Source organism: Lethenteron reissneri, chromosome 35, assembly GCF_015708825.2.
Source record: "Lethenteron reissneri isolate LAM-NWPU_2019-01 chromosome 35, ASM1570882v1, whole genome shotgun sequence".
Lineage (NCBI taxonomy): Eukaryota > Metazoa > Chordata > Hyperoartia > Petromyzontiformes > Petromyzontidae > Lethenteron > Lethenteron reissneri.
In genome coordinates this window covers 12,444,161-12,516,249 of record NC_083813.1, presented here as the reverse complement: position 1 = coordinate 12,516,249, position 72,089 = coordinate 12,444,161, and the positions used below count along the sequence as shown (strand labels likewise).

The 72,089-nt window shown below is 55.0% G+C and overlaps 1 protein-coding gene across 2 annotated transcripts; it reads right to left on the bottom strand.

Moving 5' to 3' along the window:
- Positions 1-19,504: 19,504 nt before the first annotated feature.
- VAT1L (vesicle amine transport 1 like) lies at positions 19,505-47,424 on the bottom strand. 2 transcript variants are annotated; one of them, XM_061565792.1, is made up of 9 exons: positions 46,176-47,423; positions 42,894-43,023; positions 38,561-38,776; positions 37,174-37,316; positions 36,618-36,721; positions 35,102-35,157; positions 33,707-33,901; positions 29,253-29,336; positions 19,505-20,057 (listed from the first exon to the last, which is right to left on the bottom strand). In XM_061565792.1, exons 1-9 carry the CDS (start codon positions 46,406-46,408, stop codon positions 20,049-20,051), a joined length of 1,170 nt encoding a protein of 389 aa, XP_061421776.1. In that variant the 5' UTR covers positions 46,409-47,423; the 3' UTR covers positions 19,505-20,048. The 2 variants fall into 2 exon arrangements, with proteins under 2 accessions (XP_061421776.1, XP_061421775.1); XM_061565791.1 differs by lacking the exon at positions 19,505-20,057 and adding an exon at positions 26,800-26,932 and having other exon boundaries at positions 46,176-47,424.
- Positions 47,425-72,089: the final 24,665 nt, after the last annotated feature.

The window sequence follows — 72,089 nt, the reverse complement described above, 5'->3', positions numbered from 1 at the left end:
CCCGTCCAGTGATCCAGACTGTTGTAATGATACAAACACACACACCCACTTACACACACGTGCACAGACAAATATCTCCCGAATAGCCTTAACAGACTGTTGGGGCTGTTAACGAGCACCTATGAATCGAACTCGGGTCACCGGGTTTATAGCGCAGCGCACCAACCACTACACTACCGATCCCCACACACAGACACGTGCACACACTCACACAGACACGTGTACACACACAGACACGTGCACACACTCACACAGACAAAGACACACACACTCACACAGACACTCACACACTCACACAGACACTCACACAGACACTCACACAAACACTCACACAAACACGTGCTCACACTCGCACAGACAAAGACACTCACACAGACACTCACACACAGACACGTGCACACACTCGCACAGACAAAGACACTCATACAGACACTCGCACAGACAAAGACACACAGAGACACTCGCACAGACAAACACACACACACAGACACTCACACACAGACACGTGCACACACAGAATTCAATGCCTGCGCGGCAAGGCGACGCCCACACGCGCCGTGGCTGATTGCTCGCTCGCCGAGGCTGTGGGCGACGGTTATTTATTTATTTCACCCAACAATGGAAAGCCTCGCGCTCGAAGGTCGCCCCCCCCCACTTATCCCCCCCCCTCCGCTCCCCACGACTCGGCCATCCTTACACGAGACGCCTTTTGTTAACGGGCGCTCGGAGCTGTTCGCAATCAAAGTTGGGCAATTGAGGCTCATTCATTAGCCGGAGACGAGCTCTGGGAACGGGCGGGAGGCGGTAACGTAGTGGTGAGCGCTGCGCTACGAACCCCAGTGACTCGAGTTCGATTCCCGCTCACGGCCACCAACATTATCTGAATGGGTCCCAGGCCTCCCCTAGGTCGACTCGGCCTCAAACGCGTCCGTGCCGCGATGCGCAAACATCGCCACTGGGGGAGACAAAGGCGGTGGTGCTGCCCCCCCCCCCCTTCGCGTGCCGCGCGGACCTTTCAAAGTCGCTCGCTAACAGCAGTCGCCCCATCAGCCTGTCAAGGCTACACGGGGGATGTTTATCTTTGTGATTTGGTGGGTGGCGGTGGTGGGGGGGCTATAGGAGACGGGTGGTGGGGGGTTTGGTGGTGGGGGAGGATTGGTGGTGGGGGGGGGGTTGGTGGTGGGGGGGGATTGGTGATGGGGGGGGGATTGGTGGTGGGGGGGGATTGGTGGTGGGGGGGGATTGGTGGTGGGGGGGATTGGTGGTGGGGGGGGGATTGGTGGTGGGGAGAGGATTGGTGGTGGGGGGGGATTGGTGGGGGGGGGATTGGTGGTGGGGGGGGGGGGGTTGGTGGTGGGGGGGGATTGGTGATGGGGGGGATTGGTGGTGGGGGGGATGGTGGTGGGGGGATTGGTGGTGGGGGGGGATTGGTGGTGGGGGGATTGGTGGTGGGGGGGGGGGATTGGTGATGGGGGGGATTGGTGGTGGGGGGGGATTGGTGGTGGGGGGATTGGTGGTGGGGGGGGGATTGGTGGTGGGGGGGGATTGGTGGTGGGGGGGGGTTGGTGGTGGGGGGGGATTGGTGATGGGGGGGGATTGGTGGTGGGGGGGGGTTGGTGATGGGGGGGGGATTGGTGGGGGGGGGATTGGTGGTGGGGGGGGATTGGTGGGGGGGGGGATTGGTGGTGGGGGGGGGGATTGGTGGTGGGGGGGGATTGGTGGTGGGGGGGATTGGTGATGGGGGGGGATTGGTGGTGGGGGGGGGATTGTGGTGGGGGGGACTGGTGGTGGTGGGGGGATTGGTGGTAGGGAGAGGATTGGTGGTGGGGGGGGATTGGTGGGGGGGGGGGGTTGGTGGGGGGGGGTACGTGCCCCCCAATCTGACCCCGTGTCAGCGAGATTCTCCAGGAGCACTGCCGCTGCGCTGTGACTCTCCACGTGCGTCCTCGGGGCGCGTCACGTGTCGTTTCACACGATGCCCGACGTTTCGCTGCATGCACCGCGGAGCTCCTTCGGTTCCCGCAGATGGTTCAATTTTGAACGTCGTTCACATCGCCGTGTCTCTGTCTCTCCGTGTCTCATGCAGGGTTTGTCTCGTGAGTGACCTCATCCTGCCAGCGAGCCTTCGACACTTCACGTGATAGCCTCAAGGTGCACCTAGCCTGGCACGGGCGGCGTGGGGACGTAACGGCGACTTAGTGACGAATGGTGGTGGTGGTTGTTATTGTTAGCGATGGTAGCGGTGATGTACCTTGGCCGTGACAATGCTGCTGCTGAGTATGGATGATTGTGGTGAAGATGATTACGCCGACAATGAGGATGATGGTGCTGCTGCCGCCGCCGACGCCGCCGATGACGACGCTGATGGCAGCTGTGACGATCCAGTTAAAGAGAAATCCACGAGCACCATATCGAGTTGAGTCTCCTGCGCACGCACTGGCAGCTCATTACCCGGCTCGGCCTCGGACGGGATCAAGGCGGCTCGGCTCCATCGATCCGGAGCGCGCACCCCGCTCCAAGATGACATTTCCCGTCTTATTCCGGTCAGAAAAAAACAAGCACAACCCAAGGAAGAACAATCGTGCACACGCACGTGGATTCTGAGCGGCGCTGTGTAACCTCGCGCTCGCTTGTCCTTAGATGGGTTAAAGAAGAACGTTAATGAAGAGGCCTAAAGAAGAGGGTTAATGAAGAGGGTTAAGGAAGAGTTGTAGCCGAGAGGTTTATTTCTCTGCTACCCCGGCGACATTGGGGACGGCTCTCACAAAAACAACATCATCAACATTAACAACATCATAAGCAACAACATCCACAACATCAACAACAACATCATCATCATCATCAATATCAACGACATCATAAGCAACAACATCCACAACATCAACAACATCATCAACAACATCATCATCATCAACATTAACAACATCATAAGCAACAACATCCACAACATCCACAACAACATCATCAATATCAACAACATCATAAGCAACAACATCCACAACATCAACAACATCATCAACAACATCATCATCATCAACATTAACAACATCATAAGCAATAACATCCACAACATCAACAACAACATCATCAATATCAACAACATCATAAGCAACAACATCCACAACATCAACATTAACAACATCATCAACAACATCATCAACATCATCAACAACATCGTCAACAACATCATCAACAACATCAACATCATCAACAACATCGTCATCAACAACATCATCATCAACAACATCATCAACAACATCATCAACAACAACATCAAGAACAACATCAACAACATCGCGTGGATGACGATGTTATGGATATTTCCTCCATCAATGGAACGAGCAGGGGACTCCACCAAACATGCGAATGCGATGAGGTGCCACCCAATACACTCAGCTACCCCAACACACTCAGCTACCCCAATACACTCAGCTACCCCAATACACTCAGCTACCCCAATGCACTCAGCTACCCCAATACACTCAGCTACCCCAACACAACCACGCGAACTGTGGTGGAGCGAGTGGACTGCTCCTCTCAGCTTAACACGTAGTAGTAGTAGTAGGAGGCTTTCGCGACCAGCTTCACCATAATAGAGGTTTTTTGGGGTTAGATCGCGTCGTTAAACCCGCCACCACCCGACACAGCCAACTAGTAAGGGTTGTCACGTAAAACAGAACGTGGCCAATTCGTTACTAGTACAGCAACACCGGTGTGTTGGAGAGCCAAGCCACAACATTTACAATCCGCGTACGACGTTCCACTCAGCTACCCCATTGCGCAATGGGGTAGCTGAGACTGCCCGCTGTTGGAGAGTCGCGGTTTGGGGCCCCGACGCCACCCTGGAAAACACGTGTGGTGGCTTCTCTGTGCCAGCGTCACGGCCCAAGGTTGATTTGGTGGTGGAAAGACGTCTAAACCAGATGGAAACATCACCCGATACTGCGACACTTGTCAGGACCCTCTTGTGAAGAGTCTTGAGACTCAGGTGAGTTTGCTCGCCCCCCCCCCCCCCCGCACCCCCACTCCGTGACAGACGGACACAGCGAATGCACACACACACACACATGTACGTATTCATTCAACCTTCAATTGCGTTCAACCTTGGTTGAATGGACGCGAGATGAGACTATCGTCACGCGACCACTGTCATCGCCAACCATCATCATTATCCCCTCCTCCTCCTCCCCCCTCCTCCCCCCCCCCCTCCTCCTCGCTCGCGCACTCCTCGCGCGGTGCGAGAAATGTCACGCGCGTTCACAGGTGTAACGCGAGGCGGGTTCACCAGCCTCTCACCCTACTACCCGCGCCGTTCGCAGATTGTTAATTTAATTAAGAGGCTCACTCGCGGTGCCGCTAGCAGCCCGCCCGCCCGCCCGCCGCCAACACGGAATGGAAATGGCACAGAGCTCAACCTCGACTCCCAATGGCATTTTGTGACAGCGCTCGGGATTGAGGGGGGCTGTCAAGCCCCCCACCAACCGACACTGCCTGCCTCCCTTCTGTCCCCCACCCAACGCTCCCTCCTCTCACCACCCACTCGCCACCACTCAAGAGCCCCCGTTTCTTTCGGGGTTTTTCTCTCCTCTCTGTTCAATTATATTCCGCCGGTCCTACAAGTGAACCTTACGGCGGTACGCCGGGGTACAATGGCAGTACCCCGGCTCTCGCAGCGTGTCCGTGATGCGGCAATCGACTCATCTCGCGACGAGCTGTACACGATGCACTATTCAAAGTATAATTTTTCGATAACGGATTTTGTATGCTGATGTTTGGCGTTTCGACATCGCGGAGTAGCACCGATTTCGGATTGATGGGTACCCCAGTCGCAGAGTGAAGTACACCCCTGGAAAAATAGTGTCCCAGAAATAAAATATTTAATTGCCTCGGCCATTTGGTATTATTTTGTACCCCAAAGGATAACTTGCAGTCGTGTTATCACGAGGTTATAACTTTCTATTTTAAATTCTCACAAGTGACGAGTGTATCATCGTGTGTCAGAAAACTGCCCCGGCAGACACGATGCTTCAGAATCTCTGAAGTCGTGAAGGTTTATGAAGTCGGGAAGACATCGCGCTGCTGCTCAGAGGCGGCGGCAGGAGGCGGAGGGTCGAGAGCGACACTCCCATCCACACGCTCCATGGACATCGCTCCCAGCCTTGTCTAAACCCCCAACTCGTAGCCAAAGAGATGAACGTGTGGCCGTGTTATTGTGGGTGCTTGTTGTTGTTTTTGTTGCTTAGATCAACAGACCCTTCAATCGCTGCACGAGACTCTGTTGGCTAAGCGTTCGTTGCGCGCGACGATTTAAATTCGTTTGCTAATCAGGTCGGGTGGTGGAGGGTTCCTAACGGGGCGTGGGGGGAGGGGTGGCCGGGCGTGGTGAGGGGGGGGGGCCGAGCGTGGGCAGGTTGTGAGTGGCGAGGTGGTCGAGGTGTCCATGGGTGGCTGTGCTCGTGTGGGGGTGGCCGGGGGAGAAGGATGGGGGGGTGCGGTCGGAATTGGAGGGTGGTCGAGAGTAGAGGAGGGGGGGTGGCCGAGCGTGTCCAGGTTGTGGCCGGGCGCAGGGAGTGTTGTGGCCGCGTGTGGAGTTAGCGCCGCGGCAGTGAGGAGTTTGAAAGTGCCGACGGCAGGCCGGGCTCTCTGCCGGGGTCGCCAGCGACTGTCGGCGTCGTTTCTCCGAGCCGAATCATCCTGACGCTGAACACGTGCGGAGCCACGCTCGTGGGAAGGCACCGGGGCTGTGTGCGTGTCTCTGTGTGTGGCTGTGTGTGTGTCTGTGTGTGTCTGTGTGTGTGTGTCTGTGTGTGTCTGTGTGTGTCTGTGTGTGTCTCTGTGTGTATGTCTCTGTGTGTGTCTGTGTGTCTGTGTCTGTGTGTGTCTCTGTGTGTGTGTCTCTGTGTGTGTCTGTGTGTCTGTGTCTGTGTGTGTCTGTGTGTCTGTGTCTGTGTGTGTCTGTGTGTGTGTGTCTGTGTGTGTCTGTGTGTGTCTCTGTGTGTCTGTGTCTGTGTGTGTCTCTGTGTGTGTGTCTCTGTGTGTGTCGTTTATGGCGAGCGATAGTGTCGCGGTACGAACCCGGCGATTCCCGCTCACGGCCAACACCGGTAACGATTATTTGAACCGGTCTTGGGCCTCCCCTAGATCGACTCAGCCTCAAATGAGTACCTGGTGCGGTGTGTAAACATCGCCGCTGATGAAAACAAAGGCGGCCGGGCGTGGTGCTGGCCACCAACCCCCTCGTGTGCCGTGCCCGCCTTCATAGGTGCTCGCTAATAGCACTTGCCCCAATAGTCTGTTAAGGCTATACGGGAGGGGGGGGGTCTTTGTCTTTGTTCTTCATCGGGTGGGCCATGTCGCCCGCATGTCCAGACACCGGCCGCTTGTCCACGCGGCATTCAAGGAGGGCGACACGGGCGCGGCACGAGCCGGCCGAGGGGATGTGGCTGACGTGGTGGGGAACAGGGTCGTGTGGAGCTGCGTGGATTGTCGAGATCGGCTTCTGTGGAGGAGGCTGGTGAAACAAAGTGACTGGGCAGTGCCAGGCTAGGTGCACTCCGCGCGCGTGTGTGCACGCGTCGGGGAGTGATGATACTATTGATGACGATGATGCTGTAGTCGATGATGTTTGTGATGATACTATTGATGACGATGACACTCTAGTCTATGATGTTTGTGATGATACTATTGATGATGATGATGCTGTAGTCGATGATGTTTGTGATGATACTATTGATGACGATGACACTCTAGTCGATGATGTTTGTGATGATACTATTGATGATGATTATGCTGTAGTCGATGATGTTTGTGATGATACTATTGATGACGATGATGCTATAGTCGATGATGTTTGTGATGATACTATTGATGACGATGATGCTCTAGTCGATGATGTTTGTGATGATACTATTGATGATGATTATGCTGTAGTCGATGATGTTTGTGATGATACTATTGATGATGATGCTCTAGTCGATGATGTTTGTGATGATATTATTGATGACGATGACACTCTAGTCGATGATGTTTGTGATGATACTATTGATGACGATGACGCTATAGTCGATGATGTTTGTGATGATACTATTGATGATGATTATGCTGTAGTCGATGATGTTTGTGATGATACTATTGATGACGATGACGCTGTAGTCGATGATGTTTGTGATGATACTATTGATGACGATGATGCTATAGTCGATGATGTTTGTGATGATACTATTGATGACGATGACGATATAGTCGATGATGTTTGTGATGATACTATTGATGACGATGATGCTCTAGTCGATGATGTTTGTGATGATACTATTGATGATGATGATGCTGTAGTCGATGATGTTTGTGATGATACTATTGATGATGATGACGATGATGCTCTAGTCGATGTTGATGTGCAGTATACAGCGCGGCTTGACCTTCACACGCGCGCGGTGTCGATGAATGTGGCGCGCGCGCGACACTCGCGGTTGCCAAGGCAGCTGTGTACAGTCGCCATGGCAACGGTATCCAGGACCCTGGTATCATCATCATAATCATACATCGCTCTGTCAAGTCCAGACAAGGACCCCCCACCGCTCCCCCCCCACCACCACTCCCCCTTCCCTATCCCAGCTCGATCCATCTCCCCCCCCGTCTCCACCCCCGACATCATCCACCCGGTCCCCTCCCCTCTCCTTGTCTCTAACACCCTCGATCATCGCTCTCAACAGCACCACGGCTGCCAACGTCCGCGTCATCGCAGCAGCAGCATTGACACCTCCATCAACAGTAGAATCAGCATCACCACCATCATCATCAACATCATCGCTAAAGCATACAGTGTCATCATCATCATCATGATAGCAGCAGCAGCAGCCATGCTGATGATCACAATCAAGAGCAGTAGCAGCAGCATCTTGTATGTTGAACTTTTTTCGCACCGTACGTAGGCAACCCTATGAATCGGTGGTGCGGGGGAGAGACAAACACACTAAACGTAATAAACTGTTCTAAAGAAATTAGTTCATCAATCTAGATGCTGGTTTAAAAGTGCCGTAGCTCACGTGGTATCCTCATATCGGAAGCAAGAGCGTTCCAGACGGCCGCAGAAGCGCATCTGACAGCGCCGCGCGACTCAGTGGCCACCGCCTTTGTTCGATGGCCGAGCCAAAAGCCGCTGCGAGGATGGGGTTGGTGATCAACACCGCGACCTCCACAGCTGCCACAGGTGGCACCACCATCACCACCAAGACAAAGATCCCCGTGTAGCCTTAACAGACTGTCGGGGCAAGTGTTGTTAGCGAGCACCGATAAAGGCCAGAACGGCACACGAGGGGGTGGGTGGCCAGCCGGGCCGGTTTAGATTATGGTTAATCCGTCACTGGTGGCACCACCACCACAATCACAACCACCACCACAGTCACCACCACCACAATCACCATTACCACAATCACCACCACCATCACCACTAACCCACCACCACTCAACTCAACAACCGCCACTATCACAACGGGGCCGCGATTCCGCGCACGTGGCGAGCATTTGTCTGAGGATGGACTTAGAATAAAATGGGCGGGGGGGTGCAGAGGAGGTGGGGGGGGGGGGCAGAGGAGGGGGAAGGGGGCAGTGGGGGGGCAGGTGGGGGGGGGGCTGGTGGGGGAGGGGGTAAAATCTCACAATTAATTTATTATCTGGCGATGATCACGTGGATTGCCCGACCGCGTCTCTGTGTTGTCATCATTTTAATTTTACAAGAAGACGCAACAATAATGGTTGGTCTAAGGGGGTTGGCGGACCACGCAGAGATCGACATGGACACCCAAGCACGGTAGCAGGCATGCATAGAGGTGAATTGGTAAGTGGCGTGGGTGAGTTGATGGTTGAGGAGGTGAGCGGGTGCGTATGTTTTTGTGAGCGGTGGCGCAGTGGTTAGCACACTGATCTACTTGACCCTACGACGCTAATGCGATTCCCATTCACGGTCAACACCAACGACGAATATCTAAACCGGTCCTGGGCCTCCCCTAGATCTACTCAGTCTTAAATGAGTACCTGGTGCGGTGTGTAAACATTGCCACGAGGGAGACAAAGGCGGCCGGGCGTGGTGCTGGCCGCCCACCCTCCTCGTGCGCCGTGTCGGCCTTCGTGGGTGCTGCTCTCAAACCAGCACTTGCTCCAGCAGCTTGTTGCAGGTTATACGGGTGATCTTTCTCTTTACCTGTGTGTGTGTTTGTATCTCGCTCTGAGATGTGCTGTGACACTTTGCAGAGATGCCACGCGGCTAATGGGACATCCATTACGCGGCACCGCGAGTCGCATTGTCCCTGCTAAGCGTTGTGTGCGCTACTCTGTGTGCTCGCTAACAGCACTTGCCCCAACAGCATTCGAAGGCTACACGGGGGGGCACCTTTGTCTTTGTGTTAACCCAAGTTCGATTCCCGCTCACGGCCATAATCAGGGACGAGTATCTGAAACGGTTGTGGGCCTTTTATAGGTGAACTCGGCCTTAAATGGATACCTTGTGTGGTGTGTAAATAGCAGCAGCAGCAGCAGCGGGGAGACAAAGACGGCCGGGCGTGGTGGTAGCTGCTGACCACCCCCCGCCTCCCTCGTTCGCCATGCCGGCCTTCATAGGTGCTCTCTAACAGCACTTGCTCTAACATCCTGTAAGGGCTACACGGGGGACCTTTCTCTGTATAACGCAATCATTGAGCAATACTGCCCATTCTCGATGCGTGCCCTTGAAAGGATCGATTGTATTCGTTGCATCGTGACGAGGCTAATGGGCAACATCTATTAATCCCCCGTCTCTATCGCCCCCCCCCCATCTCCACCGCCCCCACCTCGTTCTTCCTCATTAGCAGCGCGAGGAGTAAGTCTAACAACCTCCTCCTCCACCTCCTCCACCTCCCACCTCTACCCTACAGCTCCCCATCCCACACCACAGACTCCCAACTCCGCCCTACCTCTAACCCACCCCCATTACCTCCCCTCACCGCCCCCTCACACCCCCCTTGCACCGCCTCCCCCCCTATTCCCCCGACCTCACACCTTGACCCCCCCCCCTCTCTCTCTCTCATCCTCCTCTCCTCCCCCTAGCTCCCACCCACAGACACCCCCCACACACCCCTCCACCCATCCCTCCCCAACCCCCAGCCACACTGCTCATAGGCCATTCACCCTCAACCTCACCGCTCACCCCCCACCCAACCACCTACCAACCTCTCCCGATCCGCAACTACCACCCAACCGGCACCCACTCCCCCACCTCCTCTCACCACGCACTCACCCCCTTCCCCATCTCCCACCTCCTCTCACCACGCACTCACCCCCTTCCCCATCTCCCACCTCGCCTCACCACCCGCCCCCACCACCACCTTTCCCCCTCTTACGCCCTTCCCTCATCTCTAAGATGTTAAAAAAAATCTTACCAGGTAAGGGTCACTGCGCTATTAGCTTCTTTTTCAGAAGCGACCTGGCCACAAGTGATAGCTCAACGAAGTGGCTTATCACGTGGAAATGTAGAGCAGCCGAATACTTTAAACGCGTGGTGATGTTGATTCTAAATGTGGAGGGAAAAAAACCGGAGGACCCCGAGAAAAATTCACGCGACAACGGGGAAAGAAAGAGAAACCGCAAGCTCCAAATATACAGCACAGCAGGCGTCAGGGTCGGGATCGAACCCACAACTTCCTGCACACCAGGCGAGGTAGTGAACATGTCGTCACCGCAGTGGCACGTGAAGCGAAACATCGGACACGAGCTGCACAGCAGCACGAGCCGCTACAACCAACTCGCCCACCTGAGTCGGTCAAGGGGAGGCCCAAGACCGGTTGACATATTCGCCACTGTTATTGGCTGTGAGCGGGAATCGAACTCTGCTCGCCGGGGTCGTAACGCAGCACGCTCACCATTGCGCCACCGCTCCCCACGTGTACACGTGCATCAAAAAACCGGGCCCGCTCCCTTGCCCCCCACTTCCCCCTGTCCCCCCCCCCAACCACTCCCACGCCTCTCCCCACCTCCCCAACCACTCCCACGCCTCTCCCCACCTCCCCAACCACTCCCACGCCTCTCCCCACCTCCCCAACCACTCCCACGCCTCTCCCCACCTCCCCAACCACTCCCACGCCTCTCCCCACCTCCCCAACCACTCCCACGCCTCTCCCCACCTCCCCAACCACTCCCACGCCTCTCCCCACCTCCCCAACCACTCCCACGCCTCTCCCCACCTCCCCAACCACTCCCACGCCTCTCCCCACCTCCCCAACCACTCCCACGCCTCTCCCCACCTCCCCAACCACTCCCACGCCTCTCCCCACCTCCCCAACCACTCCCACGCCTCTCCCCACCTCCCCAACCACTCCCACGCCTCTCCCCACCTCCCCGTACGCGTTTGGGTCAAAGTGGCCTCGGGCTACACGGCCCAGGGCTCATTTAGAATCGCGAGGGAACCGATTTCGTTCGCAGCTGAAAGCCTCTCAGAGCGCCACGAGAGACGAGCGCGGGATTCGAGACCCTGCGGCCGCGTGCGCGAGCGGACACGTGGGACGCACGCGGGGATGGATGAGCATGTGCAAACACACGCGCATGTTGAATGATCGCGTTATACAGAGACTGGCAGGCAGACCGGCAGACCACGCGGGCGGACACAGGGACAAAAAAAAACAAAGACAAAGATCCCCCGTATAGCCTTTACAGACTGCAGGGGCAAGTGCTGTTAGCGAGCACCTATGAAGGCCGGAACGGTACACGAGGGGGTGAGTGGCCAGCACCACGCCCGACCGCCTTCGTCTTCCCAGTGGCGATGTTTACACACCGCACCAGGTACTCATTTGAGGCTGAGTCGACCTAGGACACATACCCCGCGGTGAATGTACGCACTGGCACACGGACGGACGAGCAGATGGGACAGACAGACACGCGGACAGACACACGGGGTGGGCAGCGCATAGGCAACCCGCCACTACCACCACCACCACCTCTGGCGCTTCGCACAGATGGTTGAGCACGGAGCCAGCAGCTGCGATCTCAGCCGTGAATGAAACGAATCGTTTTGCCGGACGCGAGGTGCGTCCCGTGCCAAAAGTCCCGCAGCGGAAACAAAAAAAAATCCTCGGTCAGGCTCTAAGCGCGAGACGCTAACGAGCGCTCAGACAAAGACGAAGACCCCCCCACCCCCCGTATAGCCTCAGCAGACTGTTGGGGCAAGTGCTGTTAGCGAGCAGCACCTACGGAGGCCGGAACGACGCACGGAGGAGCTGGTTGCCCAGCACCACGGCGAGGGTTGCTATACACCGCACCGGGTACTCATTTGAGGCCGAGTCGATCTAGGGGAGGCTCAGGACCGGTTCAGATAACCCTCGCTGTTGGTTGGCCGCGATCGGGAATCGAACTCGCGTCACACAGACACACAGGCATGTGCGCATACAAAACAAACACAACGTTCTCCAGAATGGCCTTCAACGTTCTGTTGGGGGCCATTGGTCACGAGCGGGAATCGGACTGAGCTTCGTAGCGCAGCGCGGTGCCCGCCGCGCCACAATGTACACGCGTCGATGCTCGCATCTACACAGAGTGCAACAGGCGAGTGGGGGTGGAGGGGCGGGGGTGGAGTGGGGGTGGAGGGGCGGGGGTGGAGGGGCGGGGTGGAGTGGGGGTGGAGGGGCGGGGGTTAAGGGGCGGGGGTTGAGGGGCGGGGGTGGAGGGGCGGGGGTGGAGGGGCGGGGGTTGAGGGGGTTGAGGAGGGTGGAGGGGGGTGGAGGGGGATGGAGAGGCGGGGGTGGAGTGGGTATTTAGGGGCGGGGGTGGGAGGGTTGAGGGGCGGGGGTGGGGGGGTTGAGGGGCGGGGTGGAGGGGGGTGGAGGGGGAAGGGGTGTTTTAGAAAGTTCCATTCCAGGTGAAGTAAGTGTTGGTGAGACAGTGTCTCACCAGGGCCGGTACATCAGCATCAGTCCTTGTTGGACCAAGTCTTCAATGATTGCAATGGTGTCAGGCACAGTAACTTTGGTGAACAAAGAGACTACATCGAAACTAACGAGCAAATCACCTGGAGATAGTGAGATGTCCTTAATTAACGATGTCAAGTGAGCTGAGTTGAGTACAGCTGAGGTGGTCCTACCAGTGAATGGTTGTAAGGTCTCAGACAAAAATCGGGCCAGTTTGTAGGTGGGTGAGTCAATGGTGGAGACGATTTTTGGTAAGCCATACAATCTGGGTGGTCTAGCAGCAGAGGGATTTAAGGAAACCACTTGTTTGGTTCGATTAAAGATGTCGAATCGTTGATGATATTGTTGGTTTTTGTAACGAGGCTGTTGATGGGATTTCTTTAATTTTTTGTATAGCTACCATCATTAAGTAGGTCCTGAATTTTGTTATCGTATGTGGTTTTGTCCATGATGACCGTGGCATTGCCCTTGTCAGCTGAGAGGATGACGATGACAATTCTCTTTTTTAATAGGGGAAAACTCAAAGCGCTCAGCCTTACTGATGTTGCTAATAGGTGTCCTAGCGTTCTTGAGGATTGCAGGGATTTCCAATCTTGCCACGTCTGCAGCGTTTCGGACACATCGCTGCAATCCTCAAGAACGCCAAGACACCTATTAGCAACATCAGTAAGGCTGAGTGCTTTGAGTTTTCCCCAATTAAAAAAGAGAGATGACATTGTCATCCTCTCAGTCGACAAGGGCAATGCCACGGTCATCATGGACAAAACCACATACAATAACAAAATTCAGGACCTACTTAATGATGGTAGCTATACAAAAAATAAAAGAGATCCTACCAAGAGCCTCGTTACGAAAACCAACAATATCATCACCGATTCGACATCTTTAATCGAACCACCCAAGGGGTTGCTAATCTGTCACATTAACATGATAATCTCTCACATTAACATGATACTCTCTTACATTAACATGATAATCTTTTACATTAACATGCTACTCTGTCACATTAACATAGCCACCTCCGCTCCCTCGTCGTGGAGGCCGATCTCACATTAACATGATAATTTCTGACATTAACATCACTAGCTCCGCCCACTTGGTTAATGACCTTTGGGCCACACCCATTTTAAACCTTTAAAACAGTCTGCATCAGCAGCTTTCCCCCTGTTTTTTCCTCCTGATGACGATCGCTTGTGTTGTGATCGAAACGTCGTAGTTGTTTGTTATTTTTTTTGTTATTTTCTTTGAACCTATCTACGTGACTTTACCGAAAGACTCAAAGAATATGAAAATATTTCTTATTTTACCAGGTAAGGCTCATCGAGCTATATAGGTATTTTTTTCCAGAAGCGACCTGGCCACAAATGATAGCTCAACGAAGTGGCTCATTATCATCGTGTGGAAATGCAAAGCAGCCAAAGACTCGACACGCGCGTTGATTGTTAACGTGGAGGGAACAATTGGAGGACCGGGAGGAAAATCCTACGCGACCACGGGGAGAGAGACACGCACACTATAAATATACAGCAGCTAGTGCCATGGTTGGGATCGTACCCACGACCTCCTGTATACCAGGCGAAGTGGTTCACATCTCCTCGCCACCGTGTCGCCTGAGTCGGGAGTCGAACCCAGGTGCTTGTGGCGCCGAGGACACGGGCGACCCGCTCCACCATCACTGCAGGCGGTGAGGGTGGAGGGAGGAGAGAGAGAGGGACAGGGGGACAGGGGCCGATCTCCAACCGGCATCACTCTGCTGATGGAGATGGGGAAACCCGCCACACGCTACGTGTCCCCCCCCACATCCACCCCGCCCCCACATCCACCCCCCACCCACCCCCACTTCGAGGGTCCCTCCAACTGCCCCCCCCCCACCACCAACTTTAATTGGTACCACGCGCTTAATTAGCATCCCATCGGGGCGACAATCTGAGGGGCGGGGCGCCCACCCCCCCACCCCGCCCGCTCCCAACCATCTGCCTGACTGGGCTCAGCTCCGCAATGGCCCTCCTCTGAAGGGTCATTTCCCGAAACGTCGCCACACTATTTAAGACAAAGACAAAATAAATCTCCGTATAGTTTCAAAAGACTTTTGGGGCAAGTGCTGTTATCCAGCAGCACCACATGAAGCTCCACACTCTATTCACACACACACAGCTGGTGTGTATCACTACACGTGTGTATCACGTGTGTAGTGATGCACACGTGTGTACTACGTGACTTGGACCTGTGGTGGATGCTCAGATAGCCTGGCTCAGTGGGTTCGGGATGCTGTGCATCATGGGGCACACGTGAAGGGCGCGCCTCGTGTTCTCTCTCTCTCCCTGCTGCGGTTGTAAAACACCGCGACTCGCACGGAGAGAGAGAGAGAGGGTGGCTTTGAGAGAGAGAGAGGCGTGGAGAGAGAGAGAGGCGTGGAGAGAGAGAGAGAGGGGCGAAGCTAAATCTCCCCCGGCACAGTATTTCACGAGGGGTGAAATCTTACGACAGTTCAAGTAAGAGGAGAAGGTGGCGAAGAGACGCCGGGTGGGTGATGGGCTCTGGGTGCAGGGGGTTTAGGGGTGGAATTGAGCGAGGGGGGTGGAGGGAGAATTTATCGACTTAGCTAAAAGTACACCGCGTTCCAGATTGCACTCAGACGAGGGCACACAAAGACAAATGTCCCCCGTGCAGCCTGCGCAGGCTATCGGTGGCAAGTGCTGTGAACGAGCACCTAGTGAGGGAGGTCAGCATGGCGGGGTTGGTGTGGCCAGGAATTCGCCCGGCCGCCTTTGTATCGTCCAGCGTGTGCCGTGCTGGCTTCTTCTCGGCCGAGTCTACCTAGGGAAGACCCAGGACCGGTTCACATAAATCGTCACTGGTTTTGGTCACGAGCGAGAATCGAACTCAGTTCACTGGGTTCAAAGCGCAATGCGGCCGGGCGTGGTGTTGGCGAAAACAGCACTTGCCCAACAGCATGTGCAGGCTACACGGGGGACCTTTACCTTTGCTTGTAACGTCTACGTGTCGTGCGTAATGCGATACGAACCTGACCGACCCGAGTTCGATTCCGGTTCACGGCCAACATCAGTGGCGGGGATGACATCCGGAACCGGTCCTGAGCCTCCGCCGTATCGATCGATTACGCCGTTAAGTGAGTGTCCGGTGCGGGCGTGTAATCGATTGTGTTGTAATCGATTGTGTTGTAATCGATTGTGTTGGGGAGACAAAAGTGGCAGGGGGCGTGGTCATGGCAACACCACCCCTCGTGCGCAGTGCTGTTAGAATCTATTAAACGAAAATGTTTTTATGTTGATTTGAAGCTTTCGTGACTGCAGGAATCCATACTCTTTGGTTCTTTCGGTAAAGTCACGTGGGTATAAAATAAAAATATACCTACGTGACTTTACCGAAAGAACCAAAGAGTATTTTTATGTTACCAGCTATCGAGCTCTTTATCAGAAGAGACCTGGCCGCCACAAATGATAGCCCAACAAAGTGGCTTGTCACGTGGACATTGTTAGCAGCCAACGACTCTAAACGCGTGCTGATTCTAAATGTGGAGAGAAAAACCGGAGCACCGGGAGAAAAATCCACGCGACTACGGGGAGAGAGGTCACCACAAACTCCAAATATACAGCAGCAGCAGGCGTCAAGGTCGGGATCGAACCCACGACCTCCTGCGTACCAGGCGAAGCAGTTAACATCTCCTAGCCACCTCCGTTTGATAGGGGCCTCGGATCTTCCTTGAAGCCCTCGAGCAACCTCCTCCATCATCCCGGCAGCAGCGTGCAGCCTCCACCAATCACAGGATGGATGGGTGGAGGTCCCCCAGCCCCCACCCCCCTTCACCACGTGCTTCCCCCACGAACCCTGCACTAGACCCAGAGCTCCGCCGAGCGGCCGGCTACAAACATGGCCCACGTTGCATTCAGGTGACGCGTGGAGCGAACGAAACTGCGATTCCGAGTAAGCGGCGTGCATCATCACAGCACGCGTGTGTACTCCGTGACACGCGGCCAGCTACAGACGGGGCCCACGTAGCATTCAGGTTGTACGCGGAGCGAACGAAACTGGGAATCCGAGTGAGGCGCTGGGTTACGATTCCAGCTCGTTCGGAATTGCAGCTGCTGCAGTGGTTACGCGTACACCGATTCCCGAGTACCATCAACACCACCATCATCATCACACACCGGCTCTCTTGTCTCTGCACTGGCTACTCAGTCAGGTATCGAGTGGACTCTATGATCATCCTGCTGCTACTGCTGCTGATCTACAAGGGCTCTCAGTGGGGTCGCTCCCCAATATCTGCAGGAGCTGATCCACGTTTACTCTCCTGCGAGGGCCCTGGGATCTTCGGATCGCCGTGTGCTAAGGACTCCAAGGTCAAGGCTCTGTCCCTGCAGGGCTGATGGGGACGTTGCTAGTGCAACTCCCAGGCTATGGGGCAAAGCGCTATGGCTTTGTTAATAAGACAATCGGAGTCGTTGGAGTTGTTTAAGCGCGATCTTGAAAACTCACCTCTGTAAACTGACCTTTAACCTCCGCCTAGTCTTGGCTGTTGAACCTGGTTTGGAAAGGGTGGGTGAGAGGGTTGGTGAGAGGGTGGGAGAGAGGGTGGGTGAGAGGGTGTGTGGGTGAGTGAGTGGGTGAGAGGGTGGGTGAGAGGGTGTGTGGGTGAGACGGTGTGTGGGTGTGTGAGTGGGTGTGTGAGTGAGTGGGTGGATGTGTGGATAAATTGTCCTTCACCCTTCGGTTATAGCCGTTAACCTTTTTGGTTTCATAATTTCCACACACGGGGGCGCATTGGTGGCATCTCCCGTTTAAATGCGTCATATAAATGTAAATTATTACGATGTTTAAAAGGCGAATCCAATATGAGTGACAATTATGCAAATAATAATAACAAAATACCGCAGACGAGTCAATGTCTCATTCGCATATCCATCTGGCTACAAATGAAAAAAGAAACCCCCTCTCCTTTCAAACGACCCATCGGCCGCGCGGCCTTCTGGGAGTGAATAACTTCAGCAGCATTGATTCGGTGCAAGCAGGCAAACTCCCTGGGACCGGTTTCGACATTCGGTGTCTCACTAGGCAGCGTCATTGCTGATTGTCAATTGTCAGACGTTAAAGATACAGGTCCTAAATAATAAACATGTGTTATAGAAATTAAACCGCGAATATGAATTTAAAATAAATTTCCCTGTCTCGCCAAATAAGAGAGCAGCGCCACCTCGCGACTTATTTATCTTTAAACTACTCAACAATGTTTTATTTAAACTACTCAACAATGTTTTATTTAAACTACTCAACAATGTTGTTTTATTTCACCAGCTAAGGTCCACAGAGCGATGTAGCGCTTTTTCAGAAGCGACCTGGCCACAAATGATAGCTCAACCAAGTGGCTTATCACGTGGACATTTATAGCAGCCAAATACACGAAACCGCATGTTTAGAAAAATCCACGCGACCATCACGAGAGAGAGACACGCAAACTCCAAATATACAGCAGGCGTCAGGGTCGCGATTGAACCCACGACCTCCTGTATACCAGGCGAGGTAGTTGACATCTCCGAGCCACCGTGGCGCCCCGCAAGTCGGCCCATCGGCCTGGAGTTACCTCCACGGGACTTTCCACGTGACGGCGGGCAGCCGGGCAGACCGGTGTCTGGACACGTGGGGCGGCCCGACATGGTAGCGACGAGTTTGTGGATCACCCAGTGTTGTGACCCCCCCTCCCCCATCCTCTCACATCTTCTCGTAGGCGTCGAGGAAGATCCGTCAGGAGAATGCAGCACAGCAAAGTGTGGACTCGTTTCCTTTATGCTTCTTCCCTATGGGATAGCGTGTTTCTCCCTCGCACGCGTGGGATTTCTGAGGTTGCCCGCGGTTTCCTCCCGCACGTATTCATCATCACTCAGTAATTGACTGTTCAGCTGTGTGCGACTCAGTTCGCATGAATGTTGCCGCGATGTGAACACAGATTATTGTTAGTACTCTAAAGGGACGGGCTACGTCCATGTATCACTGTATGCCAAGCGAGCGAGTGACTTTGGAGTCGGGGAATTCCCCCCAGTGTGAAGCCATCGCTGTACAGATCCACGACTCCACCACGAGGTGGAGCTAGGAATACACGAAACAAGCAAACAGGACAACCTACCAACTCACCTATCTCCCTACACACCCACCTAAATACATTCCCACCAACCTCCCTATATTCCTACTCGCCCACCTCGCTATCTTCTTACCCACCCAGCTCCCCGTGTTCCTACCCACCCACCTATCACCCTCCCCACCCACCTATCACCCTCCCCACCCACCTATCACCCTCCCCACCCACCTATCACCCTCCCCACCCACCTATCACCCTCCCCACCCACCTATCACCCTCCCCACCCACCTATCACCCTCCCCACCCACCTATCACCCTCCCCACCCACCTATCACCCTCCCCACCCACCTATCACCCTCCCCACCCACCTATCACCCTACCCACCCACCTATCACCCTACCCACCCACCTCGCTATGTATATGAGATCATCAAATACCAGAAGTGAGAGAGAGCCGTGACTCAGCGATGCTTGACACGAGCGTTTATTGGGAGATGCTGACTGCACGGAGTCGGAGCCACGGACTGGCACGCATGAGCACGCGTGAGCACGCGTGAGCACGCGTGAGCGAGTGAGCGAGCGATGAAAGCTCTCACAGTGAAGAGCGAATCGACAGTGACAAGGAGGGCCGGCAGAGGTTGGGGTTAGGGATAGCGGTGGGGCTTGGCTCTAATTGGCTGGCCAGCGTGGTCAGGGTTAGTGCGCGATTGACCGGTGCGGCTAGGGTTAGGGTCTGGTTGGCTAGTGTGGTTAGGGTTAGGGTCTGGTTGGGTCCGTGCGAGTCTACGGATCTCACTGCACTTGAAAACCCGGCTTAACAGCGGTGGGTGGTTGGGGTGGCTGAAAACCCGGCTCTGGAGTCCAAGATCCCAGCGGCCGTGCCACTCCGCGTGTTCGCTGCTGCTGATTCTCCCTGCGGCGCTGTGGCGTCACTCGCGCCAGGCACGGAATTCGTGGCCCGCTTCGCTGCTGCCACCGATCCAGAGGGAGTCCATGGGCACGGGACCGCGTCATCCAAGCCGTCGGGGGTTAACACCCCTTAACGGTGCAACGACAACAACAACAGCAGCAGTAGCATCAGCGACAAACCAAACCAACAAGCTGTTTAAAAAAATAAATCACATCGATAACACTGCGTCTTTGATAAGAATAACTTCAAACGGCTATCAGGCACTGGCGTTTCGATTTAAAGGGGTCGTCCGTACATTTTGACGCCACTCACACGAAATACTCTCCGTTCACCATCCGCCACGCGTGACATAAAATATATTCGCTTCCAACATCTGTCGTCAGGCCAGTTACAATTTGGATTTGTTCACCATCGCCGGTTGTTTGTGCTCATGGGCATCACTTCCCGGCGCAAGAAGCGACTAAGAGTGCCGAGTCGTCTGAAGGCCATCGCTGGTGGCCATGCTGAGACCATCGACTTACAAGCCACGCTACGCAAGCCCGATTGCAGCCTGTGGGAGCCTGTGGGTCTGTGTGTGAGTCTACGGGGTCTCTGTATGTGCCTATGGGTCTGTGTGTGTGTCTACGGGGTCTCTGTATGTGCCTATGGGTTTGTGTGTGAGTCTACGGGGTCTCTGTATGTGTCTGTGGGTCTGTGTGTGAGTCTACGGGGTCTCTGTATGTATCTGTGGGTCTGTGTGTGAGTCTACAGGGTCTCTGTATGTCCCTGTGGGTCTGTGTGTGAGTCTATGGGGTCTCTGTATGTATCTGTGGGTCTGTGTGAGTCTACAGAGTCTCTGTATGTCCCTGTGGGTCTGTGTGTGAGTCTACGGGGTCTTTGTAGGTGCCTGTGGGTCTGTGTGTGAGTCTATGGGGTCTATGTATGTCCCTGTGGGTCTGTGTGTGAGTCTACATGGTCTCTGTATGTGCCTGTGGGTCTGTGTGTGAGTCTACGGGGTCTCTGTATGTATATGTGGGTCTGTGTGTGAGTCTACAGGGTCTCTGTATGTCCCTGTGGGTCTGTGTGTGAGTCTACAGGGTCTCTGTAGGTGCCTGTGGGTCTGTGTGTTAGTCTATGGGGTCTCTGTATGTCCCTGTGGGTCTGTGTGTGAGTCTACGGGGGTCTCTGTATGTATCTGTGGGTCTGTGTGTGAGTCTATGGGGTCCCTGTATGTGTCTATGGGTCTCTATGTGAGTCTATGGGTCTATATGCGAGTCTATGGGTCTCTAAGTGAGTCTATGGGTCTCTAAGTAAGTATATGAGACCCCCGTGTGTAATTGCTGCTGTTGGGCAGCTAAGAGGCCGCTTGGCGTCTCTGATCTCCGAGCCACCGGTTCCTCGTCGCTCCCGAACGCATTCTTCTAAAAAAGGTGTAAACAATCGCAAATACTGCTCCCGTTTCAACACGGTGCAATCGTCCTATTGGCATGTGCGGAGGGTTAATACTTGATATTTTAAATCGTTTGTCCGAAGATTTTTTTGTTTTCTTGTTTTACTGTTCCTGTAAAAGTCGCTTATTGGAGTAAGGAAGCGATTGTTACCCGAGTTGCTGTGAACCGTGCGACTCTTTCAGTGCTATCCCCTCGTATATAGCGGGCGAGGGGGGCACACATCCCCATGTGCCACACTGGGATGATTGCCCCACGTGCCACACTGGGATGATTGCCCCACGTGCCACACTGGGATGACTGCCCCATGTGCCACACTGGGATGATTGTCCCATGTGCCACATTGGGATGATTGTCCCATGTGGGGCATTGGGATGATTGTCCCACGTGCCACATTGGGATGATTGCCCCATGTGCCACACTGGGATGATTGCCCCATGTGCCACACTGGGATGATTGTCCCATGTGCCACACTGGGATGATTGTCCCATGTGCCACACTGGGATGATTGCCCCATGTGCCACACTGGGATGATTGCCCCATGTGCCACATTGGGATGATTGCTCCATGTGCCACACTGGGATGATTGTCCCATGTGCCACATTGGGATGATTGCCCCATGTGCCACACTGGGATGATTGTCCCATGTGCCACATTGGGATGATTGCTCCATGTGCCACACTGGGATGATTGCCCCATGTGCCACACTGGGATGATTGCCCCACGTGCCACACTGGGATGATTGTCCCATGTGGGACATTGGGATGATTGCCCCATGTGCCACTTTGGACAAACATCCCAATGTGGCAGCTCCCCTCTCCTCATGATATTTTTTGTATCATCATCATCACCACCACCACCACGATACATGGGGCAGATAGCCCGTGGTAGGTGTCCACTGCGTATTTCGTCATTTGTTCCCACTTTCCTCTCTGTCTTGTTGTGGCAATATTCTCAAGTAGTGCCACATCTTTCTGGCACTAATCTCTTATTTTTGTATCACAATAATAATACTGTCAACTTGTAACAGGGCCGCTGGCACCGCCGCATGCTGTATCCACTCCCATCTCTCTCTCTCTCTAACACCTGCCTGGCTTGCAGGTAGCTCTAATACCTGCCTTGCAGGTATGTGTGAGGCAGCAGGAGGCAGGCGATGAACCGGCACAACCAATAATTGCCCGAGCTCTGCATCCTCGATGTATTAAGATGTTCTCTTATATAAATATTCAGTGTTGTCAGACAGTTAATGAGTTTGCTATCGGCCGTCATGAATAAATACGTTATGCCACCTTGAGTGGCACCAATCTTTGCCCCCCCTCCCCATAACTCCAAGTAATTCGAATAATTAATTACGATTCTGGGTCACGGTTCGATTGGCTGACCGACTATAATCTCGTCCCGTGTCTATGCCTTCTGCCTCATTTGTTCAGTTGTGTTCGGTGCTATAGTTTATCCGAAATGTAACACTATGACCATGTAGTTTAGCATAAACGTTACTCAATGAATCATATTTGTTTATCACCTCTTTTACCCGCTTGTGTGCGTGTTTTCTAATTGATATTTTCACCGACGTAATTTATAGTTACGTCAATTTTTTTGCCTTGGCATTTATCTCGCAGTGAGTTTGTGCGGAAGAAGGAGCCTCTCCTAATCGCGACACGAAAGCCGGACCCGACGTGCACAACAGCAACCATTTGATGAATGTGACTTGTAACTTTGATCCTAGCCCGTGTGTCAACGTGCCATCTAATAGAGGGGGCTGTGCGTTGTTGTCTTGGTGTGGTCTAGGGTTGTTGCTGTTGTTGTTTTGCTGCTACCACGTTAGCATTTAGTGTTGAACAATGTGCAGGAATGTATGCACGTATGCAATCTGAACTTATATGCCTTATTAATATTTAGTTATTTATCATGACCTTTCTCTATGTTTTATTCAGATAATTTTGATCGGTTGTTGGTGTAACTCGCTGAACCCCGTTGCCCCCTACTGGAACATCTGTATTAAAGAGCTTCATAGCTCATCGGATTCCTCCTCCAGGGTCCTAAATAAAAACATTCTGATGCTGACTTCTGATTGTGTTCTTCACCCCCTTTCCCTCGCCCCACACCTTCGATTAGCACAGTTGGCTACGTACGGTCCGAAAGAAGTTCCACATACATACGGGGATTTGTCAATAGTTCGATTCACGTTCACACGATGCGATAATGCCCACGATGATGATGACGGCGTTGCGCAGCAATTCGGAGTCTCAAGCGCGCGGAGAATCTTTCTCTGGCCCATGGACTCGGTGCCTCGTGAGGGCAGTCAACAGCCGCGCGTGTCGCGAGGGTGTCTGAGCGAGAGCGGAAACTGACGACCACGTCGACTTACTTGACGGTTCACAAGTCACACGATCAGCTGGAAAACACGCACGCGTGCGCGCGTGATACAGCTCGAGGCAACTTTACGGGGCAACCTGTTGCATGGAACACCGTCAATCAATTGGTGACCGCCTGAAAAAATATATATTTTTTACATTCTTATTTTTGTTTGAGTTTCCACGACGTTGTTTTTCAATCGGAGTAAAGTTGGGAGATTTTTTTTTTACCAAATCCGGACACAATCGGACGAGCCTGGATCGCCACATCCCCCGACCGCTGCTGCTGCTGCTGCCCTCTGAATAGGCAAAACTGGGGTGGTAATGTCCAATCAGGTTGAGGATGGAGGTCACATGACCACCCGAGGTCGCGTGCTCTCTCGACCAATTACCGTTCGCCAAGCACAGTTTCTATTGTTTTGCTTTGTTTGGTCACAGACACCGTGCCATCGGTCTACAGCTCTGTCATATGACTCTTGTCTGTTTCATCCCACTCATCTGTATATATTTTCCAGCTGACATACTTATATTTCTTGTTTATCTAATTAATCAAATTACTAATATAATAAGCCAAGAATGTGTGTGTGTGTCCCGCGCGTGACGTCACTCCACATGGGGCATCCCCCCCCCCTCATCAATCATCATGAGCTGATGACGTCACTCGTGTGGACCCCGCCCCCTCATTAGTAATAATCATGAGCGGGTCATTATTTTCGATTGAATATTTCAGATTCACTGCAATATTCACCCGTCCTTGGACGGGCTCTAGGCGAGTTAATCATATTGATCTGTTGTCAACAGCTCTCTTGTCTCCTCCGCCTCTTGTTCATTTCTCATGTCACGAATGATGATTTATCGTCTCCAGCTCTGTCATCGATTAATCTTGGCCCATCTCTCTCGCTATCGTCTCACTCATCATCTGGTGCATCTCTATCGATCACGCTTTCACCCCCCCCCCCTACTCGCTATATCTCCTCTCCCTGCGAGCCGCATGGGGCTCCGTCACGGGTCAGAGTGGGGTCCAAATTACTGGACATCTGTGAAAAAAAGCTTTATAGCTCATCGGATTCCTCGAGTGTAATTAAATATTCAGATTCTGAGTTGTCCGCTTCTCTGCCACTCCCCCCCTGGACAGTAGCAGCAGTGGACGATGCGCAGCAGGCGGCAATTGCAGGCAACAGTTGCTCGAGAGGTGCCCCGATCAATCACGGGCGATGCAGCGACGTCGACTTCTAAGCGAGCAACAAATACTGACGACGGCGGGAATGACACAAAACGCAAACACGACGCGCGTGTGTCCTTGTGTGTGCGTGTGTCTTTGTGTTTGTGTGTGTCCTTGTGTGTGCGTGTGTCCTTGTGTGTGCGTGTGTCTTTGTGTTTGTGTGTGTCTTTGTGTTTGTGTGTGTCCTTGTGTGTGCGTGTGTCTTTGTGTTTGTGTGTGTCCTTGTGTGTGCGTGTGTCCTTGTGTGTGCGTGTGTCTTTGTGTTTGTGTGTGTCTTTGTGTGTGTGTGTGTCCTTGTGTGTGTGTGTGTGTCTTTGTGTGTGTGTGTGTCCTTGTGTGTGTGTGTGTCTTTGTGTGTGTGTGTGTCCTTGTGTGTGTGTGTGTGTCCTTGTGTGTGCGTGTGTCTTTGTGTTTGTGTGTGTCCTTGTGTGTGCGTGTGTCTTTGTGTGTGTGTGTGTCCTTGTGTGTGCGTGTGTCTTTGTGTTTGTGTGTGTGTCCTTGTGTGTGCGTGTGTCTTTGTGTTTGTGTGTGTGTCCTTGTGTGTGCGTGTGTCTTTGTGTTTGTGTGTGTCCTTGTGTGTGCGTGTGTCTTTGTGTTTGTGTGTGTGTGTCCTTGTGTGTGCGTGTGTCTTTGTGTTTGTGTGTGTGTCCTTGTGTGTGCGTGTGTCTTTGTGTTTGTGTGTGTCCTTGTGTGTGCATGTGTCTTTGTCTTTGTGTGTGCGTGTGTGTCTTTGTGTGTGTCTTTGTCTTTGTGTGTGCGTGTGCGTGTGTGTCTTTGTGTGTGCGTGTGTCTTTGTCTTTGTGTGTGCGTGTGTGTGAGAGATAAGGCGAAATGCCTAAGTGGTAGCTGGGAAGGTTTCTGGGTTGGGAGTAAGATAGGTAAGTTGGTGGGTAGGAAGATAGCTAGCTGGCTGGGTAGATTGGTATGTGGGTGGTTAACTCGGCAGGTTGGCAGGAGTGCAGGTAGACAGCTTTGAGCGTCAGTAGAAGTTAGGCAAAGTTTTGGTTGAGGAGGTTCGTAGGGAAGGCAGGCAGGCATTAGCTAGGCAGCTTGGTCGCTTAGTTGGTGTTCGGGTGCTGGTAGGTAGGAATACGAGTAGGTGAGTAGGCAGGATAGTAAGTTAGGGTAGGTTGGTGGGTAACAAGAAAGAGACACAAGGAGGGACTGGGAGGGTAGGGGGGTTCGTATTTGCTCGGAAAATTGGTGGACATGCAGAGAGAGAGATATGGGTAGGTCGGGAGGATATTGAGCGAGCAGATAGGTAGGGAGTCGGTAGGTGGGTAGGGAGTCGATAGCTGGGTAGGGAGTCGGTAGGTGGGTAGGTACTAGGGGTGTAGGTACTGGGTAGGTACTAGGGCTGTAGGTACTGGGTAGGTATTAGGGGTGTCGGTACTGGGGAGGCAGGCCGGCATGGAGTGTGTGCAGCAGGTGCTCGGTAGTCGAGTGGTGAAGCAACCCGCTGGGCAGTCCCTGTGTTGCGCTGAGCTGGCAGGAGCGAGCGGGCGGGCGGGGGTTGGGGGGTGGCAGAGTGGGGGGGAGTGGCAGAGTGGGGGGGCAGAGTGGGGGGGGGGGTGGCAGAGTGGGGGGGGGGGGAGTGGCAGAGTGGGGGGGCAGAGTGGGGGGGGGGGGGGTCGCAGAGTGGGGGGGGGGGAATGGCAGAGTGGGGGGGCAGAGTGGGGGGGGAGTAGCAGAGTGGGGGGGCAGAGTGGGGGGGGGGGTGGCAGAGTCGGGGGGGGGGTGGCAGAGTGGGGGGGGTGGTAGAGTCGGGGGGGGGGGGTGGCAGAGTGGTTTGGGGGCAGAGTGGGGGGGGGGGAATGGCAGAGTGGGGTGGGGGCAGAGTGGGGGGGGGAATGGCAGAGTGGGGGGGGGGGTGGCGGGTGGCCCCCCGACTCCTAGCGGATGAAGGGTTTCCTCTCCTTGCTCTCTGCGCCCCCCTCTCCGTCCCCCTCGGCGTCCTCCTCCTCAGCGGCCTCGCTCACCTCGGGGCTGTGCCGGTCCCCCTGCTCGCGCGCACCGCCGCCCCGCCCCCCCCAGCCCCGCACAGACACCCCGCACAGACACCCCGCACAGACACCCCGCACAGACACCCCGCACAGACACCCCGCACAGACACCCCGCACAGACACCCCGCACAGACACCCCGCACGTGCTCAATACACTGCTGGGCGAGGTGCCCGCTGCTGCCGCCGCTGATGTGGATGACCGCGAGGACGGTGACGAATGCGATGGTGATGATAATATAGGTTTTTGGGTCAGATCGCGTTATTTATAAATGTGTCGTAACCTTCGATTTAAAGCTTTCGTGACTGCAGGGATTCATCTTCTTGGTTCTTTCGGTAAAGTCATGTAGAATGGAAATAATAAAATAATACAAATAAAAAGAAATATTTTTAATTTTAATTTTTATTATTTTATTATTTCCATTCTACGTGACTTTACAAATAAAACATAATTATTTTATTATGTTTTATTTTTATTATTTTATTATTTCCATTTTACGTGACTTTACCGAAAGAACCAATAAGATGTGTCGTAACCCTCCACCACCCGACACGGCCAAACAGTAAAAATGTGTCACGTTTTCCAAGGACAAAATAATTCACTTGTTTAGCCGACCGGTGTGCTGAAGAGAGAATCAACAGCATTTTTTAATTTGAGTAGTCCGACGTTTCGCTGATAATTACAATCGGCTTCATCGGGCAAGAATGGTGAAGCTCTCCTGTTGCTTCCGGTCTTAAATAGAGCAGCATCAGGGTGACGTCATCATTCAATTAAATTCAATCTGGTGCAGTGATTCGATGGTGATGCTCGTGCTGGTGAATGTGATGATGAATGTTGCCGATGATGATTCCGATGATGAATATGGAAGTGACTTTAACACGTCGGAGGAGGCTTTCGCGTCCAACATCATCCACAATAGAGGTTGTTTGGGTGAGATTGCGTAAAATATAAATGTGTCGTTAAACCCGCCGCCACCCGACACAGCCAACTAGTAAGGGTTGTCACGTAAACAGAACGTGGCCAATTCGTCACTAGTACAGCACTAACCAGTGTGTTGGAGAGCCAAGCCACAACATTTACAATCTAAGTACGACGTTTCGCCAATAATTACAACTAGCTTCATCAGGCGACAGTCATATTTGTAGAGAAGTATAACTGTTTTGTTCCTTAACTAGACCAGTATTATGGATGAAAGTTACTACTGCTGCAGCTGATGCTGATGCATATGGAAGTTACTGCTGCTGCTGTTGGGCTATCGTGATGGTCTGAGTCAACCCTCATCGGGATTTCAACCCGTGGACCGACCTGCAACCGAGGCCAATGCCGCCAGAGTTCAACCAACATTAGCTCTGTGGCCATGTGTCTCGTCTCCTCCTCATCCTCCTCATCCTCCTACTCCTCCTCATCATCATCCCCTCGACTCATGCTCCTACAGTTCCTCCCCCGCTCCCATCAGCCCCCACCTCCCACCCCTCCCTACCCCCCATCTCCCACCTCCTCCCCCACTCTCCCCCCCCACCTCAAACCCCCACTCCCCCCCACTCCCCTCCAACTCCCTCCCACTCTGCCCGCTACCCCTCCCTCTGGTTGCCATGGGACCGGTTGCCAGGTTACGGCAACGGTCGTCGTAATTTCTGTTGCCCCTGGTAACCGCAGAGCGCCGCCCGTCGAGTCTTGACGTTGCGCGTCACTCGTTCGTTCGTTCATTCACACGCCCAATTATTCATTCATTCACTCACCCACTCAACCACACACTCCACTCATTCGCACGCCCAATTATATATTATTCATTCACTCACTTGCCCACTCAACCACACACTCCACTCATCCCACTCATTCACATGCCCAATTATTCATTCACTCAACTACACACTCCACTCACTCACACGCCCAATTATTCATTCACTCACCCACTCAACCACACACTCCACTCATCTCACTCACTCACACGCCCAATTATTCACTCACCTACTCATTCACACACCCAATTATTATTTCACTCACCCACTCGTTCACTCAGCCACACACTCACTCATTCACCAATTAATTAACTCATTAATTCACGCACCCACTCATTCACGAGCCCAGTCATTCATTCGCTAACCTGCTCATTCGTTCCTTCACTAAACCGCACTCATTCGTTCACTCACTCGTCAATTCATTCGCTCACTCATTCACGAGCGAAATTATTCATTCATTCGCGTTCTCATTCTTTCACTCTCTCGCTCAAAACAAAAAACCACAAATGACTCATGAATCCACTCACTTGCTTACTAAATCACGGGGTGCGGGTAAGAGGGAGGAGGGGGGGGGACCCACCTGGGGGGAGGGGCTCTTCTCCGTATCCAGAACCACGCGGCCGATGTTGCTGCGGTCAAGAAGTTTTTGCATCGCCTCCTTCACCTGCGGGGGGGGGGGGGGGGGGGTGAGAAAGAACCACGTGGTGCTCTGCCATCCAGCAGTGGAGTTTCGCCACGTGTCGGTATCGTCGGCTGTTCAGTGTCGTCGTGTGGCTGTGGTGCCTCTCCCGCTCCTCTCTCCGAGGCGTTGTGAGATGCAATCAACTGAATTGTACATTGTGACCAGCATACATGTTACATTTTTAATTATTGGTGTGCCCATTACTGTAATGCACAAACAAACCACATCTATTTATTCATGGCCTCCAGACTCGCTGGGTAAGTAGCCCGGACCGAAAATAACACAACTCCAGTACGAGGGAGATGATGATGGTGGTGGTGATGATGGTGGTGATGATGGTGGTGGTGGTAATGATGGTGGTGGTGATGATGGTGGTGATGGTGATGATGATCGTGGTGATTGTGGTGATGATGATGATGGTGGTGGTGGTGATGATGATGATGGTGGTGATGATGATGATGGTGATGATGGTGGTGATGATGATGATGATGGTGGTGGTGATGATGATGGTGGTGATGATGGTGATGATGATGGTGATGATGATGGTGGTGATGATGGTGACGGTGGTGGTGGTGATGATGGTGGTGATGGTGGTGATGATGGTGATGGTGGTGATGATGATGATGGTGGTGATGATGATAATGATGGTGATAACAAATAATGTCTCTCAATTCAAGGAACCTGTGAACTCTTATTCTTGGTTCTTTCGGTAAAGTCACGTAGAAGGGAAATAATAAAAGAAAGTATATAAAAACATTTTTTATCTCGACGTTTCGACTGCAACACAAGCAATCATCATCAGGTGTGAAATCCACAGCAAGAACATTTGAACTATTGTTCTCATTTGACACCTTCGGCAGTGTGCTGTTTGTCGCTGGCCGCTTAGCGTTAGTTTTTTTGCGTGCTTAGCAACGTCGAAGTGGCAGGGCCGCTGTGCCCTTCGCAAAAGAAATCTGCAGGGCGCCTCCTCCTCCTCCTGCTGCTGCTCCTGCTTCTAATCCGCGGGGCGCGACATTTGCACCGCGGGGCGTCCCCTGAATAATACAGCGGGGCGACCCCCCCCCCCCCCGACTCCCGCCTCGGCGAGTGTGTCACGGGTTGTCATGGCGACGCGAGTTAGACTTCGACGGGGTTGCCCTGGCAACGGGTACCCGAGTGGGTGGGAGGAGGAGGATGAGGGTGCTGATGGATGGAATGAGTTCGATAAAGAAGTGGGTTGGCAAATGGATGGTGATGGTGTGTTTTTGCTGGCGATGTTACTACACCGGTGCTGTACATTGTCATGCGGTTCTGTCACTACTCCACTGCTGCATGAAGGCCTCCCAGCGGCTCACGCGGGCGTTGTTTGTTAACTGTGGCAGCAGCCCGCAGCAAGCTGCTATGCAGGCTGATTCAACAACTTGGCCAGACCCAAGCCTGTAACGTAGCGCGCTAACCGCTACACCACCGCTCCACACACACGCACGCACACACACGCACACACACACACACGCACACACACCACGCACACACACCACGCACACACACACGCACACAACACACGCATACACACACGCACACAACACACGCACACACACACGCGCACACACACGCACACGTGCTCTTAACATTAGCGCCAGATGCACATCGGGAGTCGGTGGTGAGCTCACGGGACATGGGACGCAAACACATACATCACGAAGACAAAGATCCCCCGTATAGCCTTAACAGACTGTTGGGGTAAGTGCTGTTAGCAGTAGCAGCAACTATGAAAGATCATCACGATCGCACGAGGAGATGGTGCGGCCAAGAACCACGCCCGGCCGCAATTCGTCTCGCCGGTGGCGATGCGGTGCACACCACAAGCAGTAGAGCTGAGTCGACCAAGGGCTGGTAGCGCTCGGTGGTGGAGGCGGATGGAGGTGGAGGAAGAGGATGAGGTGGGTGGTGAAAAAGTTAGACGAGAGAGGAGGAGGTGGGTGGGAGAGGAGGAGGAGGAGAATGAGGTGGAGGAGAGACACGGACAGGAAGAGGGTGGGAGAGAAGGTGGATGAGGTGGATGTAGGATGAGGAGGAGAGAGACGGGAGAGCAGGAGTAGTTTGCGAGATGAGGAGGAGAGCGAGTGGAGGCTGAAGGAGGGGGGAGGAGGAGGAGGAGAGAGACGCGGAGCAGGAGGCGCGCACGGCGCGTGGCGTGCAGGATGCGGCGCAGACAGCGCGGCGTAGCCCCCCACCCCCCCACCACCCCCCCACCACCCCCCACCACCCCCCACCACCCCCCACCCCCCGTGTTGTAGCGCGGGGCTAACCTCGCGTCTCTGGCAGCCACTGCAAGGCCGTGAGCTCAGCCACTTAACAGCCCCCGCGGGAGACGCCTCCACCCCCCCACCTCCACCTCTCTCCTTCTGTGCTCCCCTCCCTCTGCGCGCGTTCATCCGAGCGTTTCAAAGGCAGCGGGGGGGGGGGGGGGGGGCACGGGCCAAGGTCGTATCCACGCAGACTCGCAGGGCCACACTGACACCACGAGCACTGTGGGGGGGGGGGGGGGGGGGGGCTGTCACAGAGGATTTGTGCCTTGAACTTGCAGCCGCAGCCACAGACAGAGGCTCCTTGTCCTACACACATCTGGTCGTTCACCGGCATTGGCCGGGTGCCTGACTGTGCTGCTGATGGGCCACTGAATGTCGAAACCACTCCTTTGCCTTCAACGTTTGGCAGTTCACCAGCACTGATTTGAGCGAAGCCTGACCCTGCTGCTGATGGGACACAGCATTTCTAAACCAGCCTTACAATGAAACGCTGCAGAGATCAGCACTGGGGAAACAAAGGCGGTCGGGCGTGTTTTTTTGGCCGCACCACCCGCTCGTGTGCCGTGCCCTACCCGAAGAGGCGCTCGCTAACAATCAATCTGTGAGCATCTTTTATTAACCGCCGAATAGATACTTGCCTTGCCCGACAAGTACCTGCACGGATGGCGTGGGAAGCAGCTGTCAACACGTGTTCCAGATCTCCCTCAAGACGGCGCTACCCCCCCCGAACCCCCCCCGAACCCCCCAGCCCCCCAGCCGCGCCCCCCACCACTCACCCCCTTCTAGCCCCCACCCCTCCTCGCTTGTTTTGGTGGCGAGACATCTGCTGGCGAGCAAAGCGAAGACACGTCAAGTCGTGAGCGACAGGGCTCCTGAGAGGACGGGGAACAGATGCTGAACCTTAATGGTCGTGTGGAGGAGCGTGAGATGCGCAGATGAGATATGTACGCACGCACAAAGACAAAGATCCCCCGTGTAGCCTTAACAAACTTTTGGAGCAAGTGCTGTTAGCGAGTTGCACCTATGAAGGCCGGAACGGCGCACGAAGGGATGCGGTGGCCAGAACCACGCCCGGCCGCCTTTGTCTCCCCAGTGACGATGTTTTACGCACCGCACCAGGTACTCGTTTGAGGCTGAGTCAACCTACAGGAGGTCCAAGACTGGTTCACTTAATCGTCACTGGTGTTGGCCGTGAGCGGGAATCGAACTGGGGTCGCCAGGTTCGTAGCGCAGCGCGCCAACTGCTACACTACCGCTCCCCACTATATACACAGCTACACACAGACACACGCACACACGTGTACACGTGCTTCACGAATGAGATCTGCAGAAGAAGCTCTCCGCGAGCCTCCACAATCGCGGGCTCCACGCGGGTGGAACCGGCGCTGCCCGCGAGACAAACGCGGCCCGCGACTTCGCTGCAGAGACTCCAAGTGGAGGAGGGGTGAGACACGGGTCCAGAACCGCCGCCTGCCGAGTCAGTGGTTCGCTTTTGCGATTTCAATTCGATGCGTGCATGGATCGATGGATGGGTGTATGTTTGACCTCATCGTCATCATCATCATCATCGTCGTCGCGATCGATGGGCAGATAGTTCGTAGGTGCACATTTCGTCACTGGATGTCGAAATGAGTCCACGCCTGAACACATCTGTATGCTGAACTTCTTTCGCACCGCGCGTAGCTGAGCGCGCGCATCGGAGGTGCGTGGTGGACGGATATGATCTCGAGCGGACGGAGTGTGAAACAGAAGTGAGCGGGCCGACACGGGGGACACGGGGGGGGGCAGGGGGGACACGGGGGGGGGGCACGGGGGGACACGGGGGACATGGGGGGGGGGAACAGGGGGGACACGGGGGGAGGACACGGGGGTGGACACGGGGGATACGGCGTTAGCTGAGTGGTGTCCGCTCGTCCCACCAGGACACCACGGCGTCTTGAATCGAGGCAGGACCATCAATCCAGCAGTGGATGGACCACGTCTGACGACGACGACGACAATGACGCGAACACAATCACGCGCGTGGTGAGACCGCGACTCATCCAGCGGTGGACGAGAACCGACCTCCTCCAGCGCCCACACGGAGTCGACGCGAGGCCGCAGGGCCCCCGCGTCGTAGAGGGCCGTGATCTCGGCCATGGCGCGGCGCGCGCGCGCGGGCCCCTCGGCGCTGAAGAGCAGCGGCAGCAGCTGGAATCCGCCCATGCGCTTGTTCTCCTCGTACAGACGCACGGGGCTCACCTTCTCCACCTGCCACCACTGCGGCGGGGACACGGTAGGGGGGGGGGGGGGGCACACACGGGGGGGGGGGGGGGCACGGGGAGACACACACGGGGCGGGGGGGGGGAGACACGGACACACACACACGCACGGGGACACACACACACGGGGACACACACACACGGGGACACACACACACACACGCGGGGGACACGGGCGGTACGCACACAAGGTACACGGGGGTACGAGAGACACAGACACACAAGCACACATACAGGGGGGGGGGGGGCACAGGGACACACACACACGGGGACACGGGGCACACGGGATACCCACACAGACGCACACGGGAGACACGGCCGGTACACACACGGGGCGATACGGGGTACACGAGGCATGCGGAGGGATACGGGGGTAGCTGAGTGGGGGAGCTGAGTGGAGTTCGCTCGTTTCCACCAGGACACAGCGCGGTGTAGTGGGGCAGTCATCAGTGATGCTGTGCCCAGGGGGGTGCGGGGCCCGGGGCGACCCACACACCGTGAGCCCTAACGCGGATGCCTTGAAACTCAACCCCAAGCATGAGATCTTACACCCCGATTCGGTGCTCTGAGTTGTGCCTCGTGGTGGCAGGCCGTGTTAATTGCCGTCTCCCATCTGGGTGTCGGAGTCGCTGGAACAGCTGCGGGGAGTCCAACTAGACGCCCCCCCCCTCTTCGTCTCGGCCCCAGGGAGGTGGCAACCACCGACGAAAAAAACTAAGACTAAGATCCCCCGTAGAGAATTTACAGATTTTTTGGGAGCTATTTGCGAGGAGCACTTATGAAGGCCGGCACGGTACGCGAGGGGTGGGTGGCCATGCCCAGCCGAATTTGTCTCCCAAGTGGCGATGTTTACACACTACATCAGTTACTCATTTGAGGCTGAGTCGACCTAGGGCGGGCTCAGGACCGGTTTAAATAATCGTCACTGGTGTTGGCCATGAGCGGGAATCTAGCTCGTGTCGCTAGGTTCGTAGTGCAGCGTAGCTGCTACCGCTCCCCACGCGCACACACCAACATTTATACCCACGAGACCAAGGCAAGGGTCCTCCGTATTGCCTTTACATGCTGTTGGGGCAAGTGCTCTTTTTGCGGGCACCTATGAAAACCTGAATAGCCACAAACCCCACGCACCCAACCACACACTCTCCCCCCCCAGGTACCCACCCACACACGTGGCCTCTAAAACCACAACGCTCACCGACTTGGCGAAGCTGAAGAAGCTTTTGGTTTCTCCTGTCACCACGTTCGATGATCCTGTGCGAGAGGGGAGAGGGGAGACACCCACAGAGAGAGAGAGACAGGGAGAGGGGAGAGAGAGCGGGGAGACAGAGAGAGAGAAAGGGAGAGAGGAGAGAGAGATAAAAAGGAGAGAGCAAGAGAGAGATCGAGCGCGGAGTGCGTCTCCGCCACGCTGCGATGATTGCTCAGTCAGCGATGTGCGGGCGGTGTTTGCCCCCCACTCCCACACACTGGAGCGGTGCGCGCAGCAGCCGCGGGTTGCAACGAATCCTGCAGTTGGTGACGACGATGTGGCCGCAACTCTCGCAATGCAACGTGGGCGCCACGGTGGCTAGGAGATGTTAACTCCCTCGCCTGTTATGCGGGAGGTCGTGAGTTCGATCCCAACCCTGACGCCTGCTGCTGTATATTTGGAGCTTGCGTGCATGTGTGTGTCTCTCTCTCCCTCTCCCCGTGGTCGTGATGCATTTTCTCCTGGTCCTCCGGTTTTTCCCCCTCCACATTTAGAATCAACATCACCACGCGTTCAGAGTATTTGGCTGCTATAAATGTCCACGTGATAAGCCACTCTTTGTTGAGCTATCATCTGTGGCCAGGTCGCTTCTGAAAAAGAGCTACATAGCTCAGTGGGAATTTAACTCGTCAAATAAAAAAATAGTTTAAAAGTAGAATTTGTTTTATTTAATTTTATTGGCGTGCCGATGAGTTTATTAATTAATTAACTTACATATTTCACCCGCAAAAAAGTCGCTTGAGATGGAGCACCACTTTCACAACAACAGCGGTGACCTCATCACGGCGCCTGTGCCAGGCTAGGTGCACCTTGAGACCACGTGAAGTGTCGAAGGCTCGCTGCTGGCAGGAGGCCACGGGACAGACCCAGGTAATCACGGGTCGACTGACTGAGATGACTGGCCGATGCGCCAGCTGTGCCCTCTACTGTGCCAACTCGCTGCGTTTTAGCCGCCCTGCGCTCTAATTCGTTGTTGTGAGCGTTACTCCTCTGCCCGTAGTTGTTGTTGTTGGTGGGCGACTGCACACACACACACACCGGTTGGATATCCACATGCGTGTCTCTGTGTGTGTATACGTGCTGTGTGTACATGTGCTGTGTGTACACGTGCGTTACTTCGCTACGAACCCGGCGACCTGAGTTCGATTCCGGCTCAAGATCAACTAACGCCGGTGACGATTTGTATAAACCCGTCCCGGACTCAGCCTCAAATGACGGCCCCAGTGCGGTGTGTAAAGCGCATTGGGCTCGGTGTGTAAACATCACCGTATCTGGCGAATATCACAACCGGTGCTGGGCCTCCCCCTACGTCGACTGGAGCGGTGTGTAATACACATCAGCGCACGGGTGAGACAAAGTCGGACGGGCGTGGTGCTGGTCACCCAACCCGCTCGTGCGCCGTGCCTGCTTGCCCCGACAGTCCGTGAGAGGCTGCCCCGGGGGACCTCGCGTGCGTGGCTACCGTAGAGGATGTAGGTGCCCATGGGCTTGAGCAGCGCCAGCCCCTTGGCCGTGTTCTCTCCGCACAGGCAGTCCAGGACGATATCCACGCCGCCAGGGCACACTCTGCGAGGAGGAGGGGGGGGGGGCATAATATAATTAGATGGGGGGGGGGGGGGGCATGAGAGGGATGAGGAGTGGGGGAAGCTGAGGTGAACGCTGCGCGTTTCTTTGGTGATAATAAAAAAAACTATTTTTTTAAAATATGAAATTAAAACAACAGTGTAGGAGGCGAGGGGTATAGGGGGGACACAGAGAGGCCGTGTGGAGGGATGGGTGCGGGATTCCCACGGGAGGGGGGTAGAGGGATGCGAAGTTGATGGGGAAAGGAGTTGGGGGGGATGAGGGGAGGGGTTGGGGGGGATGAGGGGAGGGGGTTGGGGATGGAAAAGGTGGGGGGGGGGAATGCTCCTCCTTCCCCCCACCTTCATCCCTCTTCACATACTGCACCGAGCTGGGGGTGAGTTAATGAGGGGAGCGCTGGAGGGGAGGGGCTGCCCACCCGCCCACCCCCCCACCTTTTCACATCCTGCACATAGTCGCCGGTGCGGTCGATCACGTGGGTGAAGGAGTCGCGGATGACGTCATGCTTGGCGAGTGACGCGGTGCCCAGCAGAGTGACGCGCGGCACCGAGGCGCACAGCTGCGCCACGGCCAGGCCCTGCGCCGGTGGGGAGGGGAGGGGAGAGGGTCAGAATCTTGACTTAGACTGGAGCAGGAATCCGATGAGCTATAAAGCTCTTTCTCAAACCTGTCCTGGAAGGGGCACGGGGGTTAGCGAGTTCCAACATCGAACAATACGAGCAACGATAGCAGTGCAAGCATCGGGGAAAGGTAAGCAAGTCACGAAAAACGAACGAATTAGAATACAATCATTATGTATGAGTAGAAATTGCGTAAGTACATCAATTCCTGCCGATGTCTCCCACACTAAACACAAGCTTGGACAAGGCAGGAAAACAACATCTACGAAATGATGCGTCATCTGGTCCAACACCATGTGAGACTAGGCTCTAAAGAAAGCTGTCTCGGGTGTGGACCAATCAATTTCAAGGACAGTGCATACATGATCAGAGTTGTGTTTTTTGTTTGCATTCCGACTGCAGGTATTGTGGTCAATGCAAACATGACTCCTTGTAAGAAAAATGCGTCAGTTTTGTTGCCAGATAAAAGGGTAAAAAAACAATGATCATATTTTGCTACTGGCAAATGAGGTTCCAATGGTGAAATGATGCTTCTTTACCCAGGAGGACCTCACCGAGTCTCAAGACGCCGTGTCCGGAGGGTCCTGCCAAATGTCCGATGATGAGAAGCGTTTACGATGATGACTGACCGCTTGGACCTGAGTCTCAGTCAACATCCCGGGTCGCCCCAGAGATTCGTAGAAAATCCAACGTCTGCTCTCCCCGTCATTCATCCGAAGGCAGGCCAATTGTGCGCACTGCTTGTGTTTGAAGCCAGGGGCATATTCCGTGCGTGGGGCATATTATGTACAAATTTAACCCTTTCCCATTCCGACGACGTACATGTTCGTCATCTGGTTTTATTCCGATCCCATTCCAATCACATGTACGTCATCGGATGGCCTGCACGTCATCGGAAGGGATTTGAAAAATAACTAAAGTAATAAAACTGTATCGGTACCGAGGCTTCCATAAGGCCATGCGGAAGGGCGTGCGGCACAGTTTGGCGCCAGCTATCGTATAGAGTGCGGTCGTGTCGCTACGGTTCTCTGCGGTGAGTACAATGTCTTTAAAAACAACCGCGCTACGCCTTTTTGAATAACATTAACGCCGAGCCGCATCCTCGTTCCCGAGATTGAGCGGTGAAGCGGAGCGACACCCTGCAGCTTGCAGGGTGCGCGGTGACCCCCACCCCGCCCCCGGACCCACCACCGTCACTCACCACTCCGCCGCCCGCAGAGTGAACCAGCACGGACATGCCCTCCCGCAGCCCCCCCATGTCGAACAGCATGAGGTGGGCGGCCAGGTAGCTGATGGGGAGCGCGGCTCCCTCCACGAAGCTCATGGAGTCCGGCAGACGGAACACGTGGTCGGCGCGCGCCACCGTCGCCTCGGCCCACGCGCCCAGGTTGACGACGGCGGCGACGCGATGCCCCACCTGTGGAAGGAGAGGTGGGGAGGGTGGGGGAGAGGTGGGGAGGGTGGGGTAGAGGTGGGGAGGGTGGGGGAGAGGTGGGGAGGGTGGAGGTAGAGGTGGGGAGGGTGCAGGGAGAGGTGGGGAGGGTGCAGGGAGAGGTGGGGAGGGTGGAGGTAGAGGTGGGGAGGGTGCAGGGAGAGGTGGGGAGGGTGGAGGGAGAGGTGGGAAGGGTGCAGGGAGAGGTGGGGAGGGTGGGGGAGAGGTGGGGAGGGTGGAGGGAGAGGTGGGGAGGGTGGAGGGAGAGGTGGGGAGGGTGGAGGGAGAGGTGGGGAGGGTGGAGGGAGAGGTGGGAAGGGTGGAGGGAGAGGTGGGGAGGGAGAGGTGGGGAGGGTGGAGGGAGAGGTGGGAAGGGTGGAGGGAGAGGTGGGGAGGGTGGAGGGAGAGGTGGGGAGAGTGGAGGAGTGGTGGGGAGGGTGGGGGAAAGGTGGGGAGGGTGGGGGAGTGGTGGGGAGGGTGGAGGGAGAGGTGGGGAGGGTGGAGGGAGAGGTGGGGAGGGTGGAGGGAGAGGTGGGGAGGGTGGAGGGAGAGGTGGGGAGGGTGGAGGGAGAGGTGGGGAGAGTGGAGGAGTGGTGGGGAGGGTGGGGGAAAGGTGGGGAGGGTGGGGGAGTGGTGGGGAGGGTGGAGGGAGAGGTGGGGAGAGAGAGGTGGGGAGGGTGGAGGGAGAGGTGGGGAGGGTGGAGGGAGAGGTGGGGAGAGTGGAGGAGTGGTGGGGAGGGTGGGGGAAAGGTGGGGAGGGTGGGGGAGTGGTGGGGAGGGTGGAGGGAGAGGTGGGGAGAGAGAGGTGGGGAGGGTGGAGGGAGAGGTGGGGAGGGTGGGGGAGAGGTGGGGAGAGTGGAGGAGTGGTGGGGAGGGTGGGGGAAAGGTGGGGAGGGTGGGGGAGTGGTGGGGAGGGTGGAGGGAGAGGTGGGGAGAGAGAGGTGGGGAGGGTGAGGGAGAGGTGGGAAGAGTGGAGGGAGAGAAACAGAGAGAGGGAGGGAGACGGGGGGAGGGAGAGAGAGACGGAGAGGGACGTATAGCCTTAACATAATCGTAATCTTTTATTTTATCCTGGAGAAATCCGATAAGCTATGAAGCTCTTTTTCACAGGTGTCCGGTAGGGGCGGGTAAGAAAGTTACAACAACGGGACTGCTGGGGAATCTGCCGTTAGCGCGCTGCATCCGTGAAGGCCGACACGGCCCACGAGGTGATGGGTGGCTGGCACCACACATCAGGCACTCATTTGAAGCCGAGTTGACCTAGGGGAGGCCCACTACCGGTTTAGGTTTTCGTCACTGACGTCGATGGTCGTGAGTGGGAATCTAACTCGGGTCGCCGGGTTCGTTTGCAGCTGCGGAAACCGCTACACTGTCGCTCCCCACGCACACACAAAGACAAAGATCCCCCGTATAGCCTTAACAGATTGTTGGAGAAAGTGCTGTTAGCAAGCACCTATGAAAGCCGGCACAGCACAAGAGGGAGTGGGTGACCAATACCACTCCCGGCCGCCTTTGTCTCCCTAGTGGCGATGTTTACACATCGCACCAGGTACTCATTTGAGGCTGCGTCGACCTAGGGGAAGCACAGGACCGGCTCCCATAATCGTTTTTGGTGTTGGCCGTGAGCGGTAGCGTCGCAGTTAGGTTACATATGTATACCACACGTTCGCATGTATACAGCCGGACGGAGCACACGCACACGCGTGCACATGCACGCGTGCACGCGCGCGTGCGTGTGATCATTCCGCGTGACACGGTGACCAGGTCACAGCTGTCCCCGGCCCTCTTTGTCTTCTTTAATTAAAACCATCCGAGCGAGCAGCGCGGTCCGGCGCGCCGTTGCAGTGACTCACGCACGAGGTGGAGGCGATCTCCCAATGTATCTGTTATATTAATAATAAACTCATTATTAATCATAGATAATAACGTATTTTTTTTATCCAGGAGAGCCACGCTGCTGCTGTATTGAATGTATATTTTAAGATGTTTTTCTCAGCCAATTAATGATGAGGATTTAGCATTTACAACCCATCTCTTCTCTCCTAGCCCATCCTGCTGCTGCTACTCCCTGCACCAAACCCCACCACTACCCCAACCCCCATCACTACCCCAACCCCTATTACTACCCCAACCCCTATTACTACCCCAACCCCTATTACTACCCAAACCCCTATTACTACCCCAACCCCCATCACTACCCCAACCCCTATTACTACCCAAACCCCTATTACTACCCCAACCCCTATTACTACCCCAACCCCTATTACTACCCAAACCCCATCACTACCCCAACCCCTATCACTACCCCAACCCCTATCACTACCCCAACCCCTATCACTACTCCAACCCCTATCACTACCCCAACCCCTATTACTACCCAAACCCCTATTACTACCCCAACCCCTATTACTACCCAAACCCCATCACTACCCCAACCCCTATCACTACCCCAACCCCTATCACTACCCCAACCCCCACCACTACTTCAACCCCTATCACTACCCCAACCCCTATTACTACCCCAACCCCTATTACTACCCCAACCCCTATTACTACCCCAACCCCTATTACTACCCCTACCCCCATCACTACCCCTATTACTACCCAAACCCCACCACTACTCCAACCCCTATTACTACCCCAACTCCTATTACTACCCCAGACCCTACCACTACCCCTACCCCTATCACTACTCCTATCACTACCCAAACCCCACCACTACTCCAACCCCTATTACTACCCCAAACCCTATCACTACCCCTACCCCTATCACTACCCAAACCCCTACCACTACTCCAACCCCTATTACTACCCCTATCATTACCCCTATCACTACCCCAACCCCTGTCACTACCCCAACCCCTATCACTACCCAAACCCCTACACTACCCCAACCCCTATCACTACCCAACCCCTATCACTACCCAAACCGCATCACTACCCCAACCCCTATCACTACCCCAACCCCTATCACTCTATCCCTCCGTACAGACAGAATGAACAGATAGAGATTAGTGCACACACTTTGCTTGTTGACCGCCTTCTCCTGGCGAGCCACAGGGTACGGGCGACACCCTGAACGCCCACGCGAATGGAGTTTCGCAACAACGTACGGTGCGAAAGAAGTTCAACACAAACACACGCACGCACACGCACAACCCTCCACAACAGGGCTGGATTACAGTCAGCTACGTGTAGCAGCAGCAGTAGCAGCACCTCCCGGCTGATGCTGCTGAATCTGCGGTGTCAGCACCACAGCTCCTACCTCACTGCACGTGGGAGCATTGAACGTCGTGTTGAACTTCTTTCGCGCCGTACGCAGACAACCGTGCTAATCGGAGGTGCGGGACTGATGATCTATCACTCACTGAGTCACTGCAGAAACTCGTCCACTCACCGTCCGGCCACACGCCTCCTCGTAGCTATTGGTGTCGCTGCTGTTGTTACGACAACTGCAAGGTCGCTGTCAACGTCAACTTCACTCATCATCAATCCCTCCACTCCGTGTCGAGGACGCGGTCTGTACCAGACACTGGCCGTGTTGTCTCCACCACGAACGCCATCAACCACACCGTGTTCACTCATCGCCACCACACCGCAGGCTGCAATAACTCACTCACACACTCACTCACTCACCCACTCACTCACACACTCACACCCACCCTCACTCACTCATATATGTATTTCCTTCTATGTATACATACATCCATGCCTGTAGGACAGATTCAGCTCCATCATAGGACTCTATGATTACGATGATGATGATCAATCTGCTTGCTGCTGCTGCTGACGACGATGATGATGATGTTATATGCGACTACTTTGCCGATGCTGATGACCCTGCTGCTTCTGCTGATGATACCAGCTGCTGCTCGTGACGTTGCTTCTTTGCTCATCACCCTGCTGCTGATGCTGCTGCTACTGCTGATGATAATGCTGCTGCTCATTATGCTGATGTTGATCCTGCTGCTAATGCTGCTGCTGTTGATGATGATAATGCTGATGTTGCTCCTGCTGCTGATGCTGCTGCTCCTGCTGCTGATGCTGATGCTGCTGCTACTGCTGATGATAATGCTGCTGCTGCTGATGATGATAGTCTTACCTCGAAGTCCCTTACGCCCTCCCCGAGCGCGTCCACCACGCCCGCGCACTCGTATCCCGGCACCAGCGGGGTCCGCGGTTGCGGATCCACGTTACCCTGGCGGACGAGCAGGTCCAGGAAGCCGACGCCACTGCCAGGTGGAACGAGAGAGAGAGTCACCGTGTTAGCGTGTGTCAGTGTGCGTCAGCGTGTGTCAGCGTGTGTCAGTGTGTGTCAGCGTGTGTCAGCGTGTGTCAAGGTGTCAGTGCGTGTTAGCACTGACACCCACCCCTTTCCTGTACCGGCACGGTACAGGAAGGGGGTGGGTGGCCAGCGCCACACCGGGCCGCCTTTGTCTCCCCAATTGCTGATGTTCATACATCACACTCATTCGAGGTTGAGTCGATCTAGGGGACGCCTTGGACCGGTTCAAATAATCGTCACTGGTGTTGGTGGCCGCGAGCGGGAATCGAACTCAGGACGCCGGGTTCGTAGCGCAGCGCGCGAACCGCTGCGCCACACACATACAAATACAAAGATCACCCGTATAGCCTTAACAGACTGTAGGGGCAAGTGCTGTTAGCGAGCACATTTAAAGGTCGGCACACGGCACACGAGGGGGGTGGTGGCCAGCACCACGCCCGACCGCCTTTGTCTTCCCAGTGGCGATGTTTACACACCGCACCGGGTACTCATTTGAGGCTGAGTCGACCTACGGGAGGCCCAGGACCAGTTCAGGTAATTGAACCCGGGTCGCCAGATTCGTAGCGCAGCGCGCTAACCGCTACACCACGGCTCCCCGAGTACACTCACACACACACATACCCACATAGCAAACACCTAATGACACGTGTATACAAACACCGCGAGATGTGTATTTGCATGTGCGTAGGATCTATTGATCGAGTGATGAAACCTGATTTCTGGACTGATCGCTCGCGCAGATTCAAATGATGACTTGGAGGGCGTTCCGCATATTATACGAACTAACCATCGCCCTCTTACACAATACCCATGCCCATGTACTACTGCCCATGTACTACTGCCCATGTACTACTGCCCATGCCTATGTACTACTGCCCATGTACTACTGCCCATGTACTACTGCCCATGTACTACTGCCCATGTACTACTGCCCATGCCCATGTACTACTGCCCATGTACTACTGCCCATGCCCATGTACTACTGCCCATGTACTACTGCCCATGCCCATGTACTACTGCCCATGTACTACTGCCCATGCCCATGTACTACTGCCCATGTACTACTGCCCATGTACTACTGCCCATGTACTACTGCCCATGCCCATGTACTACTGCCCATGTACTACTGCCCATGCCCATGTACTACTGCTCATGTACTACTGCCCATGCCCATGTACTACTGCCCATGCCCATGTACGCACGGCCGTGTGCGCGATGCCCTTGGCTCTGCGTGCGAATGAGCAATGGGAATGATCGATGGCGGGGGGAGCGAGTGGCGCTCTGCGCCAGCGGACAGCACCGCGTCTGCCGCTCGTCTCGCACGCTCCACCACCCCCCTCCTCCTCCTCCTGCACTGCCTCGCACACTCCACCACCACCACCCCCCCTCCTCCTCCTGCACTGCCTCGCACGCTCTACCACCACCACCCCCCCTCCTCCTACTGCACTGCCTCGCACGCTCCACCACCACCACCCTCCTCCTCCTGCACTGCCTCGCTCGCTCGCTCCACCACCACCCCCCCTCCTCTTCCTGCACTGTCTCGCACGCTCCACCACCACCACCACCCCCCCTTCCTCCTGCACTGCGCAAACGCGGAAGGGCGCAGAGCGGCAGAGTGAATGCAGATCAGAGGTCAAACACTCATTGGGGTCAAACACTCCGTGGGTGAAACACTCCGCGGAGCACACACTCTGTGGGTGAAACATTCTTTAGGTCAACAACTCATTGGGTCAAACACTCCTCCGTAGGTGAAACACTCCATGGGTGAGACACTCTGTGGGCGAAACACTCCGCGAGTCACACACTCTGTGGGTCCAACACTTTTGAGGTCAAACACTCGGCGGTCAAACACTCCGTGGGTGAAACACTCCGTGGACCACACACTCCGCAGGGCAAACACTCTGTGGGTGAAACACTCATGGGTCAAACACTCGAGGTGTCAAATTTCTCCACGGGTCAATCTACACAACAAGCCCGCCACTCGCTCTAACCAACCACGAACCCCAAGCAACAAACTCCCAGAACCACTCGTTCCAACCAACCGCTCGCTAACTACCAAGCAACCTGCTCAGCGAACTTACAACCCCAGCGCGCGGCTCTGTGCTGACACCTGTGGCCTGTGACTGCCGATTAGAGGACATCGTGGGCCTGGGTACCTGGCGGATCCAAGGAGTGCCCCCCCTCCCCTTCCCCTCCTCCCCTCTTGAAGCCCCAAGATTGGTATTTGATTGATATTTACCGTAGGAAGTACATGGGAGATGTGTTTTTGTGTATTATCATTCATGTGGGGGGGGGGGGGGGAGGCGTTTGCCACCAATCCCCCCTCCCACTTTGGGACGTCTCCACATTCGCCTCTAGATGCGCTTGGGGTGCTGATGAGACTCGCAAGGTCGAAACCGGTCCGGAACGTTCCCGCTTCACGATGGGCGAAGGCGACGGCCTTGCCGCGACGAAGGTCACCGTTTGATGAATCATTTCCGTTTTCTAAAAAATATATTTTTTGTTTACGACCATCGGTTGAAACACCACGGGCGCAACGGAGCCACCCACGCACAATTGCGTTCACCGCGCAGCGCACCAACGACTCGGTTCAGGCTGAGTCCACCTCGGGGGAGGCCCAGGCACCGGTTCAGACGTCACTCGCCACCGATGTTAGCCGTGCGTTCGAATCCGAGCCCAGGTCGTCGGACTCACAGCGCCGTGTTTGAACGACGCATCGTGGCTCCACGCGGTCGCTTGTCCTAGACCCTGCGGCTAACGAACTAACGAGCGAGCGAGCCATCACGAGCCATCACGAGCCATCACGAGCCCTGCCGCTGACCATAACCCTCAACAACTATCAAACCACCGTCCAGTACCAGGTTGCCAACGATTGGCTGGTGAGCATCTGAGTGGTCAGTGTTACAACCCACACCTTCCACTCACCCCCAACCAGAACCAGCCGCTTCAGACATCACTCGCCACTGATGTTAGCCGAGGGCTTCGTAGCGCAGTGCGCCAAACACTGCGCCAAAGCCACCCCCGCACCACAACACGCAGCGCAAAAACAACAGCAACAACAACACTCCGCCGATGTAAATGAACGAGTAGGGTCCTCACCACGCCTTGACGAGAATTCGCAGCTCGCCGGGGCCCGGGCAGGCGGCGCTCTGCCGCGAGACCCCCAGCTTCGAGGGGCCCCCGAAGCCCGACAGAACCACGGCCCTCACGAGGGGGCCCTCTCCCTCCAGCGCGGGGCCTCCTCGTTCCGCCACGGGCTCGCTCCCCACCTCCTCCTCATCGCCCCCCATCATCCGCGCCGTCTCCTCTGCAGGCGGAGTTTCTCCTGACATCGCTCGGCGGTTCTGATGAAATGGGTCTGTGTGGTGTGTGTGTGTAGTGTGTGTGTGGGTGCTTATGCAATAGGTCTCGTCTACCGTGCGTGTGGGTGACTGTCTGTCTGTGTGTGTGGATTGGTGTTGTCCGTGTGTGTGTCCGTATGCGCGTTCTTATCAGTGTATGTCTGCGTGTGTATGTACAAGTGTGTGAATATCTGTGCGTGTGAGTATGTCTTGCACGTATGTATTTGTGTCTGTCTCTGTATGTATCTCTGTGTATATGTGTGTATGTATGTATCTTTTTCTGTCTCTGTATGTATATAATCTGTCTATGTGTGTGTCTATATGTGTATGTCTCTGTATGTGTATCTGTGTGTCTCTGTATGTGTCTCTGTGTGTCTATGTGTGTGTCTCTGTGTCTCTGTGTCTGGCTCTGTATGTATATTTGTGTTTGTCTCTGTATGTGTCTCCGTGTGTCTATGTGTGTGTCTCTGTGTGTTTATGTGTGTGGTCTCTGTGTGTCTATGTGTGTGTCTCTGTGTCTCTATGTGTGTGTCTCTGTGTCTTTGTGTGTCTATGTGTGTGTCTCTGTGTGTGTTTCTGTGTCTATGTGTGTGTATGTGTCTATGTGTGTGTATGTGTCTCTGTGTCTCTCTGTACGACGCTGATGTCGGGATGGCCGCCTCCTCCTCCGTGTGCGCCACTCCCTCGCCTCTCTCCGTGATGCGGAATAAATTAATTATTAAACTACGCACTCGCGTCGTCCAATCTGCTCGCCGCGTCGTTCGCGCGTGCGATTTCCTCCTTCTACCAATGACTCTCTGTGTTTCTCTCCGGGCCTCTCTCTCTGTGTCACTGTCTGTCTCTCTCTGTATCTCTCTGTCTCTCTCTGTCTCTCTCTGTCTGTATGTCTCTCTGTCTCTCCGTGTCTCTCTCTCTCTCTCTCTGGATGACACGCAAATTCGTGAAGCGTTCTCTCTCTGCGTCTCTCTCGGTCGCCTGAGTGTCCAGGCGAGTGAGAGATCGCGGGGGCCGTGAGCCGCACGGCGTGGGAGTGTTTATTTATTTAGTTGCTCCTCGTCTCGGGAATGAGCTCACAGGTTCGAGATGACGCCAAACGCACGGCGCAGACTCCGAGACACACAGCGCCGCCTACCCCACACGCCGGCATAGCAGCACCACCACCACCACCACTACGAGCAGCAGCAGCAGCAGCAGCACCACCAGCAGCACCACCACCACTACTAGCACCACCACCAGCACCACCAGCACAAGCACCACCACCACTACTAGCACCACCACCACGACTAGCACCACCACCACTAGCACCACCACCACCAGCACTACCACCACTAGCACCAGCACCACCAGCAGCACCACCTCTATCTCCACCACCACCACCATCAGCATCACCACCACTAGCACCACCACTAGCAGCAGTACCACCACTGCCAACACCAACAACAACAATCGCCATTCACCACTACGTGATGGTGACGTCACTACGGTGCTTGTGCCATGCTAGGTGCACTTTGAGGCCACGTGAAGTGTCGAGGCCCGCTGACAGGAGGTCATGGAACAGACCCAGGTGCCATGGGTTCAGTGACTGAGAAGATTGTCAGATGCACTAACTGTGCTACCCACTGTGCGAGCTTTCTGTATTTTATCCGCCCGGCGCTTCGCTCGTTGTTGTGAGAGTCTCTCCACCGCCATCCGTTGTTGCTGGAGTGCGACTGCCTCCAACTGCCCCTGGTAGAGTCCTTCACGAGCCTCCTCCTGCTCCACAGAGGCCGATCTTGACACCGCCGATGGATCCACCGGTCATCGGCAAGTCCACTCAGCTCTACCACGTCCTCCTGTACCAGCCACGGCGACCCCCCGCCATCTCTCCTCCACCCCGCGCCGTTTCCACCACTACCAACATCCCACAGCGGTTATTCCCAACCTCCGTTGGCTACTGCTGTACCCCCTTGTTAAAGTTTGTTCCCACCGAGTGCTCCCTTTGCTCTGACCCAACATGGTTCTGAGAAATAACTGTACGAATAATGAACGCCAATATATCGGAACCAATTGTCCACATTTGCGAGGTATCCTAACGAGCTTGCTAGTAGCTGCAAGCGAACGCAACAACAGAAATATCCAAGGGACGCTCTGCACGCGTGACGCAATTCGTTGGCGCTCGCTGAGTTACTCTTAGAAACCCGCAACGTTTACGATCAGCGAGTTTATAAAGGTCTTTAATGTCGTTCTGGATTCCCACATGGGCTTTTTATTATTATTATTATATCGTAATTATTTTATATTGCTAGATGCCCGCGTGATTACTCACCAATGACTCACACGTATGATATAATTCCACATATTCCACATGTTTATAAATCATCTCGTGTACCCCCCTGGGACCCCTAGGGGTGTGTGTGTGATCCCCGGTTGAGGACCACATCCCATAGCACACAGCATAGGGCAAAGGAGACGCCGGATCCGATTTCGGGAGTAAGTGACAGTTTTAATGAGGGTTCAGTTTTACATCAACAACAACAGAAATCTGGGAGTGAAACACAAACTTGGAACACAGATAGTCAAAAAGCACGCGTGGCTTTGGCTGACCGCTCGGTTATAAGGCTCGAGTCTTCACCGACAACGCGCGTTGCGTCTGATCAATAGGGTCACGTCATCCGTGTGCGTGCATGTGCATATCTGTGCACGTTCGTCTCGCGCGCGCGTGTGTACGTGTGTGTGTGTGTGTCTGTGTGTGTGTGGGTGGCCTGCCTACGATCCATCCTGGGTTTAACCAGGCTGGATTGTGTGAGGAGCTCACAAATCCTTGAAAGATCTGGGCAAAGTCCCATCAGTGAGCTCCTCCGGCAGGCAAGGCTGCGTTGGCTGGGTCATGTAGCCCGCATGCCCAGCCACCGCATGCCTAAACAGCTTTTGTTCGGCCGGATCGAGGGGGCTAGACGGGCGCGGCACGGGCTGGAGAAGAGATGGAGTGATGTGGTACAGGAGGACGTGGAGCTGAGTGGACTTGCCGATGACTGGTACCAGCGGTGTCAAGATCGGCCTCAGTGGAGGAGGCTCGTGAAGGACGCTACTGGGCAGTTGGAGGCAGTCGCCCTCCAACAACAACGGAGGGCGGAGGAGCGACGCTCACAACAACGAGCGGAGCGCCGGGTGGCTAAAGCACAGCAAGTTGGCACAGTAGGGGGCACAGGTGGTGCATCAGCCAGTCATCTCGGTCATCTCGGTCAGTCGACCAGTGGCACCTGGGTCTGCCCCGTGACCTCCTGCCAGCGGGCTTTCGACACTTCACGTGGCCTCAAGGTGCACTTGGCCTGGCACAAGCATCGTGGTGACGTCACCGCCACTTAGTGGCGAATGGCGGTTGTTGTTGTTGTTGTGGGTGGGGAGCGGTGGTGTAGCGGTTAGCGCGCTGCGCTATGGAACCTGGCGACCCAGGTTCCATTCCCGCTCACGGCCAACACCGGTGACGATGATCTGAACCGGTCCTGGGCCTCCTCTTAGGTCGACTCAGCCTCAAATGAGTACCTGGAGCGATGTGTAAAAACATCGCTACTAGGGAGGCAAAAGAGGCCGGGCGTGGTGTTGGCCACCCACCCCCTTGTGTGCCGTGAAGGCCTTTAAAGGTGCTCGCTAACAGCACTTGCCCCGACAGTCTGTTAATGCTATACGGGGGATCTTTGTCCTTGTGCGCGCGTGTGCATCGGTGCTCGCGAAAGGCACTTACCCCAACAGTCCGTCAAAGGCTACAAGGGGGATCTTTGTCTTTGCGTATGCGCGCGCGTAATCACACCCCTCGTGTCTCGCCCTAAGTGCCGTAATCTCATTGAATGCCACATCGCGAAGAGACATCATCTGCTCATTGTACACAAACGTTACGGATTAGGGTTTATACGACTTTGGCGGGAGGAGGGGGGGAGGGGCATATATCCTGCCCCCCCCCAAGTAAAAACTACATTTCCCGCGTGTGCGGATTGCAGCGACGCTCACCAGCGCTCGGCATGGAACGCGCGTGCCACGTTAAAGGGCGGCCTGGTTAGAGGAACACAAAACTGTCGCCTTTCAGGAATGCGTTCGAGCGCTCACTACCGCCTGCCGCAGGCTGTCGCGTCTGCGCTGCTGTTGCTGCTCTTGTAGCAACAGCTGCTTCTCGCCGGCGCGTTGTGTCGCTGTGCCACGGCGTTGATGGCCGACGTTTCGCGAACTCCGCTCAGCAGCAGCAGCAGCAACGGTGGCTATTTGGAACGAAGACGGCGGTCATCGCGCGGCGCTTTCAGATGCGCTGCTTCTGCGACCGTCTGGAACGCTCTTCCTCCCGATATTGGGAAAGTCAACTAGAACTGATTAGTTTGTGTTTAGTTTGTTGTCCTTCCCCCGCACCTCCGAATAGCACGATTGGCTACGTACGGTGCGAAAGAAGTTCAGCATACAGATGTGTATAGGCATGGACTGCTTTCGACATTAAGTGACGAAATGTGCACCTACGGACTATCTGCCCATGGATCGCGATGATGATTGATGATGTTAAACATACACACATCCATCGATTCATGCACGCTTCGAATTGAAATCGCAGAAGCCAACCACTCACTCAACAGCAACAGCGACACCATTATCACCATCAGCTGGATTCCTGTTGTCACGTTTGGGTTGGAGCACTCAGTTCCGACCTCACTGCTGCACCGGGTAGGGTTCGGAGTGGAGCGGCAGTCGGGATGAATGATGATCGAGCACTGATCGATTCAATCCACCCGCTCGCTCGCTCGCTCACTCACCCAACCCAGCCACTCACTCATTCACTCACCCAGCCACCCACTCACCAATTCGACCGATAGAATTTAACAAAAAAATATACTTCACGTTTAGCCTAACGTCATTTCTGTGTAACAGCACCAATGTCGAACCACGGACATTCAGATCAACCCCCCCCCTCACGAATGGTATGGTCACGATGAACAGATTCATATGTACTGCGATGGGTATTGCTGATGCTACGAGATAAACACAACTCTCCCATTATTGCCGTGATAAATGCTTTCCATCGGCGATTGTAAGCGCAATGATAATAACAATTACTATATAGACTTATTCACCCAGGATTATCTGACGGGACGATCGTGACTCTACAGCCCCTTGCTCAAGCCGCTGCTGGATTGGATGAAGGCCTCCCCCGCACGCCGTGTCGGTATTGCGAGTTGTTTGGACCATACTTCACCACGCTGGTCAGTGCGGACTGAACAAACGGAGGCTTGGTTTGCTCAGTCGGGAAGACGTCCTATCGCCACTGATGTTAGCCGTGGCCGGGAATGGAAGGGGAATTAAACTCAGGTGACCTGGGTTTATTGGGCCGCGGTGCGCGCATCAATTCACCACTGTGTCTTCACCACCACCACCATCAATGGATTAACAAACACGCGCTGATCGCCAACCAGCACTGTAAAAGCACGACTTCTGTCTATGCACGAGAGAGGCGCAGCACCACAGACCGGGAATGCGCGCAGACAGATGTCTCCAGGCACTTAACACCGAAGCGTAAATTACAAAAATCAGTCTACACGTAATGAATACACTTTAAAAAGAACGCGTCTTAGACTACCGATAACATCGTTGAACCATAATCACAGGCCATGATCAATCCACAGCTGGATGATTATCTCCTCCCCGCACCGTGGTCGGTCGTGGGTGGGGGGGCGGTGGGTTTGGCCATACTTCACCACGCTGGTCAGTGCGAGTTGGTGAAGCGTGGTCAGGGCAGGCAGATGGGGAGGGGGGGGGGTCCAAGGCCCGGTTCTAATATCAGGCGCCACAGCGAAGATTGCGCACTAACCACTGCGCCCACCGCTCCCAACCAACCCGGGACACGTACGCGCCGACGTATATACATACACGCACCGTCATATATGCTGACATGACGTGTAATGCAAAGCAGTGCAAATTACATGGGAGATATATATGTATATAATATATACTGTGTAAAAAACAAGCGATTTGAGCAAGCAAATAAGAATACAATACTTACCATGGCATAATTAAGTGCACTTATGATAGATACAGCGCGGTAATTTGGACCAAATCATGGACACACACACACGAGCACACACACACACGAGTACACACACACACACGAGCACACACACACACACTAGAGCACACACACACACACAAGCACACACACGAGCACACACACACACACACTAGAGCACACACACACACACTAGAGCACACACACACACACGAGCACACAAACATACTAACACGACAACAAGAACCGCCATTCGCCACGAAGTGGCGGCGACGTCACCACGGCGCTTGTGCCAAGCTGCGTGCACTTGTTAAGCCACGTGAAGTGTGGAATGCCCGCTGGCAGGAGGTCACGGGACAGACCCAGGTGACATGCGTTGACTGGCATACACACGAACTCACACGCATACTAACAGACACACACACAGTACAAAGCGGCTGCTGCATCACTCAACCCACGGCTGAGCCTCACTTCTGTGCTGGGAGTGAGTGCGTGGCGTGGTTGTTCCCATTGGTGTGGTCACTCCCGTTCCGCGGAAACAGGAGGTGGGGTGGGGGGGGGAGCGAGGTTGTGAATCTCGGGGGGGGGGGGGGGAGTGTCGGAGTGGGAACCGTTCGGTTCTGAACGGAACGTTTTTTTTGTGAACCGAACCGAACCAATCGCTGTTCTCAGACTGGAACAAACGTCCATTGGACGACCGTGAGGTCCCACGCGGCGTCGAACGACGCTTCGCCCGAGCGGGGGCGGTTGTGTGGGAGCACGGGGAGAGCGTGGAGAGAGGCGGGCACTGGAAACTACCCGAAGCTCCGCGCACTCTCCACCCCCCTCTCTCTCTCTCATAGCTTTCCACCTCCCAGCCTGCAGTCGGCGGGGAGAGCGTGCGAGAGAGTTCGCGTCTCCAGGCACAGATTGAAGTCTTCAACGCTTGGGAGTATCCTTCAGTCAAATTTGCTTTTTCTTCCAAATTCTTCAACTTCTGCGCAAGGTGCTTGCTGAGTACGCGCGGAGGTCACGCTCGTCCTGTGGCGTCAACCTCTCCCAGCCCCCAATTGCCCTCGACCCCTCCCCCTGCCCCCCCCTCCCACCACCCCTCCCCCCTGCCCCCAACATTAACCCCAGCCCCTCGTTGGGTCCCATCAGAGGGCCCAGAGAGAGAGAGACGCGGGGAGGGTCCATGCTCCATTGGAGCGGCGGGAGGTTGCTGCTTGGCACGAGGTTGTGGGTTTGGGAGCTGGGGGGGGGCTGTCTTGTGAGTGGGGGCCCAGAGTGTGTGGAGGGAGGGGGTAGGAGGGGATGAAGGTGGATAACGGGAGGGGGTGAGGGGGGGCTTGGCAGACGAGGGGTCGAGGTCACGATGTCATCACGGCCAAAGTTGCTTTTGATGTCTCCACCAGACCATGCGACCTTGCTCCCAACGCTCGCACCAAAGCTGCTGCTGCTGCCGCAGCTGCTGCTGCCGCTGCTGCTGCTGCCGCTGCTGCTGCAGCTGCTGCTGCCGCTGCTGCTGCTGCAGCTGCTGCTGCCGCTGCTGCTGCCGCTGCTGCTGACGCTGCTGCTGCTGCCGCTGATGCTTCCGCTGCTGCTGCTGCAGCTGCTGCCGCTGCTGCTGACGCTGCTGCTGCTGATGCTGCTGCTGCCGCTGCTGCTGCACAGTCGAGACACGCGACCTGCGGGGTCCTGCCCTAATCTCCAAGATCTGCCCCGACAGGCAGGCGAGGGGGGTGGGTGGTTGGTGATAGTCTCGTGACGCGGCGCCATGCACGGCGGGGTTCGGGGGAGGGACCCGGGGAGCATCGCGGCAGAGGCGTGCGGAGCGCTCCCCCTGGCGGTCAGTGCGGGTGAACCAGGGTGGGTGACAGGTCTCTCTCCAGCACCTCTGTGACTGTTGACACACACACAGACACACGCGCAGACACACGGCATCAGCAACATCATCATCATCACCAGCATCATCGCCATCATCGTCATCAGCCATGCTCTATCTACTGCCGGATGAAGGTCTCCTGCACTGTCCCCCTCTACCCCCTCCACCCAACGATCCTGCGATGCAAACAATTGACCTGCACATCCGTTCACAGATTCGTCCCGTGACCCGCCATAGGAATGTGGAATTTCCAACCACTGGCTCACGATACAAAAAGTCAAACCTCAGCCAACAAACCTACAGGTCTGATGGCGCTCTGTGGGGGGGGGGAGGGTTGGTGGCTGGTGGGTGGTGGGGGGGGGGGCTGTCGGAGTGGGGGGAAGGTGGGGGGCTGACGGGGGGGGGGGAGTAGGGGTGGGAGCGTGGATGGTGGAGTGGAGGGGGGTTTTATACGCAAACATTTGCGAGTACTGTAAACTGCTTAACTGGAAAGCGCTGGTTGGTGCTTTCCTTAAATGAAAACCGACAGATACATTAACACAAAAAATGTCTTATAAAGCGCTCTATTTTTCATTTTGCTGGTGAGTTTTCACTAATTTGCGTCTCATATTCGCCGTGTTTATTAGAACACAGCAACGGCAACGACTGTTAGCAACGCAGCGCTCGCGCTCCGATTGACTGCTGGGAGTGGGGGAAGGGGGGAAAAAAGTGGTTAAACGAAGAAGATATTCAAACGAGAAGAGCCCTTCGTGAAATTGGCAAAGCGCGCCCCTGGCAGTTTCAGCGAAAACACCGACAACTGACAGAAGAGCGGTGGCGCAGTGGTTAGCGCGGGCGTGGCGCTTCACCGACCGCGTGGGACACGTGCGCATGCATCCACTCACGGAACACGTGGAACGCGCACACGTGGAACACGTGTCCATGCACACGCACACACCACGTGATCCACGTGTGTGCACACGCACGTGCTCACTGAGATCTCAAATCTGACTTTGAATCGCCTCTATGAACCCGGCACCGTGAGTGTTGACGGTCCAATGACTGCGGCTGTGGTCAAATCGCCCGGCGATGCGAGCGATCTCGTGGTGAGATCACGGAATCTTCATTTGAAGCTTTCGTGACTACAGGAATCCATACTCTTTGGTGCTTTCGGTAAAGTCACGTAGTTAGAAATAAAATAAAACAAATCACGACGTTTCGATCGCAACACAAGCGGTCGTGATCTATTATATTTTATTTCTAACTACGTGACTTTACGAAGATCACAGATGCCAAGCAGGAATTGTTGAGCCTGCACAGAGCTTCGGATGGGCGACCACCGTGCATAACAGGTGTTATAGGCTGCTGCGAGGCCACGTGATGATCAGCAGAGAGAAATAGTGCAGTTAAATCCACTGTTGTACCGTACTCCTATGTCCTCGCAACAATACAGAGCACTCCACCGAGCCTTTAGCAACCGCGCAGTGACGGGGGGTGGGTGGGGGGGGCGGGTGGAGGCGCTAATCCAGCAGTGGATTAGAGGCTTGACAAAAGAGCTATACACATACACGCGCGCGGAGCAATAACGCAGAGGGAGCAGCAATAATAAAACCTCGTAATAATAATAATAACAACAACAGAGCCGGGCCCCGCTGTACGAGTCGGGCCCGGCAATCACGGCGAGTGGAGGCGGCGGCGGCGGCTCTACAGACGCAGCGCTGCTGGAGCGCGCTTTTTCCAACACCGGGAGCCAAGGAGGAGGAGGAGGAGGGGAGGGGGGGTACAGAAGTTCCCCCTCCCCCCATTCATCCACCCCCTACCCCCACCCCCTCCACCCACCAACTGCTCCATCCCCCTGCACCCGCCCCCTACCTCACCCCCCCCCCACCCACTCACCCCCCCTCCTCCTCCTCCTTCGCCCCCCCCCGTCAGCGCTCTGGCCGAACACGCAGCAGCGGGTCGCCGATCCGCACCTTGTGGCAAGTGGGCCCTGGGGAGACGCAGGCGGTGGTGGTGGTGGGGGTCAAGGGGTTATCACGCGAGGCTGTTGGCTACCTGGTCAGGGGTAGCGGGACAGGTTTGTACTCGAGGCTGACCGGCCAGTTCGTTCCGTCGGGTTCGTGAGCGGAGTTAGGGCGACTGCTGGTGACCCGTTCAGCAAAGTGATTCCATGCTTACAGCCTTGCGGAGTCAGTGGTGTGAACTCCACGTTTCTATGGCGGGGGATGTGGGGGCGAGTCTATCCATAGGACAGCCGCTGTTGAATTCCGCATAACGTGGTGCCTATTTGTATCGACCATGGAGGGATGATGGGCTGAAGTGAGTCAACCTCCCCCAAGCCAGAATGTCAACAGCCAACATTCAGACTGCTGTCAGCGAGGTCGCTGCGACTCGCGACTCTGAGAGCGAGACGCGAGTTGCCCTGCATTGTAACAAGTTGAGAGAGCGGTGGCGCCGCGGTTAGCGCACTCCCGACCACCCGAGTTCGATTCCTGGCCACGGCTAACATCAGTGGCGAGTGAGTAATATCCGAAACGACTCTCCACCCCACTCGCATTACCAACCCGCGTTGACCAGCGTGGTGAAGTATGGTCAAACAACCGCCACCCACTGACAGGGCGTGGGGGAGACCGTTCTGCAGGGCATTGCCACAAAGGGCTGTAAATCACGATAATCGTCACCAGCCGCGATCAATCCACTGCTGGATGAAGGCCTCCCCCATGTCGCCTCCTCCCCGCCTCTCACGATCCTGCGATGAGGCAACATTTCATCCAGCACCTGCGTACGAGCTCCATCTCATCGCGTTAAATATTCCTCAATAAAAGCAATTTCAGGTTTGTCCCGCGGGTGTCACTCGAGGATTGTGAATCTGGTGGCACGCCTGTGGCGTGGAGGCACTGCCGCGAACGTGACGCGACAGATTGAAAGGTTGGATGAGTGGTGGGTGATTGAATGGGCGAGTGATCAAGTGGGTGATTCAATTGGTGAGTTATCGGATGGGTGATTGAATGAGTTAGTGATCAGGTGGGTGATTGAATGGGTGAGTTATCGGATGGGTGAATGAATGAGTGATCAGATGGGGGTGACTGAATGCGTGACTCAAAGTGTGTGATCGGATGGGCGATTGAATGCGTGAGTGTTTGTGGGTCGGTCGGTGGGTGGATGTGTCGGCGGGTGGGTGGGTTGGTGGGTGTGTTGGTGGGTGGGTGTGCTGGTGGGTGGGTGGGCGAGTGACTGAGTGACTGGGTGGGTTTTCTGAGAACGTCTCTTTTTGGAAAATGCCATCACACGATCGCGCTACGCCCCGGGTGTTGTCGCGCCGCGATATTGCGTCGCCTCACTCTCGCTTGTCACCCCCCCCACCCCACCCACCCACCCACCTCCCCCACCCCCCAACCACAACAGCACGAGGTGAATATCGGGACAGACGGGATGGGGCTGTGGGAGAGAAGATCGGTGTAGGATAGCGCTGATTGTATGCTTTCTATTGTCACCTGGACAGATATTTCCAATATCATAGGTGGTGTCTGGGAACCACTCATAGTGGTGGTGTTCATGGCGAAGGTGGATGCTGGGATTGTGGTTGCGGTGGCAATTGTGGTCTTGCTGTTGGTGGTGGTGATTGTGGTTGCGGCGGTAGTGGTGCTGCTGCTCTTGTTGGTAATTGTGGTGGTTGTTGCTGGTGGTGACGATGCTGATGTGCAAGCGGTCACAGTGCTTATGGACTGGTCCCCGTCATGAGATTTTGGAATTTCCACCACAGTTTCTGCACAGGGCCCGTAAGCAGGGGATTAGCACCGGCGCTTTGATGCGGCTAATTGCAACTTCTGTTTGTGTTTAGTAGTAGGTCGGCTACGTACGGTGCAAAAGAAGTTCAACACACGCTCCATACACACAGCAGGAAAAAATTACTTTGAGTCTGTTTTGGTGTGGCGGGGGGCGGGGGTCGAGATGATGAGAAGATTTGAGAGGTGGGAGAGGGGGGGGAATTGAGTTGAGGGGTGGAGTCAGAGGTGGGGGTTGGGGGGTATTGGGATGGAGAAGAGAACGGGGGGGGGGGGGGGGAGACCCCCTCATCTCTCGCTGTGTTTCCCTTGGACGCTGGGGCCGAACAAAATGTGTTTATTGAAGTTCGCTGCGTGGTTTGTGAGTCCCTCGCTCGTGCACACAAAGCGCCATTCACAGGGAGGCCCCCTCCGAGTTAAATAATACATAAATAACCATCGCATCGCCCCACGCAGTCGGTGGCTCAGCCGCAGAGCCCACAGGCACCGCGGCAACGCCAAGCGGCCAGCAACGAGCAGCGCTATCGAAGGGTACAAACGACCGGCGGCGATTTTATTTTATTTTTTATTTTACGAGCTAAGGCCCACTGAGCTATGTAGCTCTTTATCCGAAGCAAGCTGGCCACAAATGATAGCTCAACGAAGTGGGCTTCTCGTCGTGTGGACATGTATAGCAGCCGGTTACTCTAAATCTGCGTTGATTCTAAATGTGGAGGGAGAAACCGGAGGATCCGGAGAAAAATCCACGCGACCACGGGGAGAGAGAGACACCGCAAACTTCAAATATACAACAGGCGTCAGGGTCTGGATCGAACCCAAGAACCTCCTGTAGACCAGGCGAGGTCGTTAACATCTCCTAGACACCGCGGCGCCTCAGATACATTGGGCAGGGAGATCCAGAATGCCCCCCAAAAACGCCAAGCGGCCAGCAACAAGGAGCACTACCTCTCAGGTTAAATGTAGTAGTAATAACCCGGGTGTTGCACGTTGCTTGTATTAAATGAGGTTATAAAAGCTTGGGGGGGGGGGGGGGAATAAGAGACGAGAGAAAGGGGGAGTAGAAGTGGGTGCGGGGTGGGGGTGAGTGAGGGTGAGTGGGGTGGGAGCGAGGGTGGTGGGGGGGGGGAGACAGAGCCCTGCTCCCTGCAGCTACAGCGCGACCACAGACGGAGAGACCAGGACCCAGACACTGGCGCCTCGCGCCTTCGCAGGAGCCCGACGCGTCGTGGTGCACGCGGCGTCTGCGATTCGGTGCCCACGCGTGGGGGCCACTGCGGTCGCAGGCGCCGAGTGGCCAGCGTGGAGCGCTGCTGCTGGCAACGACAAGAGGGCTTCAGCAGAGAGGGAGCGATCTGACCCAAACACCTCTATCATGGAGGATATTGGTCGCGAAAGCCTGCTACGTGTTACACAGGCAGAGAGAGAAAGAGTTCGTGAATGAGCGCAGCGGGTTCACTGTGCGGTCCATAGTTTGGGCTGCATGGCCACAGTCTCACGACTGTGGATTGTACTTTAATGCCTATCTATGTGTCTCTATGGGTTGGCTATCTGTATCTATGAATCGCTGTGGGTCTCTGTGCATCTCTATAAGCCTCTACGTCTCCCTATGGGCTTCACCACGTGGCCCATAGTTTGAATTGCATGGCCACAGTCGCACTACTGTGGCTTCGTGTCTTTAACTTTCCATTCATGCACGAGATGCGCGCACCGGGCTGGTTATGTTGTTCCGATGCGGTTGCTGGTTCCACCGCCAGCGTCTTCGAGGAGGAAGATGAATGCCTAAGCCAAGGGGAGGTGGCACGATGATGTCTGGGTCTCGAAGGAAGGGTTTATTCTGGACGTCCGCGTTTCTCCACTGGCAGTGTCCTACTCAATCTGGTTGAGATATTGGGATGGCGACAGCAGCAGCAGCAGCAGCGCGATCCACGAGGAGATGGAGGATGGGGTCTGGACGGATTCTAAATGCGATCTCGAGATGCTCTGGTGAAACGGGTGTGCATTGTTCGCTCGAATCGCCGACACCACTCGTCCGCTGACTGTCGCGTCATCAGCGACGGGGACTCGAACGCAGCTTTGGCCGAACTCGTGGCACAGAAACGCCAATCGCCGCGTCGCCGCTCGTGAAATTGCAAATCACTCTTCCCCGCACTGCCTTTCCCAGAAGCGAGGCTGTCGGTGTGAGACAACTCCAGCCCAGTGAGCTCCCCCCCCCTCCCCCTCCTCCACCAGACATCTCGCCCCCCCTCCTCCTCACCCCCCGTGTCTGGTCTGCACCCTCTCTATCACAGTGCAATGGTTATGCCTTCATTTTATAGCCAGAAAAGCTGAGTCTGACAACTCAGGAGGGGCCTCTTACGTCGGCGTGTTTGGCCATTTCCAACAATTACAATGAGTGTTTGGATTCTTGTGAGTCGATGTCAGTGCTAGGCTACGGGTCTCAATGCTCGTCTACGCGTCTTGATGGGGTCTCTATGATAGTCTATGGATCTCTATGCGAGTCTATATACAGGTGGGGTGGGGGTGGGGGGGGTCGATACAATTTTAATAACGCGATGGGAAGTTCACGGTGGTTGCAATGCCGGCAGAAGTTTCACTCGCACGTATCACTGTTCACTCTACGCGAACCTTCCGTCCGTATGTTCACCCCCTCGTGTTCACTCTCCGGCTCTCGACGTGGACTCTTCACGTCGCCACGTTCACCGTTCACGCGGCACGGCTGAGTTCACTTCCCACTGCCACCGGTCCGCGCTGTCGCTCAATCTCACGGTCACGTCACGGGGAGTTTGTAGGTCGATTAACTACATGGACATTATCATTGTTGTTGTTGTTGTTGTTGTTTTAAATACACGTCTGAATTTCGACAATATGTGTAATAGTTTTCGTTAGTGCATAGACTCTATCCTCAAGTACAATGTATTTTATCTGTCGTCCATGATTGAGGATAGATTGAGTAATTGTGTGAAATGTAGTGCTCAAAAGCAAACGTTAATTAGTTAACAAAAATATATCTTCTTCTTCCTAGCGTTGTTCCCGCTGTGGCGCAGGGTCCGCTTTTCGGCATTGTCTTCTCCATTTGGCTCGGTCCAGGGCATCTTCAGGGGATGCGTTGACCGTCTTCATGTCTTCCTTTATTCGGTTAACAAAAATATATATATACCGTATAATGTGTGTATGTTGAACTTCTTTCACACCGTACGTAGCCAACCGTGCTCATCGGAGGTGCGGGGGAAGGACAACAAACTAAACACAAAAACTGTTCTTAAAAAAATAATTTCCAATTCAATAATAATAGAAAAACATTGCGACAATTATCGAAGGCGATGCTCGCGCTCCTGCTGCCTCGAGACGCAGGGCCCGGAGGAGGAAGAGGCGAGGCACGAGCAGGATGGAGGTGGGGGGCGAGGAGGAGGGGGGGGGGTGGATGGGGGGACATCCCCCCCCCCACGCCCTCCCCCGCCCCCCACCTTTCTCCCATCACCCTCAAGAAAGAGACACTAAAGCAACACGCGCGAGGCCCGGAGGTGATGTATGCAGACATTCCGACAGAATGTTTTCATTCGCGTCCGGTAGCCCCACAGTAGACGTGGCGAGTCTCCGGAGAGAGAGGGGAGGGGGGAGGAGGGGTGGGGGTGGCGGTGTTGGCTGGGGGGAGAGGTGGGACCTGAGTCAAGCGGAGAGGGGGGGGGGGGTTTGGGGGGTTTGAGGGGGGGGGGTCATGGGGACCCCTTGGCGGAGTTGAGCCAAGCGGTGCGCCGCGTGTGTGACCCCCCCCGACACCCCCGCCCCTACAGCTCCCACCCGCACCCCTCCCATCGCCATCACCGACTCCCCCCTCCCGTCGCTGCGTTCCCACTGCTGCTGATGTGGAGCCCCCGTCGCTGATAGACCGATAGCAGAGCCCTCTCTCTCACTCTCTCTCACTCTCTCCGAAGGGAATTCCCCGGGTAAAGTTTGGAAGTCGCCCCGGAGTGAAAGGAGATGACACGCACACACACGCACGCGTACAACAACAACAATCGCCAGTGGCGGTGACGTCACCGCGGCGCTTGTGCCAGGCTATGTGCACTTTTAGTATCGAACGCCCGCTGGCAGGAGGTCACGGGACAGACCCAGGTTACCATGCGTTGACTGGCTGAGACGTGTACACAGACACTTTTACAACAACAACAGCAGCCGTCACGAATTGACTGTGACGTCACAACCGTCACATGCTGCTGCCGGCTGGCTGAACGTGGCCTGCAATCCAGTAGTGTGTGTGGGGGGGGTCAGTGATGGGTTGGATCACAAAGACAAAGATCCTGCCCCCTATAGCCTGATCAGACTGTTGGGGCAAGTGCTGTTAGTGAGCAGCACCTATGAAGGTCGGCACACGGCGCACGAGGGGGTGGGTGGCCAGCACCAAGCCCGGCCGTCTTTGTCTCCCCAGTGGCGATGTTTACTCATTTGAGGCTGAGTCGACCTAGGGGAGGCCCAGGACAGGTTTAGATAATCGTCACCGGTGGTGATGGCCATGAGCAAGAATTGAAATCGGGCGGCCGGGTTCGTAGCGACGCGTAGCGCTAACTGCTCCACCACCGCTCCCCATATCACACGCACACACACACACACACGCGCTAGTCAAACTGGGCGTCACGGTCGCCATCTCCTGCCTAATGGCAGTACAGCAAGTGGGTTAGCTTCCCTCCGGACGGGGACTGAGTGCCATAACTACACCACCCACCTTCCGGGAACTCCCGCTACCTCCCACGTGCGAAACGACCAATCGTGAAATGGAGTTCAACAAAAAACCACATCCTAATACAGGACCGCGGAGCTTGGGCAATTGTCGGCTGACGGTTCTAGAAGCAGCCTTCCCGATTGTCTGTCTCTGAATCCCTCTCTCGGTCTCTCTCTCTCTGGTGGTGAACGAAAGCTGCCCTTCGCATTCCAAATGATGATCGTTAATGCCATCTTTGGAGACTGCCTAAAACCCGGAGTGGAGTTTACAGCCCTCCCTCAACGCGGAGGCGCTCGCAAAAAAAACCCACTGCCGGTTAAGTGAGTGGCCGAGGGAAGAGGTGAGGGAGGCGGTGAGTGGGGTGAGTGGGGTGAAGGAAGGTAGGTTGCTCTGCATGCTGTTATGAGCTACCCGTCGGAGGCCATAGGACTGCGAGGGGGGCGGCGTAAATAACGAGAGAGTGAGCGAGAGAATGAGCGAGAGAGAGAGCGAGTGAGAGAGAGCGAGAGAGCGAGCAAGCGAGAGAGTGAGCGAGAGAGCGAGCGAGAGAGCGAGCGAGAGAGCGAGTGAGCGAGAGAGCGAGCGAGCGAGGGCAACATAAAGCCCCGTTTAAAAAAAAAAAAAAAAAAAAAAATTACGAAATGATGACCGAAACAAAGTGCCGAATACACCGAGCATCTTCTTGTTTCCACTGATCGTAAACAAAAAAAATAAAAGTGAAGGAAGGTAGGGAGGGAAGATAATCAATTGAGACGACACGACACTCACTCACCTCCTCTCGACTCTTCTGCTCACTCTCTCCCCCTCCCTCTCTCTCTCTCCCTGCCTCTCACTCTCTCTCCCTGCCTCTCTCTCTCTCTCTCCCTGCGAGCCCCTTGAGACGGGAGCCCACGTGAAAGACGCACACTGTGTCTCGACACTTTTATCACCGTGACCACGCTGGCGTGACCCAGCTGGCTTGCTGAGTCTGTCTGTGTGTCCGATTGGCTTGCTGCCTGGATGTCTGTCCAAGTGACTGGCTGGCTACCGGCGTGTCTGTCCGGTCTGTCTGTGTGCCTGGCCAGCTCCCTTGCTGGCGGCCGCGTGTCTGCGTGACCGTCTGTGTCACTGGCTGGTTGACTTGCCGGTTTGCGTATCTGTCTGTGTCTGACTGGGACTGACTGTCGGTGTGTCTGTGTAGCTGGCTGTGCGTCTGACTACCTCTGTGATTGGCTTGCTGGCTGGATGCCTGTAGGCGTGAGTGACTGGCTGCACGGCTGGGCTGTGTGTGTCTGTGTGTGTCTGTGTCTGTGTGTGTGTCTGTGTGTGGGTCTCTGTGTGTGTGTCTGTGTGTGTGTGTCTATGGGGAGCGGTGGCGTGGTGGTTAGAGCGCTGCCCTACGATTTCGGCGTCCCGAGTTCGAATCCGGCATACGGCCACCACCGGTGACGATTATCTGAATCGGAGCCGAGCCTCACTTACGTCCACTCAGCCTCAAATGAGTACCTGGTGCGGTGTGTAAACATCGCCACTCGGGAGACAAAGGCGGCCGGGGAGGTGCTGGCCACCCACGCCCTCATGTGCCGCGCCGGCCTTCATAGGTGCTACTCGCTAACAGCACTTGCCCCGAACAGTCTGTTAAGGCTACACGGGGGATCTTTGTCTGCTGTGTGTCTGTGGCTGGCCAGTTGGCCTGCTGCCTGGCTGGCTAGCCGGTGGTGAGCGGGCGAGCAACGGAGATGCGTGAGCACGCGTTTGGTCAGCGTGGATGGAGGATCGGGAAGAAGAGGGGGGGGGGGTAAGAGGGGAGAATAAGAAAGAGAGGGGGGAGAGAGAGAGAGGGGAGAAAGACGCAGCTGGAATGCGCTACTGCTCGCCAAAATAAACCAGATGCTCAGACGCTGCTTCCACCCCCCCCCCCCAAACGCAGCCCCCCCCCATCCACATCCCTCCAGCAATACCGGCTCCCTCACCTCTGCTCCCACCACCACATCCCCCCAAAGACTCTCTCTCTCTCACCATCCTGCCCTTCTGTTTGGACTCCCGCTCGCCCCCCATCCCCAAACTTCATAACAATGACTTCGAACCGCCGGTGAAAAGAGGAATTCCGTCAAAACTAACCCCCCCCAACCCCCCCCACCACCCCCCACCCTCTCGAGTGCGCCCCCCGCCCCCCCGCCCGCCCCGCCCTCTTATCCCCCCACGTCCCCGCCCCTCGCCCCAACGCTGTCTCGCTCCCGTGTTGATTACCCAGCACTGCAGGACTCGAGTTACATTGGTCTTGGGTTATACGGCTTTAATTAATCTCGTGCGTGAGAGGGGTGAGAGGGTGTGTGTGTGTCTGTGTGTGTATCTGTGTGTGTGTCTGTGTGTGTGTCTGTGTGTGTGTCTCTCTGTGTGTATCTGTGTGTGTATCTGTGTGTGTCTCTGTGTGTATCTGTGTGTGTATGTGTGTGGGGGGGGAACGGTAGTGTAGCGGTTAGCGCGCTGCGCTACGAACCCGGCAACCCTTACGCAAAGGACCCCAGAGACTCACACAGTTACCCAGAGACCCACACAGTTACCCAGAGACTCACACAGTTACCCAGAGACTCAAACAGTTACCCAGAGACTCACACGGTTACCCAGAGACTCACACAGTTACCCAGAAACCCACACAGTTACCCAGAGACCCACACGGTTACCCAGAGACCCACACGGTTACCCACACAGTTACCCACAATCTCTCACCTAGGAATGACCCGCCACCCTGGAGGTGTCGTCGCACCGCCCCACTCGCCCCCACCCCCCTCGCTCCCACCCCCTCGCCCCCCCCTCGCTCCCACCCCCTCGCCCCCCTCGCTCCCACCCCTCGCCCCCCCTCGCTCCCACCCCTCGCCCCCCCTCGCTCCCACCCGGGCCGCTCCTACCGTGCGCCACGCGTTCAGAGTGCGTGGGTGGGTGAGGAGTGGTCGCGCAGCGGTTAGCGCGCACTGCGCCACGCAAACTCTCCGGGCCGAGTCCACAGCCACCAAACCCGTCCGGGAAGACATTTCCCCTAGGTCGACTCAGCCTTAGAAATACGTGTATATATAAATAAAAATCATTGGGGAGACAAAGGCGGCCGGGCGTGATGTCAGCCACACCACACCCGTGTTGGCCTTGGTAAGTGCTACTCGCCAACAACAATCTGCGTCGTGAGACATTTGCCTTTGTGAGGTGGTCAAGAGGAGTAGGAGATGGGGGTGCAAATCTATTAAGGATGGGTGGGGCAAGGTGGGGGGCGGGGGTGGATTGAGGATGGGGGAGGGTGCAAGCTGATGATGTTTTACGCTGCTGCTTCTGCTGATTATAATGATGACCATGATGATGATGATGGTGTGTTCTGTCACGAGCACGCACGACCCCCCCCAATCTCTTCCCCACGTCTCAATAATGACCACCCCCAGCGCCCCTCGATTGAGTAATCAGCACGGCTAATGCGGAGCGAATGTCCACAAATCGTGTCCAGCTGTCGCAAGAAAGCGCCGTAGAGTTCATGTCTCCCTCGCCCTCTCTGCTGCTGGGCTTCCCCTAGGTCGACTAAGCCTGAAATGAGTACCCGGTGCGACGCGACAAAGGCGGCCGGAGTTGGTTCTGGTTGCGCCGTGGCTCGCAAGACCGCTGAGACCGCAAATCCATCATCATTGTAACCACTATCACCATAACCATCACATGCACCAACATCATCATCATCATCAAAGCCACCACCGTCATCATCATCACCACAACTCACCACTGGCATCATGATCACCACTACACCCCGCCACACCCTGCCCCCTTGACCATCTGTTGGAAGTAAAAACAAATCTAAACACAGACTCTGAAAATAAATAGCGAGTGTACAATAATATACACCAAAGACAAATATCCCCCGTGTAGCATTAACAGACTGCTGGGGCAAGTGCTGTTCGCGAGTAGCACCTGTGAAGGACGGCACTGTGGCACACGAGGGGGTGGGTGGCCAGCACCACGCCCGGCCGCCTTTGTCTCCCCAGTGGAGATGTTTACTACACACCGCATTGGGTAGTAATTCTGCTGATTTGAACAGTTTCGGTTTTATTTATAATTGATGTCAATACAAAAATAAATTATCGGTAGCCAGTGTTACGAGTCATGATTGAGATTTGGGTGAGGCTACGTTTTGGTCATATCGCCCTCCACCACCCGACAAAATGTAATCGTTGACGCGTCAACCTTTCACCACCACCTCCGAATGTGATAATTATTGTTATTGTTGTTATTAGTATTGTCATTAACTCATTTTTGCTCTTGTCATTATCGTTATTATTGTTACAGCTCACAGGCGAGCGAGTGGGGTGCTGTGGGGGCTAGGAGATGTTAACTATCTCGCCTGCTATACAGGAGGTCGTGGGTTCGATCCCGACCCTGACGCCTGCTGCTGTGCATTTGGAGTTTGCAGTGTGTCTCTCTCTGTGGTCGCGTGGAGTTTTCTCAGGGTCCTCCGGCCCCCCCCCCCCCCCAACACATTTAGAATCAATGCGCGTTTAAACTATTTGACTGCTAGGAATTTCCACACGATGGTCAGCTGCTACTTTGTTGAGCTATCATTTGAGATTGCCAGGTCGCTTCTGAACAAGAGCTACATAGCTCAATGGGCCTTACCTGGTAAAATAAAAAAAAATATAGAGCTAAAACAACATCAACAACAACAACAATCTGAGCACGTGTACACCACGTGGCAATTTCATTAGTTTGGCTGCGTCGGGTGGTGGAGGGTGACACACACACTCAACAGATTGGCTATGTCATGACGTACCTGAACCCCCCCCCCCACATTTTTTTTTTAACTCATAAATCGTGATTCATGAAGCAAAAATAATCGGGATTAAAACACCAAAAAACCTGGCTGAGAGCATCAAAAAAACGAAGAGTTGAATGCCTATGAATATATATCACGTAGTAATACATGGCAATATATATTATTAATATATAATATTATAAATCTTATTTTGTATTATCACAGTTGCTGAGTACAGGGAGTTCAAGGACGCCCCTCGAACGTCAAGCGGACAGCAACGATGATGTTCACACGCGATACAGATCGAGGTGGAAAAGTCTTGAATGTTTTGCGGCCCCTGTGTGCGTCCGTGTGTGCGCCTGTGCGTGTGTGTGTGCGTGTGTGTGCCTGTGTGTGCGTGTGTCTCCGTGTGTGGTGTGCGCCTGTGTGTGTGCAGGTGACGGGGCGCGTCTCTCTGCGTGCCGCTGCCTCCCGTGTTGATCCGCAGACCTCCCCAGCTGCTGCCGCTGCTACCACTGCCCTCGTTGTTGTTGCTGCTGCTGCAGCTGTAGGGGTCGAGTGCAGGGCGGGACAGCCCCTGAACGAGCGAGCATCAACATGGGCTCCCATCCAGATCGCGACAGCGTTGCCCGCGGACCCCCCCGACCCCACCCACTCCACCCCCCACCATCACCCCCACCACAACCACCCCACCACCTTCTCCTCTCAAGGCATTAGCCACACCCAGCGCTATACATTGGGCAAACACACATGGAGAGCGTACGCATAGCATACCCACAGCGTACAGACGCGCCTTCTGCAGTACAATAAGACCATGCCCGGCCGCCTTTGTCTCCCCAGTTTGTTGATTTTTCTTTTTACACTCTGCATCAGGTGCTCGTTTTAAGGCTGAGTCGACCCAGGGGAAGGACGGTTCGGTTATTTAGTGAGTGATGTGGGCCGCGAGCGGGAATCGAACTCGGGTCGCTGGCAATTACACATCTCGTATCGCACAGCACGCACACGCACACACGGAACAATATGCATACGAATGCATAGCGGACATGCCATCACTACCGCCAACACAATCAGTAGCGGAAATGCGCCCATGCCCACACAATGACAGATGTATACACGTAGCATGCACGCCGCCTGGACCGCATAGCAAACACAAATGGTATCCACACCTCCCCCACAGCCACCCAAGGCTACCCGTGTAGCCGAACAGACTATTGGGGCAAGTGTTGTTAGCGAGTAGCAGCTATGAAGGCCGGCAGGGCACACGCCCAGAGCATCCACACACGCCCAGAGCACCCACACACCCAAAGCATCCTCGTACCCATAGCATCAACGCACCCATAGCACCCAAGAAGCATCCCACAGCTCCTACATACCCAACACACACACACAGCTTCCCCATCTCCTCACTCACCACCAACACCCACTCCCTGCTCCCCCCCCACCACCGCTCCCCCTCCCACTCAACCCAACCACCACTCCCCCCACCCTCCTCCTCCTCCTGCAGGACTCTTCAGCCCTTGTGGTGTCTGGTCTCTTGCCATTTTCCCGGCTCCGCTTTCCTGACCACACCAACACAAACACGGCGGGTTGTGGGAGGGAGACCTTTCTGGCTCTGACCGCGCGCGTCTCACGCTATAGGACAACATCCTAAATTTAGTCACAGCCCTATCTGCGCGTGTTTCGTGGTGGTTTGTCGGTGGGGTGTGTGGATGTTTCTGTGTGTTGATATACGTGTGTTCTAAACCAATATTATCATCATCATCATCATGCAGAGTGAATCATCTTGCGAAGGAATCTCTTTGTAAAGAATGTGTAACCTTGTCTCTCCGGATAAGGGAGGTGAACGAGCCACGCTCCTCCTGGTTGCTGGCGGGCGATGTGGAGGTTGCGATAACGTTATCTCACCCTCCACCCTGAGTTACCCGGTGGGATTTTCTAAACGCCGCCACGACGGACACGAAGGCGGGTGGTCGGGCGTTGTGATTAGTCCACCCACGATAAATAGGTGCTACTCGTTAAAGGCTATACGGGGGATCTTTGTCTTTGTGTGTGAGGCGCATGTTCGCAAATGCGCATTAGTCGCTGATGTTGGCTGTGGCCGGGGAATCGCACTCAGCCCCCCGGGTCTGTAGTGTGGTGATGTAGCCACTACAACAAGACAAAGGTAAATATCCCCTGTATAGCCTCAACAGACTTTTGGGGCAAGTGTTGTTTGCGAGCAACCCGTGCAACACCGCAACGCCCACTCGCGTCGACACAGCGACCCGTCCACACAAAGACAAATATCCCCCGTATAGCCTGAACAGACTGTTGGGGCAAGTGCTGTTAGCGAGCACCTATGAAGACCGACACGACACACGAGGGGTGGGTGGCCAACACCACGCCCGGCCACCTTTGTCTCCCCAGTGGCGATGTATACACACCGCACCAGATACTCATTTGAGGCTGAGTCGACCTAGGGGAGGCCCATGACCGGTTCAGATAATTGTCACCGGTGTTGGCCGTGAGCGGGAATCGAACTCGGGTCGCTAGGTCCGTAACGCAGCTCGCTAACCGTTACACACACTCAGACACACACACATACTCAGACATACATATACTCACACACACACACACGCACGGTCAGACACACCCATGCACACGCGTCCCCATTGAAAGTATTATCGTATACCTAATGCGCGTGTAATCGATGCATCTACGGGAGTACATCGGTAGCTGTCAAGTCCGACTGCCTCAGCTGCCACCAATTCGTTTCATTTATTTTATTTTATTTGACCAGGTAAGGCCCACTGAGCTATGTAACTCTTTTTAAGAAGCGACCTGGCCATCAATGACGATAGCTCAACGAAGTGGCTTATCAAGGTGGACATTTATAGCAGTCGCCAAATTACTCTAAACGCGTGGTGTTGTTGATTCTAAATGTGGAGGGGAAACCCGGAGGACCCGGAGAAAATTCCACGGGGAAAACGAGAGAGACGCCGCAAACTCCAAATACACAGCAGGCGTTAATATCGGGATTGAACCCACGACCTCCTGCATACCAGGCGAGGTAGTTAACATCTCCTAGCCACCGCCGACTCTGGCCCACATGGGTACAGAACTCGCCCCCCCCTCCCAGCCACCCTTGCTGTCGACACTCTGTCCTCTTTTGATCCAACTCGCATAGAGACCCCATAGACCAATAGACTCACATAGAGACCCATTCATTCTACACAGAGACCCATAGACTCATGCACCCATATACTCACATAGAGAAACATTGATTCACACAGATACCCGTAGACTCGTGAACCCATACTCATATAGAGACCCATCGACTCGCGTAGAAACCCATTGACTCACATAGAGACCCCATAGACTCACACATCGACCCACAGGCTCACACACAGACTCACGCAGAGACCCACTGATTTACGCAGAGACCCCCAAAGACCCACACACAGGGATCTATGACCGACTTCAAACACACACACAGACACACACACACACAAACACACACACAAACAAACACACACACACACAAACACACACACACACGCAAACACGCACACACAAACACACACACACAAACATACACACACAAACACACGCAAACACACACATACACACAAACACACACACAAAGACACACACACACAAACACACACACAAACACACACACAGACACACACACACACAAACACACACACACACAAACACACATACACAAACACACACACCCACACAAAGGCACACAGACACAAACACACATACACAAACACACACACAAACACACACACAACACACACACAAACACACACACACACAACACACACACATACACAAACACACACACACACAAAAATCCGCGTGTCTCGCAGCCGGGCGAGGGAGGGGATCGAACGAGGTGGGGGGGGGGGGGCCCACACCCAGCTCGATCCAACAGCTGTTTGCGGAAAGATTTATCCACGACGACAACAGATTGGGCAAAAATGATAGTATATAAATAAATATATTCATACATACATTAATAAATATATGTAGATATTTTATACCCCTAAACCTACCCACCAGCGATGAAAAAGAGAACGGAAAAAGAATGTCAGGTGACTTCCTGCTCAAAATGAATCACACAGAGACGTTGGTGCACATCAAACGCGTACAGACCTGCAGAGCCAGTGGTGGGAATTCCACGTTCCTAGGGCGGGGACGCGTCTCTTTCCAAAGGACACTTGTCCTTGACTTTTTGACTTCCCCCTACAAGGTCGGTGCTCATTGCATCGACTCCGGAGGTGATGATGGGTTGAGTCTCGACACCCCCCCCCCCCCCACCGAGAGAGAGCACTCCAATGAGCATGAAACTAAACTTTATCTTTGATGTTACCAGGTAAGGTCCACTGAGCTGCGTACCTTTTTTTTCATCAAGGTGGACATTTACTGCGGCCAAATCATGGAAACGCGCGTTGATGCTGATTCTCAATGCGGACGGAATCAAATCGGAGGACACGGACACACACATCCACGCGACTCACGGGGGAAGGGGAAATAGAGAGAGCGAGCGTGCAAACTCCAA

Coding starts and splice junctions, on each gene's coding strand:
- VAT1L (XM_061565791.1), bottom strand. CDS start 46,408: ATGTCAGGAGAAACTCCGCCTGCAGAGGAGACGGCGCGGATGATGGGG. Junction 43,024..46,175: donor CGAATTCTCGTCAAGGCGTG/GTGAGGACCCTA, acceptor TCCACCTGGCAG/TGGCGTCGGCTTCCTGGACC. Junction 35,158..36,617: donor GGGCACCTACATCCTCTACG/GTAGCCACGCAC, acceptor CCTCTCGCACAG/GATCATCGAACGTGGTGACA.